Genomic DNA, 62,433 nt, shown 5'->3' with positions numbered 1-62,433 from the left:
CCACCTTGGTGTGCTCTGAGGTGCGCACCCGGGAGCGCTACGAAGTGTGCTCCAAGGTGCGGCGTGCACGTTGTCGGAGCCCGGTTTGCCCCGGGTGCGCACCTCGCCTGCACCTTGGCCGGGGTGGGCACCTTGGCTGGGTTTGCCCAGGGTGCGCTCCGAAGCGGGGTTACTGGAGCGCCCCCTCTTTTTTTGTCAGAGCGTTTGGTGGGGTTTCTCGCATTGGCTCTTCCCAGGCCCGGTTGTTGGGTGCGCTCCCACCCTGGCGCGCGCGAAGTTGGAAGTTGGGTTAATTGCCCGGGCGCGCACCTTCGCCAGGGTGGGCACCTTGGTGCGCACACCTTGGCTGGGCTGCGCACCAGGGCGGGCTCAAGATGGCACCAGCATTCCCTTTTTCTCACTATCTTTCAAAACGGAAATTTTAAAATCTCGTTTTTTTTTTGCCTTTTATGGAAATTAGTGAAGGCATCGCATCAAAGGTGCGCACCTCGCTGCCCACCTTGGTGTGCTCCGAGGTGCCCACCACGGTGCGCAACGCCGGTGCGAACCCGGGAGCGCCCCGATGTGTGCTCCAAGGTGCGGCGTGCACGAAGTCGGACCCCGGTTTGCCCCGGGTGCGCACCTCGCGTGCACCTTGGTGCGCACACCTTGGCTGGGTTGCGCGGCCTGGTGGGCACCATGGTGCGCACCAAGGAGCGCTCCGAAGTGTGCTCCAAGGTGCGGCGTGCACGAAGTCGGAGCCCGGTTTGCCCCGGGTACGCACCTCGCGTGCACCTTCGCCGGGGTGGGCACCTCGGCTGGGTTGCGCGCCCTGGTGCGCACCAAGGAGCGCTCCGAAGTGTGCTCCAAGGTGCGGCGTGCACGAAGTCGGAGCCCGGTTTGCCCCGGGTGCGCACCTTCGCCGCGGTGCGCACCATGGCGTGCACGAAGTCGGAGCCCGGTTTGCCCCGGGTGCGCACCTCGCGTGCACCTTCGGCGGGGTTGCGCGCCCTGGTGGGCACCATGGTGCGCACCAAGGAGCGCTCCGAAGTGTGCTCCAAGGTGCGGCGTGCACGAAGTCGGAGCCCGGTTTGCCCCGGGTGCGCACCTCGCGTGCACCTTCGGCGGGGTTGCGCGCCCTGGTGGGCACCATGGTGCGCACCAAGGAGCGCTCCGAAGTGTGCTCCAAGGTGCGGCGTGCACGAAGTCGGAGCCCGGTTTGCCCCGGGTGCGCACCTCGCGTGCACCTTCGCCGCGGTGGGCACCATGGCGTGCACGAAGTCGGAGCCCGGTTTGCCCCGGGTGCGCACCTCGCGTGCACCTTCGCCGGGGTGGGCACCTCGGCTGGGTTGCGCGCCCTGGTGCGCACCAAGGAGCGCTCCGAAGTGTGCTCCAAGGTGCGGCGTGCACGAAGTCGGAGCCCGGTTTGCCCCGGGTGCGCACCTCGCGTGCACCTTCGCCAGGGTGGGCACCTCGGTGCGCACACCTTCTCAATGTTTTCTTGCCTTTTCTGGAAATTGGTGAAGGCAGCGCATCAAAGGTGCGCACCTCGGTGTGCTCCGAGGTGCGAACCCGAGAGCGCTCCGAGGTGCCCACGAAGTCGAAAGTCGGGTTAATTGCATTGTTTTCCCCGGGTGCGCTCCGAGGTGCGCAACATCGGCGCGCACCAAGGAGGGCTCCGAAGTGTGCTCCAAGGTGCGCACGATGGCGTGCACCTCTGGTGCGCACGATTCGGAGCTCGGTTTGACCGGGGTGCGCACACCTTGGCTGGGTTGCGCACCTTTTGTGCGCTCCAAGGTGCGCACGAAGTCGGAGCTCGGTTTGCCCCGGGTGCGCACCTTCGCCAGGGTGCGCACCTTGATGCGCACGCCTTGGCTGGGCTGCGCACCTTGGTGGGCGCCATGGTGCGCACCTTTCGTGCGCTCCAAGGTGCGCACGAAGTCGGAGCTCGGTTTGCCCCGGGTGCGCACCTTGGTGGGCGCCATGGTGCACTCCGAGGTGCCCAAGATTGGTGCGCACCAAGGAGCGCTCCGAAGTGCGCTCCAAGGTGCGCGCGAAGTCGAAAGTTGGGTTAATTGTCCGGTTTGCCTCGGGTGCGCACCTTGCGTGCACCTTCGCCAGGGTGGGCGCCTTGGTGCGCACACCTTGGCTGGGCTGCGCACACCTTGGCACCCGCGTTTCCTTCATTTTAAATTTTTTTTTTTTACAATCTCTCAAGTGGGAAATTCTATAATCTCAACTTTTTTTGCCTTTTCAGGAAACTTTTGAATGGAGCGCATCATTGGTGCGCTCCGAAGTGTGCTCCAAAGCTCTCTCCAGCTGCGTGCACCTGCCCCGGCCGCGCACCCGGCCCCGCCCAGCTTCGCTCACCTGTCCCGGGCGTCTGGTGCGGAACCTTAGAGTAAGAAACATCACCGTGCACCTTGGCCAACGTGCGCGACTCGACCGAGCGCGCACTGGCCGAGGTGCACACCGATTTCACCTGGGTGCGCGCGCAGCACCTCGGGCGCACCGGGGTGCGCGCACAACGCCCGGGTTGCACCGTGGCCTGTGTGCTCGGGGCGCCTCGGGTGCGCGCTCGGTGTCGCCCCCGCGCGCGCGGTAGTGCGGGCAGCGCACCCCGGCCCGGCCCGGCCCCGACGAGAACGCAAACGGGCAAAAGGTTTATTCAAATAGCATTGCGACGCCCGGCGAAAAACTAAAAAAGGGTGCAACACCGGGACTTCCCGGGAGGTCACCCATCCCAGTACTACTCCGGCCCAAGCGCGCTTAACTGCGGAGTTCTGATGGGATCCGGTGCACTAACGCTGGTATGATCGCACCCGTTATGAGCTTGTCGCAGTGTGTACTTAGCAAACCGCGACCCACGTGCGAATCCACCCCGGCCACCCACCCCCGTCGAGGTGCACACCCTCCCTCGCGAAGTGCGCCCCGTTCGCCAAGTGTGAGCCCTGCCCGGGTGCGCGCACCTTGCTAGGGCGTCGGGTGTGCACCCGGCCCGGCCTACGTGCGTGCACCTGGAGGGGGCGTCGTGTGCGTGCAGTGTCCCGTCTGCAACGCGGTGCCCACACACCACCTCGGGCGCAACGACCTGCGCTCACATGTGGGCCGAGTGCACCTTGGTGCATGTTCGGGGCGCCTCGGGTGCACGCTCGATCTTGCCCCGGTGCACCAAGGCGCTCGGTTTGCCCCGGGTGCGCACTTGGTGCAAGGTGGGCACCCAAAATAGGGATCAAGCACCAAAACACAAGTTTCGGGATGCAAAATGGGACCCAAGGACCACAAATGCGTTCCAAGACCCATGATGGGTCCACGAGAACAAAAATGTGTTCCGAGACTTAATAAACAAATATTGGGTTTTAGGAGAAGAAACATGCTCTGATGCCCAAAACGAGAATCGACCCCGAAAAGGCCACAGGCCAAAAGTGGGATGCGAGACAAAAAAAAATGGGACCCGAGGACCAAAATTGGGTTCCCAGGTCGAAGACAGGGCAACCGGACAAGAAACGACCTCTAAGGCTCGAAATGAGTCCCGACGACTAAAACTTGACAAGAAGCACCCATCAGGCACCCAACTCGACACCCATGGGATGCCGACCCACCCGGGCTTCCACCTAGCACACCTTGGCACCCACCCACCCTCGCACCCAACCTCGCACCCAACTTAGCACCTTTGAACCCACATTGGCACTCACCCTGACCCTGGCACCTTGGAACCCACATTGGCACTCACCTTGACCCTGGCACCCACCTTTGCACTCACCTTGGGACCCACCCTGGCTCCCACCTCGGCACCCACCCAGACACCCACCTTGGTTCCTTGGCACCCACCTTGGATCCTTGGCACCCACCCCGACACCCACCTTGGCACGCAACTTGGCTACTTGCCACCCACCTTGGCTCCTTGACGCCCACCCCGACAACCACCCCGTGACCTACCCTGGCTAGGGTTGGTGCACACCCACCCTGGTGCCCACCTTGGCACCCACCCTATGACCCACCTTGGCACGCACCTTAGTACCCACCCCGTTACCCACCCTAGGACCCACCCCGTGACCCACCTTGGCCAGGGTGGGTGCCTTGGTGCGCACAACTTGCCTGGGCTGCACACCAGGGCGGGCTCAAGATGGCACCCGCGTTCCGTTTTTTTCACTATCTTTCAAAACGGAAATTTTAAAATCTCATTTTTTTCTTTTTTTTGCCTTTTCTGGAAATTAGTGAAGGCAGCGCATCAAAGGTGCGCAATGCTGGTGCGAACCCGGGAGCGCTCCGATGTGTGCTCCAAGGTGCGGCGTGCACGAAGTCCGAGCCCGGTTTGCCCCGGGTGCGCACCTCGCGTGCACCTTCGCCGGGGTGAGCACCTTGGCTGGGTTGCGCGCCCTGGTGCGTACCAAGGAGCGCTCTGAAGTGTGCTCCAAGGTGCGGCGTGCACGAAGTCGGAGCCCGGTTTGCCCCGGGTGTGCACCTCGGGTGCGCACCTCGCGTGCACCTTCGCTGCGGTGGGCACCTTGGCTGGGTTGCGCGCCTTGGTGGGCACCATGCAGTGCACGAAGTCGGAGCCCGGTTTGCCCCGGGCGCGCACCTCCGCCAGGGTGGGCACCTTGGTGCACACAACTTGCCTGGGCTGCGCATCAGGAAGGGCTCAAGATGGCACCCGCGTTCCGTTTTTTTCACTATCTTTCAGAACGGAAATTTTAAAATATCGTTTTTTTTTGCCTTTTCTGGAAATTAGTGAAGGCAGCGCATCAAAGGTGCGCAACGCTGGTGCGAACCTGGGAGCGCTCCGATGTGTGCTCCAAGGTGCGGCGTGCACGAAGTCGGAGCCCGGTTTGCCTCGGGTGCGCCCTGGTGGGCACCATGGTGCGCACCAAGGAGCGCTCCGAAGTGTGCTCCAAGGTGCGGCCTGCACGAAGTCGGAGCCCGGTTTGCCCCGGGTGTGCACCTCGGGTGGGCACCTTGGTGCGCATGCCTTGCCTGGGCTGCGCACCAGGGCGGGCTCAAGATGGCACCCGCGTTCCTTTTTTTTCACTATCTTTCAAAACGGAAATTTTAAAATCTCATTTTTTTTTGCCTTTTTCTGGAAATTAGTGAAGGCAGCGCATCAAAGGTGCGCACCTCGCTGCCCACCACGGTGCGCAACGCCGGTGGGCACCCGGGAGTGCTTCGAAGTGTGCTCCAAGGTGCTGCGTGCACGTTGTCGGAGCCCGGTTTGCCCCGGGTGCGCACCTCGCGTGCACCTTCGTCGGGGTGGGCACCTTGGCTTGGTTTGCCCCGGCTGCGCTCCGAAGCGGGGTTATTGGAGCGCCGCCTCTTTTTTTGTCGGAGCGTTTGGTGGGGTTTCTCGCATTGGCTCTTCCGAGGCCCGGTTGCCACCCTGGCGCGCACGAAGTCGGAAGTAGGGTTAATTGCCCGGGTGCGCACCTTTGCCAGGGTGGCACCTTACCTGGGCTGCGCACCAGGGCGGGCTCAAGATGGCACGCGCGTTCCGTTTTTTTCACTATCTTTCAAAACGGAAATTTTAAAATCTCCTTTTTTTTTTGCCTTTTCTGGAAATTAGTGAAGGCAGCGCATCAAAGGTGCGCACCTCGCTGCCCACCTTGGTGTGCTCTGAGGTGCGCACCCGGGAGCGCTACGAAGTGTGCTCCAAGGTGCGGCGTGCACGTTGTCGGAGCCCGGTTTGCCCCGGGTGCGCACCTCGCCTGCACCTTGGCCGGGGTGGGCACCTTGGCTGGGTTTGCCCAGGGTGCGCTCCGAAGCGGGGTTACTGGAGCGCCCCCTCTTTTTTTGTCAGAGAGTTTGGTGGGGTTTCTCGCATTGGCTCTTCCCAGGCCCGGTTGTTGGGTGCGCTCCCACCCTGGCGCGCGCGAAGTTGGAAGTTGGGTTAATTGCCCGGGCGCGCACCTTCGCCAGGGTGGGCACCTTGGTGCGCAAACCTTGGCTGGGCTGCGCACCAGGGCGGGCTCAAGATGGCACCAGCATTCCCTTTTTCTCACTATCTTTCAAAACGGAAATTTTAAAATCTCGTTTTTTTTTTGCCTTTTATGGAAATTAGTGAAGGCATCGCATCAAAGGTGCGCACCTCGCTGCCCACCTTGGTGTGCTCCGAGGTGCCCACCACGGTGCGCAACGCCGGTGCGAACCCGGGAGCGCCCCGATGTGTGCTCCAAGGTGCGGCGTGCACGAAGTCGGACCCCGGTTTGCCCCGGGTGCGCACCTCGCGTGCACCTTGGTGCGCACACCTTGGCTGGGTTGCGCGGCCTGGTGGGCACCATGGTGCGCACCAAGGAGCGCTCCGAAGTGTGCTCCAAGGTGCGGCGTGCACGAAGTCGGAGCCCGGTTTGCCCCGGGTGCGCACCTTCGCCGCGGTGGGCACCATGGCGTGCACGAAGTCGGAGCCCGGTTTGCCCCGGGTGCGCACCTCGCGTGCACCTTCGCCGGGGTGGGCACCTCGGCTGGGTTGCGCGCCCTGGTGCGCACCAAGGAGCGCTCTGAAGTGTGCTCCAAGGTGCGGCGTGCACGAAGTCGGAGCCCGGTTTGCCCCGGGTGTGCACCTCGCGTGCACCTTCGCTGCGGTGGGCACCTTGGCTGGGTTGCGCGCCTTGGTGGGCACCATGCAGTGCACGAAGTCGGAGCCCGGTTTGCCCCGGGCGCGCACCTCCGCCAGGGTGGGCACCTTGGTGCGCACAACTTGCCTGGGCTGCGCACCAGGAAGGGCTCAAGATGGCACCCGCGTTCCGTTTTTTTCACTATCTTTCAGAACGGAAATTTTAAAATATCGTTTTTTTTTGCCTTTTCTGGAAATTAGTGAAGGCAGCGCATCAAAGGTGCGCAACGCTGGTGCGAACCTGGGAGCGCTCCGATGTGTGCTCCAAGGTGCGGCGTGCACGAAGTCGGACCCCGGTTTGCCCCGGGTGCGCACCTCGCGTGCACCTTGGTGCGCACACCTTGGCTGGGTTGCGCGCCCTGGTGGGCACCATGGTGCGCACCAAGGAGCGCTCCGAAGTGTGCTCCAAGGTGCGGCGTGCACGAAGTCGGAGCCCGGTTTGCCCCGGGTGCGCACCTCGCGTGCACCTTCGCCGCGGTGGGCACCATGGCGTGCACGAAGTCGGAGCCCGGTTTGCCCCGGGTGCGCACCTCGCGTGCACCTTCGCCGGGGTGGGCACCTTAGTGTGCAGACCTTGGCTGGGTTGCGCGCCCTGGTGGGCACCATGGTGCGCACCAAGGAGCGCTCCGAAGTGTGCTCCAAGGTGCGGCCTGCACGAAGTCGGAGCCCGGTTTGCCCCGGGTGTGCACCTCGGGTGGGCACCTTGGTGCGCATGCCTTGCCTGGGCTGCGCACCAGGGCGGGCTCAAGATGGCACCCGCGTTCCTTTTTTTTCACTATCTTTCAAAACGGAAATTTTAAAATCTCATTTTTTTTTGCCTTTTTCTGGAAATTAGTGAAGGCAGCGCATCAAAGGTGCGCACCTCGCTGCCCACCACGGTGCGCAACGCCGGTGGGCACCCGGGAGTGCTTCGAAGTGTGCTCCAAGGTGCTGCGTGCACGTTGTCGGAGCCCGGTTTGCCCCGGGTGCGCACCTCGCGTGCACCTTCGTCGGGGTGGGCACCTTGGCTGGGTTTGCCCCGGCTGCGCTCCGAAGCGGGGTTATTGGAGCGCCGCCTCTTTTTTTGTCGGAGCGTTTGGTGGGGTTTCTCGCATTGGCTCTTCCGAGGCCCGGTTGCCACCCTGGCGCGCACGAAGTCGGAAGTAGGGTTAATTGCCCGGGTGCGCACCTTTGCCAGGGTGGGCACCTTACCTGGGCTGCGCACCAGGGCGGGCTCAAGATGGCACGCGCGTTCCGTTTTTTTCACTATCTTTCAAAACGGAAATTTTAAAATCTCCTTTTTTTTTTGCCTTTTCTGGAAATTAGTGAAGGCAGCGCATCAAAGGTGCGCACCTCGCTGCCCACCTTGGTGTGCTCTGAGGTGCGCACCCGGGAGCGCTACGAAGTGTGCTCCAAGGTGCGGCGTGCACGTTGTCGGAGCCCGGTTTGCCCCGGGTGCGCACCTCGCCTGCACCTTGGCCGGGGTGGGCACCTTGGCTGGGTTTGCCCAGGGTGCGCTCCGAAGCGGGGTTACTGGAGCGCCCCCTCTTTTTTTGTCAGAGCGTTTGGTGGGGTTTCTCGCATTGGCTCTTCCCAGGCCCGGTTGTTGGGTGCGCTCCCACCCTGGCGCGCGCGAAGTTGGAAGTTGGGTTAATTGCCCGGGCGCGCACCTTCGCCAGGGTGGGCACCTTGGTGCGCACACCTTGGCTGGGCTGCGCACCAGGGCGGGCTCAAGATGGCACCAGCATTCCCTTTTTCTCACTATCTTTCAAAACGGAAATTTTAAAATCTCGTTTTTTTTTTGCCTTTTATGGAAATTAGTGAAGGCATCGCATCAAAGGTGCGCACCTCGCTGCCCACCTTGGTGTGCTCCGAGGTGCCCACCACGGTGCGCAACGCCGGTGCGAACCCGGGAGCGCCCCGATGTGTGCTCCAAGGTGCGGCGTGCACGAAGTCGGACCCCGGTTTGCCCCGGGTGCGCACCTCGCGTGCACCTTGGTGCGCACACCTTGGCTGGGTTGCGCGGCCTGGTGGGCACCATGGTGCGCACCAAGGAGCGCTCCGAAGTGTGCTCCAAGGTGCGGCGTGCACGAAGTCGGAGCCCGGTTTGCCCCGGGTACGCACCTCGCGTGCACCTTCGCCGGGGTGGGCACCTCGGCTGGGTTGCGCGCCCTGGTGCGCACCAAGGAGCGCTCCGAAGTGTGCTCCAAGGTGCGGCGTGCACGAAGTCGGAGCCCGGTTTGCCCCGGGTGCGCACCTTCGCCGCGGTGCGCACCATGGCGTGCACGAAGTCGGAGCCCGGTTTGCCCCGGGTGCGCACCTCGCGTGCACCTTCGGCGGGGTTGCGCGCCCTGGTGGGCACCATGGTGCGCACCAAGGAGCGCTCCGAAGTGTGCTCCAAGGTGCGGCGTGCACGAAGTCGGAGCCCGGTTTGCCCCGGGTGCGCACCTCGCGTGCACCTTCGGCGGGGTTGCGCGCCCTGGTGGGCACCATGGTGCGCACCAAGGAGCGCTCCGAAGTGTGCTCCAAGGTGCGGCGTGCACGAAGTCGGAGCCCGGTTTGCCCCGGGTGCGCACCTCGCGTGCACCTTCGCCGCGGTGGGCACCATGGCGTGCACGAAGTCGGAGCCCGGTTTGCCCCGGGTGCGCACCTCGCGTGCACCTTCGCCGGGGTGGGCACCTCGGCTGGGTTGCGCGCCCTGGTGCGCACCAAGGAGCGCTCCGAAGTGTGCTCCAAGGTGCGGCGTGCACGAAGTCGGAGCCCGGTTTGCCCCGGGTGCGCACCTCGCGTGCACCTTCGCCAGGGTGGGCACCTCGGTGCGCACACCTTCTCAATGTTTTCTTGCCTTTTCTGGAAATTGGTGAAGGCAGCGCATCAAAGGTGCGCACCTCGGTGTGCTCCGAGGTGCGAACCCGAGAGCGCTCCGAGGTGCCCACGAAGTCGAAAGTCGGGTTAATTGCATTGTTTTCCCCGGGTGCGCTCCGAGGTGCGCAACATCGGCGCGCACCAAGGAGGGCTCCGAAGTGTGCTCCAAGGTGCGCACGATGGCGTGCACCTCTGGTGCGCACGATTCGGAGCTCGGTTTGACCGGGGTGCGCACACCTTGGCTGGGTTGCGCACCTTTTGTGCGCTCCAAGGTGCGCACGAAGTCGGAGCTCGGTTTGCCCCGGGTGCGCACCTTCGCCAGGGTGCGCACCTTGATGCGCACGCCTTGGCTGGGCTGCGCACCTTGGTGGGCGCCATGGTGCGCACCTTTCGTGCGCTCCAAGGTGCGCACGAAGTCGGAGCTCGGTTTGCCCCGGGTGCGCACCTTGGTGGGCGCCATGGTGCACTCCGAGGTGCCCAAGATTGGTGCGCACCAAGGAGCGCTCCGAAGTGCGCTCCAAGGTGCGCGCGAAGTCGAAAGTTGGGTTAATTGTCCGGTTTGCCTCGGGTGCGCACCTTGCGTGCACCTTCGCCAGGGTGGGCGCCTTGGTGCGCACACCTTGGCTGGGCTGCGCACACCTTGGCACCCGCGTTTCCTTCATTTTAAATTTTTTTTTTTTACAATCTCTCAAGTGGGAAATTCTATAATCTCAACTTTTTTTGCCTTTTCAGGAAACTTTTGAATGGAGCGCATCATTGGTGCGCTCCGAAGTGTGCTCCAAAGCTCTCTCCAGCTGCGTGCACCTGCCCCGGCCGCGCACCCGGCCCCGCCCAGCTTCGCTCACCTGTCCCGGGCGTCTAGTGCGAAACCTTAGAGTAAGAAACATCACCGTGCACCTTGGCCAACGTGCGCGACTCGACCGAGCGCGCACTGGCCGAGGTGCACACCGATTTCACCTGGGTGCGCGCGCAGCACCTCGGGCGCACCGGGGTGCGCGCACAACGCCCGGGTTGCACCGTGGCCTGTGTGCTCGGGGCGCCTCGGGTGCGAGCTCGGTGTCGCCCCCGCGCGCGCGGTAGTGCGGGCAGCGCACCCCGGCCCGGCCCGGCCCCGACGAGAACGCAAACGGGCAAAAGGTTTATTCAAATAGCATTGCGACGCCCGGCGAAAAACTAAAAAAGGGTGCAACACCGGGACTTCCCGGGAGGTCACCCATCCCAGTACTACTCCGGCCCAAGCGCGCTTAACTGCGGAGTTCTGATGGGATCCGGTGCACTAACGCTGGTATGATCGCACCCGTTATGAGCTTGTCGCAGTGTGTACTTAGCAAACCGCGACCCACGTGCGAATCCACCCCGGCCACCCACCCCCGTCGAGGTGCACACCCTCCCTCGCGAAGTGCGCCCCGTTCGCCAAGTGTGAGCCCTGCCCGGGTGCGCGCACCTTGCTAGGGCGTCGGGTGTGCACCCGGCCCGGCCTACGTGCGTGCACCTGGAGGGGGCGTCGTGTGCGTGCAGTGTCCCGTCTGCAACGCGGTGCCCACACACCACCTCGGGCGCAACGACCTGCGCTCACATGTGGGCCGAGTGCACCTTGGTGCATGTTCGGGGCGCCTCGGGTGCACGCTCGATCTTGCCCCGGTGCACCAAGGCGCTCGGTTTGCCCCGGGTGCGCACTTGGTGCAAGGTGGGCACCCAAAATAGGGATCAAGCACCAAAACACAAGTTTCGGGATGCAAAATGGGACCCAAGGACCACAAATGCGTTCCAAGACCCATGATGGGTCCACGAGAACAAAAATGTGTTCCGAGACTTAATAAACAAATATTGGGTTTTAGGAGAAGAAACATGCTCTGATGCCCAAAACGAGAATCGACCCCGAAAAGGCCACAGGCCAAAAGTGGGATGCGAGACAAAAAAAAATGGGACCCGAGGACCAAAATTGGGTTCCCAGGTCGAAGACAGGGCAACCGGACAAGAAACGACCTCTAAGGCTCGAAATGAGTCCCGACGACTAAAACTTGACAAGAAGCACCCATCAGGCACCCAACTCGACACCCATGGGATGCCGACCCACCCGGGCTTCCACCTAGCACACCTTGGCACCCACCCACCCTCGCACCCAACCTCGCACCCAACTTAGCACCTTTGAACCCACATTGGCACTCACCCTGACCCTGGCACCTTGGAACCCACATTGGCACTCACCTTGACCCTGGCACCCACCTTTGCACTCACCTTGGGACCCACCCTGGCTCCCACCTCGGCACCCACCCAGACACCCACCTTGGTTCCTTGGCACCCACCTTGGATCCTTGGCACCCACCCCGACACCCACCTTGGCACGCAACTTGGCTACTTGCCACCCACCTTGGCTCCTTGACGCCCACCCCGACAACCACCCCGTGACCTACCCTGGCTAGGGTTGGTGCACACCCACCCTGGTGCCCACCTTGGCACCCACCCTATGACCCACCTTGGCACGCACCTTAGTACCCACCCCGTTACCCACCCTAGGACCCACCCCGTGACCCACCTTGGCCAGGGTGGGTGCCTTGGTGCGCACAACTTGCCTGGGCTGCACACCAGGGCGGGCTCAAGATGGCACCCGCGTTCCGTTTTTTTCACTATCTTTCAAAACGGAAATTTTAAAATCTCATTTTTTTCTTTTTTTTGCCTTTTCTGGAAATTAGTGAAGGCAGCGCATCAAAGGTGCGCAATGCTGGTGCGAACCCGGGAGCGCTCCGATGTGTGCTCCAAGGTGCGGCGTGCACGAAGTCCGAGCCCGGTTTGCCCCGGGTGCGCACCTCGCGTGCACCTTCGCCGGGGTGAGCACCTTGGCTGGGTTGCGCGCCCTGGTGCGTACCAAGGAGCGCTCTGAAGTGTGCTCCAAGGTGCGGCGTGCACGAAGTCGGAGCCCGGTTTGCCCCGGGTGTGCACCTCGGGTGCGCACCTCGCGTGCACCTTCGCTGCGGTGGGCACCTTGGCTGGGTTGCGCGCCTTGGTGGGCACCATGCAGTGCACGAAGTCGGAGCCCGGTTTGCCCCGGGCGCGCACCTCCGCCAGGGTGGGCACCTTGGTGCGCACAACTTGCCTGGGCTGCGCATCAGGAAGGGCTCAAGATGGCACCCGCGTTCCGTTTTTTTCACTATCTTTCAGAACGGAAATTTTAAAATATCGTTTTTTTTTTGCCTTTTCTGGAAATTAGTGAAGGCAGCGCATCAAAGGTGCGCAACGCTGGTGCGAACCTGGGAGCGCTCCGATGTGTGCTCCAAGGTGCGGCGTGCACGAAGTCGGAGCCCGGTTTGCCTCGGGTGCGCCCTGGTGGGCACCATGGTGCGCACCAAGGAGCGCTCCGAAGTGTGCTCCAAGGTGCGGCCTGCACGAAGTCGGAGCCCGGTTTGCCCCGGGTGTGCACCTCGGGTGGGCACCTTGGTGCGCATGCCTTGCCTGGGCTGCGCACCAGGGCGGGCTCAAGATGGCACCCGCGTTCCTTTTTTTTCACTATCTTTCAAAACGGAAATTTTAAAATCTCATTTTTTTTTGCCTTTTTCTGGAAATTAGTGAAGGCAGCGCATCAAAGGTGCGCACCTCGCTGCCCACCACGGTGCGCAACGCCGGTGGGCACCCGGGAGTGCTTCGAAGTGTGCTCCAAGGTGCTGCGTGCACGTTGTCGGAGCCCGGTTTGCCCCGGGTGCGCACCTCGCGTGCACCTTCGTCGGGGTGGGCACCTTGGCTTGGTTTGCCCCGGCTGCGCTCCGAAGCGGGGTTATTGGAGCGCCGCCTCTTTTTTTGTCGGAGCGTTTGGTGGGGTTTCTCGCATTGGCTCTTCCGAGGCCCGGTTGCCACCCTGGCGCGCACGAAGTCGGAAGTAGGGTTAATTGCCCGGGTGCGCACCTTTGCCAGGGTGGCACCTTACCTGGGCTGCGCACCAGGGCGGGCTCAAGATGGCACGCGCGTTCCGTTTTTTTCACTATCTTTCAAAACGGAAATTTTAAAATCTCCTTTTTTTTTTGCCTTTTCTGGAAATTAGTGAAGGCAGCGCATCAAAGGTGCGCACCTCGCTGCCCACCTTGGTGTGCTCTGAGGTGCGCACCCGGGAGCGCTACGAAGTGTGCTCCAAGGTGCGGCGTGCACGTTGTCGGAGCCCGGTTTGCCCCGGGTGCGCACCTCGCCTGCACCTTGGCCGGGGTGGGCACCTTGGCTGGGTTTGCCCAGGGTGCGCTCCGAAGCGGGGTTACTGGAGCGCCCCCTCTTTTTTTGTCAGAGAGTTTGGTGGGGTTTCTCGCATTGGCTCTTCCCAGGCCCGGTTGTTGGGTGCGCTCCCACCCTGGCGCGCGCGAAGTTGGAAGTTGGGTTAATTGCCCGGGCGCGCACCTTCGCCAGGGTGGGCACCTTGGTGCGCAAACCTTGGCTGGGCTGCGCACCAGGGCGGGCTCAAGATGGCACCAGCATTCCCTTTTTCTCACTATCTTTCAAAACGGAAATTTTAAAATCTCGTTTTTTTTTTGCCTTTTATGGAAATTAGTGAAGGCATCGCATCAAAGGTGCGCACCTCGCTGCCCACCTTGGTGTGCTCCGAGGTGCCCACCACGGTGCGCAACGCCGGTGCGAACCCGGGAGCGCCCCGATGTGTGCTCCAAGGTGCGGCGTGCACGAAGTCGGACCCCGGTTTGCCCCGGGTGCGCACCTCGCGTGCACCTTGGTGCGCACACCTTGGCTGGGTTGCGCGGCCTGGTGGGCACCATGGTGCGCACCAAGGAGCGCTCCGAAGTGTGCTCCAAGGTGCGGCGTGCACGAAGTCGGAGCCCGGTTTGCCCCGGGTGCGCACCTTCGCCGCGGTGGGCACCATGGCGTGCACGAAGTCGGAGCCCGGTTTGCCCCGGGTGCGCACCTCGCGTGCACCTTCGCCGGGGTGGGCACCTCGGCTGGGTTGCGCGCCCTGGTGCGCACCAAGGAGCGCTCTGAAGTGTGCTCCAAGGTGCGGCGTGCACGAAGTCGGAGCCCGGTTTGCCCCGGGTGTGCACCTCGCGTGCACCTTCGCTGCGGTGGGCACCTTGGCTGGGTTGCGCGCCTTGGTGGGCACCATGCAGTGCACGAAGTCGGAGCCCGGTTTGCCCCGGGCGCGCACCTCCGCCAGGGTGGGCACCTTGGTGCGCACAACTTGCCTGGGCTGCGCACCAGGAAGGGCTCAAGATGGCACCCGCGTTCCGTTTTTTTCACTATCTTTCAGAACGGAAATTTTAAAATATCGTTTTTTTTTGCCTTTTCTGGAAATTAGTGAAGGCAGCGCATCAAAGGTGCGCAACGCTGGTGCGAACCTGGGAGCGCTCCGATGTGTGCTCCAAGGTGCGGCGTGCACGAAGTCGGACCCCGGTTTGCCCCGGGTGCGCACCTCGCGTGCACCTTGGTGCGCACACCTTGGCTGGGTTGCGCGCCCTGGTGGGCACCATGGTGCGCACCAAGGAGCGCTCCGAAGTGTGCTCCAAGGTGCGGCGTGCACGAAGTCGGAGCCCGGTTTGCCCCGGGTGCGCACCTCGCGTGCACCTTCGCCGCGGTGGGCACCATGGCGTGCACGAAGTCGGAGCCCGGTTTGCCCCGGGTGCGCACCTCGCGTGCACCTTCGCCGGGGTGGGCACCTTAGTGTGCAGACCTTGGCTGGGTTGCGCGCCCTGGTGGGCACCATGGTGCGCACCAAGGAGCGCTCCGAAGTGTGCTCCAAGGTGCGGCCTGCACGAAGTCGGAGCCCGGTTTGCCCCGGGTGTGCACCTCGGGTGGGCACCTTGGTGCGCATGCCTTGCCTGGGCTGCGCACCAGGGCGGGCTCAAGATGGCACCCGCGTTCCTTTTTTTTCACTATCTTTCAAAACGGAAATTTTAAAATCTCATTTTTTTTTGCCTTTTTCTGGAAATTAGTGAAGGCAGCGCATCAAAGGTGCGCACCTCGCTGCCCACCACGGTGCGCAACGCCGGTGGGCACCCGGGAGTGCTTCGAAGTGTGCTCCAAGGTGCTGCGTGCACGTTGTCGGAGCCCGGTTTGCCCCGGGTGCGCACCTCGCGTGCACCTTCGTCGGGGTGGGCACCTTGGCTGGGTTTGCCCCGGCTGCGCTCCGAAGCGGGGTTATTGGAGCGCCGCCTCTTTTTTTGTCGGAGCGTTTGGTGGGGTTTCTCGCATTGGCTCTTCCGAGGCCCGGTTGCCACCCTGGCGCGCACGAAGTCGGAAGTAGGGTTAATTGCCCGGGTGCGCACCTTTGCCAGGGTGGGCACCTTACCTGGGCTGCGCACCAGGGCGGGCTCAAGATGGCACGCGCGTTCCGTTTTTTTCACTATCTTTCAAAACGGAAATTTTAAAATCTCCTTTTTTTTTTGCCTTTTCTGGAAATTAGTGAAGGCAGCGCATCAAAGGTGCGCACCTCGCTGCCCACCTTGGTGTGCTCTGAGGTGCGCACCCGGGAGCGCTACGAAGTGTGCTCCAAGGTGCGGCGTGCACGTTGTCGGAGCCCGGTTTGCCCCGGGTGCGCACCTCGCCTGCACCTTGGCCGGGGTGGGCACCTTGGCTGGGTTTGCCCAGGGTGCGCTCCGAAGCGGGGTTACTGGAGCGCCCCCTCTTTTTTTGTCAGAGCGTTTGGTGGGGTTTCTCGCATTGGCTCTTCCCAGGCCCGGTTGTTGGGTGCGCTCCCACCCTGGCGCGCGCGAAGTTGGAAGTTGGGTTAATTGCCCGGGCGCGCACCTTCGCCAGGGTGGGCACCTTGGTGCGCACACCTTGGCTGGGCTGCGCACCAGGGCGGGCTCAAGATGGCACCAGCATTCCCTTTTTCTCACTATCTTTCAAAACGGAAATTTTAAAATCTCGTTTTTTTTTTGCCTTTTATGGAAATTAGTGAAGGCATCGCATCAAAGGTGCGCACCTCGCTGCCCACCTTGGTGTGCTCCGAGGTGCCCACCACGGTGCGCAACGCCGGTGCGAACCCGGGAGCGCCCCGATGTGTGCTCCAAGGTGCGGCGTGCACGAAGTCGGACCCCGGTTTGCCCCGGGTGCGCACCTCGCGTGCACCTTGGTGCGCACACCTTGGCTGGGTTGCGCGGCCTGGTGGGCACCATGGTGCGCACCAAGGAGCGCTCCGAAGTGTGCTCCAAGGTGCGGCGTGCACGAAGTCGGAGCCCGGTTTGCCCCGGGTACGCACCTCGCGTGCACCTTCGCCGGGGTGGGCACCTCGGCTGGGTTGCGCGCCCTGGTGCGCACCAAGGAGCGCTCCGAAGTGTGCTCCAAGGTGCGGCGTGCACGAAGTCGGAGCCCGGTTTGCCCCGGGTGCGCACCTTCGCCGCGGTGCGCACCATGGCGTGCACGAAGTCGGAGCCCGGTTTGCCCCGGGTGCGCACCTCGCGTGCACCTTCGGCGGGGTTGCGCGCCCTGGTGGGCACCATGGTGCGCACCAAGGAGCGCTCCGAAGTGTGCTCCAAGGTGCGGCGTGCACGAAGTCGGAGCCCGGTTTGCCCCGGGTGCGCACCTCGCGTGCACCTTCGGCGGGGTTGCGCGCCCTGGTGGGCACCATGGTGCGCACCAAGGAGCGCTCCGAAGTGTGCTCCAAGGTGCGGCGTGCACGAAGTCGGAGCCCGGTTTGCCCCGGGTGCGCACCTCGCGTGCACCTTCGCCGCGGTGGGCACCATGGCGTGCACGAAGTCGGAGCCCGGTTTGCCCCGGGTGCGCACCTCGCGTGCACCTTCGCCGGGGTGGGCACCTCGGCTGGGTTGCGCGCCCTGGTGCGCACCAAGGAGCGCTCCGAAGTGTGCTCCAAGGTGCGGCGTGCACGAAGTCGGAGCCCGGTTTGCCCCGGGTGCGCACCTCGCGTGCACCTTCGCCAGGGTGGGCACCTCGGTGCGCACACCTTCTCAATGTTTTCTTGCCTTTTCTGGAAATTGGTGAAGGCAGCGCATCAAAGGTGCGCACCTCGGTGTGCTCCGAGGTGCGAACCCGAGAGCGCTCCGAGGTGCCCACGAAGTCGAAAGTCGGGTTAATTGCATTGTTTTCCCCGGGTGCGCTCCGAGGTGCGCAACATCGGCGCGCACCAAGGAGGGCTCCGAAGTGTGCTCCAAGGTGCGCACGATGGCGTGCACCTCTGGTGCGCACGATTCGGAGCTCGGTTTGACCGGGGTGCGCACACCTTGGCTGGGTTGCGCACCTTTTGTGCGCTCCAAGGTGCGCACGAAGTCGGAGCTCGGTTTGCCCCGGGTGCGCACCTTCGCCAGGGTGCGCACCTTGATGCGCACGCCTTGGCTGGGCTGCGCACCTTGGTGGGCGCCATGGTGCGCACCTTTCGTGCGCTCCAAGGTGCGCACGAAGTCGGAGCTCGGTTTGCCCCGGGTGCGCACCTTGGTGGGCGCCATGGTGCACTCCGAGGTGCCCAAGATTGGTGCGCACCAAGGAGCGCTCCGAAGTGCGCTCCAAGGTGCGCGCGAAGTCGAAAGTTGGGTTAATTGTCCGGTTTGCCTCGGGTGCGCACCTTGCGTGCACCTTCGCCAGGGTGGGCGCCTTGGTGCGCACACCTTGGCTGGGCTGCGCACACCTTGGCACCCGCGTTTCCTTCATTTTAAATTTTTTTTTTTTACAATCTCTCAAGTGGGAAATTCTATAATCTCAACTTTTTTTGCCTTTTCAGGAAACTTTTGAATGGAGCGCATCATTGGTGCGCTCCGAAGTGTGCTCCAAAGCTCTCTCCAGCTGCGTGCACCTGCCCCGGCCGCGCACCCGGCCCCGCCCAGCTTCGCTCACCTGTCCCGGGCGTCTGGTGCGGAACCTTAGAGTAAGAAACATCACCGTGCACCTTGGCCAACGTGCGCGACTCGACCGAGCGCGCACTGGCCGAGGTGCACACCGATTTCACCTGGGTGCGCGCGCAGCACCTCGGGCGCACCGGGGTGCGCGCACAACGCCCGGGTTGCACCGTGGCCTGTGTGCTCGGGGCGCCTCGGGTGCGCGCTCGGTGTCGCCCCCGCGCGCGCGGTAGTGCGGGCAGCGCACCCCGGCCCGGCCCGGCCCCGACGAGAACGCAAACGGGCAAAAGGTTTATTCAAATAGCATTGCGACGCCCGGCGAAAAACTAAAAAAGGGTGCAACACCGGGACTTCCCGGGAGGTCACCCATCCCAGTACTACTCCGGCCCAAGCGCGCTTAACTGCGGAGTTCTGATGGGATCCGGTGCACTAACGCTGGTATGATCGCACCCGTTATGAGCTTGTCGCAGTGTGTACTTAGCAAACCGCGACCCACGTGCGAATCCACCCCGGCCACCCACCCCCGTCGAGGTGCACACCCTCCCTCGCGAAGTGCGCCCCGTTCGCCAAGTGTGAGCCCTGCCCGGGTGCGCGCACCTTGCTAGGGCGTCGGGTGTGCACCCGGCCCGGCCTACGTGCGTGCACCTGGAGGGGGCGTCGTGTGCGTGCAGTGTCCCGTCTGCAACGCGGTGCCCACACACCACCTCGGGCGCAACGACCTGCGCTCACATGTGGGCCGAGTGCACCTTGGTGCATGTTCGGGGCGCCTCGGGTGCACGCTCGATCTTGCCCCGGTGCACCAAGGCGCTCGGTTTGCCCCGGGTGCGCACTTGGTGCAAGGTGGGCACCCAAAATAGGGATCAAGCACCAAAACACAAGTTTCGGGATGCAAAATGGGACCCAAGGACCACAAATGCGTTCCAAGACCCATGATGGGTCCACGAGAACAAAAATGTGTTCCGAGACTTAATAAACAAATATTGGGTTTTAGGAGAAGAAACATGCTCTGATGCCCAAAACGAGAATCGACCCCGAAAAGGCCACAGGCCAAAAGTGGGATGCGAGACAAAAAAAAATGGGACCCGAGGACCAAAATTGGGTTCCCAGGTCGAAGACAGGGCAACCGGACAAGAAACGACCTCTAAGGCTCGAAATGAGTCCCGACGACTAAAACTTGACAAGAAGCACCCATCAGGCACCCAACTCGACACCCATGGGATGCCGACCCACCCGGGCTTCCACCTAGCACACCTTGGCACCCACCCACCCTCGCACCCAACCTCGCACCCAACTTAGCACCTTTGAACCCACATTGGCACTCACCCTGACCCTGGCACCTTGGAACCCACATTGGCACTCACCTTGACCCTGGCACCCACCTTTGCACTCACCTTGGGACCCACCCTGGCTCCCACCTCGGCACCCACCCAGACACCCACCTTGGTTCCTTGGCACCCACCTTGGATCCTTGGCACCCACCCCGACACCCACCTTGGCACGCAACTTGGCTACTTGCCACCCACCTTGGCTCCTTGACGCCCACCCCGACAACCACCCCGTGACCTACCCTGGCTAGGGTTGGTGCACACCCACCCTGGTGCCCACCTTGGCACCCACCCTATGACCCACCTTGGCACGCACCTTAGTACCCACCCCGTTACCCACCCTAGGACCCACCCCGTGACCCACCTTGGCCAGGGTGGGTGCCTTGGTGCGCACAACTTGCCTGGGCTGCACACCAGGGCGGGCTCAAGATGGCACCCGCGTTCCGTTTTTTTCACTATCTTTCAAAACGGAAATTTTAAAATCTCATTTTTTTCTTTTTTTTGCCTTTTCTGGAAATTAGTGAAGGCAGCGCATCAAAGGTGCGCAATGCTGGTGCGAACCCGGGAGCGCTCCGATGTGTGCTCCAAGGTGCGGCGTGCACGAAGTCCGAGCCCGGTTTGCCCCGGGTGCGCACCTCGCGTGCACCTTCGCCGGGGTGAGCACCTTGGCTGGGTTGCGCGCCCTGGTGCGTACCAAGGAGCGCTCTGAAGTGTGCTCCAAGGTGCGGCGTGCACGAAGTCGGAGCCCGGTTTGCCCCGGGTGTGCACCTCGGGTGCGCACCTCGCGTGCACCTTCGCTGCGGTGGGCACCTTGGCTGGGTTGCGCGCCTTGGTGGGCACCATGCAGTGCACGAAGTCGGAGCCCGGTTTGCCCCGGGCGCGCACCTCCGCCAGGGTGGGCACCTTGGTGCGCACAACTTGCCTGGGCTGCGCATCAGGAAGGGCTCAAGATGGCACCCGCGTTCCGTTTTTTTCACTATCTTTCAGAACGGAAATTTTAAAATATCGTTTTTTTTTGCCTTTTCTGGAAATTAGTGAAGGCAGCGCATCAAAGGTGCGCAACGCTGGTGCGAACCTGGGAGCGCTCCGATGTGTGCTCCAAGGTGCGGCGTGCACGAAGTCGGAGCCCGGTTTGCCTCGGGTGCGCCCTGGTGGGCACCATGGTGCGCACTAAGGAGCGCTCCGAAGTGTGCTCCAAGGTGCGGCCTGCACGAAGTCGGAGCCCGGTTTGCCCCGGGTGTGCACCTCGGGTGGGCACCTTGGTGCGCATGCCTTGCCTGGGCTGCGCACCAGGGCGGGCTCAAGATGGCACCCGCGTTCCTTTTTTTTCACTATCTTTCAAAACGGAAATTTTAAAATCTCATTTTTTTTTGCCTTTTTCTGGAAATTAGTGAAGGCAGCGCATCAAAGGTGCGCACCTCGCTGCCCACCACGGTGCGCAACGCCGGTGGGCACCCGGGAGTGCTTCGAAGTGTGCTCCAAGGTGCTGCGTGCACGTTGTCGGAGCCCGGTTTGCCCCGGGTGCGCACCTCGCGTGCACCTTCGTCGGGGTGGGCACCTTGGCTTGGTTTGCCCCGGCTGCGCTCCGAAGCGGGGTTATTGGAGCGCCGCCTCTTTTTTTGTCGGAGCGTTTGGTGGGGTTTCTCGCATTGGCTCTTCCGAGGCCCGGTTGCCACCCTGGCGCGCACGAAGTCGGAAGTAGGGTTAATTGCCCGGGTGCGCACCTTTGCCAGGGTGGCACCTTACCTGGGCTGCGCACCAGGGCGGGCTCAAGATGGCACGCGCGTTCCGTTTTTTTCACTATCTTTCAAAACGGAAATTTTAAAATCTCCTTTTTTTTTTGCCTTTTCTGGAAATTAGTGAAGGCAGCGCATCAAAGGTGCGCACCTCGCTGCCCACCTTGGTGTGCTCTGAGGTGCGCACCCGGGAGCGCTACGAAGTGTGCTCCAAGGTGCGGCGTGCACGTTGTCGGAGCCCGGTTTGCCCCGGGTGCGCACCTCGCCTGCACCTTGGCCGGGGTGGGCACCTTGGCTGGGTTTGCCCAGGGTGCGCTCCGAAGCGGGGTTACTGGAGCGCCCCCTCTTTTTTTGTCAGAGAGTTTGGTGGGGTTTCTCGCATTGGCTCTTCCCAGGCCCGGTTGTTGGGTGCGCTCCCACCCTGGCGCGCGCGAAGTTGGAAGTTGGGTTAATTGCCCGGGCGCGCACCTTCGCCAGGGTGGGCACCTTGGTGCGCAAACCTTGGCTGGGCTGCGCACCAGGGCGGGCTCAAGATGGCACCAGCATTCCCTTTTTCTCACTATCTTTCAAAACGGAAATTTTAAAATCTCGTTTTTTTTTTGCCTTTTATGGAAATTAGTGAAGGCATCGCATCAAAGGTGCGCACCTCGCTGCCCACCTTGGTGTGCTCCGAGGTGCCCACCACGGTGCGCAACGCCGGTGCGAACCCGGGAGCGCCCCGATGTGTGCTCCAAGGTGCGGCGTGCACGAAGTCGGACCCCGGTTTGCCCCGGGTGCGCACCTCGCGTGCACCTTGGTGCGCACACCTTGGCTGGGTTGCGCGGCCTGGTGGGCACCATGGTGCGCACCAAGGAGCGCTCCGAAGTGTGCTCCAAGGTGCGGCGTGCACGAAGTCGGAGCCCGGTTTGCCCCGGGTGCGCACCTTCGCCGCGGTGGGCACCATGGCGTGCACGAAGTCGGAGCCCGGTTTGCCCCGGGTGCGCACCTCGCGTGCACCTTCGCCGGGGTGGGCACCTCGGCTGGGTTGCGCGCCCTGGTGCGCACCAAGGAGCGCTCTGAAGTGTGCTCCAAGGTGCGGCGTGCACGAAGTCGGAGCCCGGTTTGCCCCGGGTGTGCACCTCGCGTGCACCTTCGCTGCGGTGGGCACCTTGGCTGGGTTGCGCGCCTTGGTGGGCACCATGCAGTGCACGAAGTCGGAGCCCGGTTTGCCCCGGGCGCGCACCTCCGCCAGGGTGGGCACCTTGGTGCGCACAACTTGCCTGGGCTGCGCACCAGGAAGGGCTCAAGATGGCACCCGCGTTCCGTTTTTTTCACTATCTTTCAGAACGGAAATTTTAAAATATCGTTTTTTTTTGCCTTTTCTGGAAATTAGTGAAGGCAGCGCATCAAAGGTGCGCAACGCTGGTGCGAACCTGGGAGCGCTCCGATGTGTGCTCCAAGGTGCGGCGTGCACGAAGTCGGACCCCGGTTTGCCCCGGGTGCGCACCTCGCGTGCACCTTGGTGCGCACACCTTGGCTGGGTTGCGCGCCCTGGTGGGCACCATGGTGCGCACCAAGGAGCGCTCCGAAGTGTGCTCCAAGGTGCGGCGTGCACGAAGTCGGAGCCCGGTTTGCCTCGGGTGCGCACCTCGCGTGCACCTTCGCCGCGGTGGGCACCATGGCGTGCACGAAGTCGGAGCCCGGTTTGCCCCGGGTGCGCACCTCGCGTGCACCTTCGCCGGGGTGGGCACCTTAGTGTGCAGACCTTGGCTGGGTTGCGCGCCCTGGTGGGCACCATGGTGCGCACCAAGGAGCGCTCCGAAGTGTGCTCCAAGGTGCGGCCTGCACGAAGTCGGAGCCCGGTTTGCCCCGGGTGTGCACCTCGGGTGGGCACCTTGGTGCGCATGCCTTGCCTGGGCTGCGCACCAGGGCGGGCTCAAGATGGCACCCGCGTTCCTTTTTTTTCACTATCTTTCAAAACGGAAATTTTAAAATCTCATTTTTTTTTGCCTTTTTCTGGAAATTAGTGAAGGCAGCGCATCAAAGGTGCGCACCTCGCTGCCCACCACGGTGCGCAACGCCGGTGGGCACCCGGGAGTGCTTCGAAGTGTGCTCCAAGGTGCTGCGTGCACGTTGTCGGAGCCCGGTTTGCCCCGGGTGCGCACCTCGCGTGCACCTTCGTCGGGGTGGGCACCTTGGCTGGGTTTGCCCCGGCTGCGCTCCGAAGCGGGGTTATTGGAGCGCCGCCTCTTTTTTTGTCGGAGCGTTTGGTGGGGTTTCTCGCATTGGCTCTTCCGAGGCCCGGTTGCCACCCTGGCGCGCACGAAGTCGGAAGTAGGGTTAATTGCCCGGGTGCGCACCTTTGCCAGGGTGGGCACCTTACCTGGGCTGCGCACCAGGGCGGGCTCAAGATGGCACGCGCGTTCCGTTTTTTTCACTATCTTTCAAAACGGAAATTTTAAAATCTCCTTTTTTTTTTGCCTTTTCTGGAAATTAGTGAAGGCAGCGCATCAAAGGTGCGCACCTCGCTGCCCACCTTGGTGTGCTCTGAGGTGCGCACCCGGGAGCGCTACGAAGTGTGCTCCAAGGTGCGGCGTGCACGTTGTCGGAGCCCGGTTTGCCCCGGGTGCGCACCTCGCCTGCACCTTGGCCGGGGTGGGCACCTTGGCTGGGTTTGCCCAGGGTGCGCTCCGAAGCGGGGTTACTGGAGCGCCCCCTCTTTTTTTGTCAGAGCGTTTGGTGGGGTTTCTCGCATTGGCTCTTCCCAGGCCCGGTTGTTGGGTGCGCTCCCACCCTGGCGCGCGCGAAGTTGGAAGTTGGGTTAATTGCCCGGGCGCGCACCTTCGCCAGGGTGGGCACCTTGGTGCGCACACCTTGGCTGGGCTGCGCACCAGGGCGGGCTCAAGATGGCACCAGCATTCCCTTTTTCTCACTATCTTTCAAAACGGAAATTTTAAAATCTCGTTTTTTTTTTGCCTTTTATGGAAATTAGTGAAGGCATCGCATCAAAGGTGCGCACCTCGCTGCCCACCTTGGTGTGCTCCGAGGTGCCCACCACGGTGCGCAACGCCGGTGCGAACCCGGGAGCGCCCCGATGTGTGCTCCAAGGTGCGGCGTGCACGAAGTCGGACCCCGGTTTGCCCCGGGTGCGCACCTCGCGTGCACCTTGGTGCGCACACCTTGGCTGGGTTGCGCGGCCTGGTGGGCACCATGGTGCGCACCAAGGAGCGCTCCGAAGTGTGCTCCAAGGTGCGGCGTGCACGAAGTCGGAGCCCGGTTTGCCCCGGGTACGCACCTCGCGTGCACCTTCGCCGGGGTGGGCACCTCGGCTGGGTTGCGCGCCCTGGTGCGCACCAAGGAGCGCTCCGAAGTGTGCTCCAAGGTGCGGCGTGCACGAAGTCGGAGCCCGGTTTGCCCCGGGTGCGCACCTTCGCCGCGGTGCGCACCATGGCGTGCACGAAGTCGGAGCCCGGTTTGCCCCGGGTGCGCACCTCGCGTGCACCTTCGGCGGGGTTGCGCGCCCTGGTGGGCACCATGGTGCGCACCAAGGAGCGCTCCGAAGTGTGCTCCAAGGTGCGGCGTGCACGAAGTCGGAGCCCGGTTTGCCCCGGGTGCGCACCTCGCGTGCACCTTCGGCGGGGTTGCGCGCCCTGGTGGGCACCATGGTGCGCACCAAGGAGCGCTCCGAAGTGTGCTCCAAGGTGCGGCGTGCACGAAGTCGGAGCCCGGTTTGCCCCGGGTGCGCACCTCGCGTGCACCTTCGCCGCGGTGGGCACCATGGCGTGCACGAAGTCGGAGCCCGGTTTGCCCCGGGTGCGCACCTCGCGTGCACCTTCGCCGGGGTGGGCACCTCGGCTGGGTTGCGCGCCCTGGTGCGCACCAAGGAGCGCTCCGAAGTGTGCTCCAAGGTGCGGCGTGCACGAAGTCGGAGCCCGGTTTGCCCCGGGTGCGCACCTCGCGTGCACCTTCGCCAGGGTGGGCACCTCGGTGCGCACACCTTCTCAATGTTTTCTTGCCTTTTCTGGAAATTGGTGAAGGCAGCGCATCAAAGGTGCGCACCTCGGTGTGCTCCGAGGTGCGAACCCGAGAGCGCTCCGAGGTGCCCACGAAGTCGAAAGTCGGGTTAATTGCATTGTTTTCCCCGGGTGCGCTCCGAGGTGCGCAACATCGGCGCGCACCAAGGAGGGCTCCGAAGTGTGCTCCAAGGTGTGCACGATGGCGTGCACCTCTGGTGCGCACGATTCGGAGCTCGGTTTGACCGGGGTGCGCACACCTTGGCTGGGTTGCGCACCTTTTGTGCGCTCCAAGGTGCGCACGAAGTCGGAGCTCGGTTTGCCCCGGGTGCGCACCTTCGCCAGGGTGCGCACCTTGATGCGCACGCCTTGGCTGGGCTGCGCACCTTGGTGGGCGCCATGGTGCGCACCTTTCGTGCGCTCCAAGGTGCGCACGAAGTCGGAGCTCGGTTTGCCCCGGGTGCGCACCTTGGTGGGCGCCATGGTGCACTCCGAGGTGCCCAAGATTGGTGCGCACCAAGGAGCGCTCCGAAGTGCGCTCCAAGGTGCGCGCGAAGTCGAAAGTTGGGTTAATTGTCCGGTTTGCCTCGGGTGCGCACCTTGCGTGCACCTTCGCCAGGGTGGGCGCCTTGGTGCGCACACCTTGGCTGGGCTGCGCACACCTTGGCACCCGCGTTTCCTTCATTTTAAATTTTTTTTTTTTACAATCTCTCAAGTGGGAAATTCTATAATCTCAACTTTTTTTGCCTTTTCAGGAAACTTTTGAATGGAGCGCATCATTGGTGCGCTCCGAAGTGTGCTCCAAAGCTCTCTCCAGCTGCGTGCACCTGCCCCGGCCGCGCACCCGGCCCCGCCCAGCTTCGCTCACCTGTCCCGGGCGTCTGGTGCGGAACCTTAGAGTAAGAAACATCACCGTGCACCTTGGCCAACGTGCGCGACTCGACCGAGCGCGCACTGGCCGAGGTGCACACCGATTTCACCTGGGTGCGCGCGCAGCACCTCGGGCGCACCGGGGTGCGCGCACAACGCCCGGGTTGCACCGTGGCCTGTGTGCTCGGGGCGCCTCGGGTGCGCGCTCGGTGTCGCCCCCGCGCGCGCGGTAGTGCGGGCAGCGCACCCCGGCCCGGCCCGGCCCCGACGAGAACGCAAACGGGCAAAAGGTTTATTCAAATAGCATTGCGACGCCCGGCGAAAAACTAAAAAAGGGTGCAACACCGGGACTTCCCGGGAGGTCACCCATCCCAGTACTACTCCGGCCCAAGCGCGCTTAACTGCGGAGTTCTGATGGGATCCGGTGCACTAACGCTGGTATGATCGCACCCGTTATGAGCTTGTCGCAGTGTGTACTTAGCAAACCGCGACCCACGTGCGAATCCACCCCGGCCACCCACCCCCGTCGAGGTGCACACCCTCCCTCGCGAAGTGCGCCCCGTTCGCCAAGTGTGAGCCCTGCCCGGGTGCGCGCACCTTGCTAGGGCGTCGGGTGTGCACCCGGCCCGGCCTACGTGCGTGCACCTGGAGGGGGCGTCGTGTGCGTGCAGTGTCCCGTCTGCAACGCGGTGCCCACACACCACCTCGGGCGCAACGACCTGCGCTCACATGTGGGCCGAGTGCACCTTGGTGCATGTTCGGGGCGCCTCGGGTGCACGCTCGATCTTGCCCCGGTGCACCAAGGCGCTCGGTTTGCCCCGGGTGCGCACTTGGTGCAAGGTGGGCACCCAAAATAGGGATCAAGCACCAAAACACAAGTTTCGGGATGCAAAATGGGACCCAAGGACCACAAATGCGTTCCAAGACCCATGATGGGTCCACGAGAACAAAAATGTGTTCCGAGACTTAATAAACAAATATTGGGTTTTAGGAGAAGAAACATGCTCTGATGCCCAAAACGAGAATCGACCCCGAAAAGGCCACAGGCCAAAAGTGGGATGCGAGACAAAAAAAAATGGGACCCGAGGACCAAAATTGGGTTCCCAGGTCGAAGACAGGGCAACCGGACAAGAAACGACCTCTAAGGCTCGAAATGAGTCCCGACGACTAAAACTTGACAAGAAGCACCCATCAGGCACCCAACTCGACACCCATGGGATGCCGACCCACCCGGGCTTCCACCTAGCACACCTTGGCACCCACCCACCCTCGCACCCAACCTCGCACCCAACTTAGCACCTTTGAACCCACATTGGCACTCACCCTGACCCTGGCACCTTGGAACCCACATTGGCACTCACCTTGACCCTGGCACCCACCTTTGCACTCACCTTGGGACCCACCCTGGCTCCCACCTCGGCACCCACCCAGACACCCACCTTGGTTCCTTGGCACCCACCTTGGATCCTTGGCACCCACCCCGACACCCACCTTGGCACGCAACTTGGCTACTTGCCACCCACCTTGGCTCCTTGACGCCCACCCCGACAACCACCCCGTGACCTACCCTGGCTAGGGTTGGTGCACACCCACCCTGGTGCCCACCTTGGCACCCACCCTATGACCCACCTTGGCACGCACCTTAGTACCCACCCCGTTACCCACCCTAGGACCCACCCCGTGACCCACCTTGGCCAGGGTGGGTGCCTTGGTGCGCACAACTTGCCTGGGCTGCACACCAGGGCGGGCTCAAGATGGCACCCGCGTTCCGTTTTTTTCACTATCTTTCAAAACGGAAATTTTAAAATCTCATTTTTTTCTTTTTTTTGCCTTTTCTGGAAATTAGTGAAGGCAGCGCATCAAAGGTGCGCAATGCTGGTGCGAACCCGGGAGCGCTCCGATGTGTGCTCCAAGGTGCGGCGTGCACGAAGTCCGAGCCCGGTTTGCCCCGGGTGCGCACCTCGCGTGCACCTTCGCCGGGGTGAGCACCTTGGCTGGGTTGCGCGCCCTGGTGCGTACCAAGGAGCGCTCTGAAGTGTGCTCCAAGGTGCGGCGTGCACGAAGTCGGAGCCCGGTTTGCCCCGGGTGTGCACCTCGGGTGCGCACCTCGCGTGCACCTTCGCTGCGGTGGGCACCTTGGCTGGGTTGCGCGCCTTGGTGGGCACCATGCAGTGCACGAAGTCGGAGCCCGGTTTGCCCCGGGCGCGCACCTCCGCCAGGGTGGGCACCTTGGTGCGCACAACTTGCCTGGGCTGCGCATCAGGAAGGGCTCAAGATGGCACCCGCGTTCCGTTTTTTTCACTATCTTTCAGAACGGAAATTTTAAAATATCGTTTTTTTTTGCCTTTTCTGGAAATTAGTGAAGGCAGCGCATCAAAGGTGCGCAACGCTGGTGCGAACCTGGGAGCGCTCCGATGTGTGCTCCAAGGTGCGGCGTGCACGAAGTCGGAGCCCGGTTTGCCTCGGGTGCGCCCTGGTGGGCACCATGGTGCGCACCAAGGAGCGCTCCGAAGTGTGCTCCAAGGTGCGGCCTGCACGAAGTCGGAGCCCGGTTTGCCCCGGGTGTGCACCTCGGGTGGGCACCTTGGTGCGCATGCCTTGCCTGGGCTGCGCACCAGGGCGGGCTCAAGATGGCACCCGCGTTCCTTTTTTTTCACTATCTTTCAAAACGGAAATTTTAAAATCTCATTTTTTTTTGCCTTTTTCTGGAAATTAGTGAAGGCAGCGCATCAAAGGTGCGCACCTCGCTGCCCACCACGGTGCGCAACGCCGGTGGGCACCCGGGAGTGCTTCGAAGTGTGCTCCAAGGTGCTGCGTGCACGTTGTCGGAGCCCGGTTTGCCCCGGGTGCGCACCTCGCGTGCACCTTCGTCGGGGTGGGCACCTTGGCTTGGTTTGCCCCGGCTGCGCTCCGAAGCGGGGTTATTGGAGCGCCGCCTCTTTTTTTGTCGGAGCGTTTGGTGGGGTTTCTCGCATTGGCTCTTCCGAGGCCCGGTTGCCACCCTGGCGCGCACGAAGTCGGAAGTAGGGTTAATTGCCCGGGTGCGCACCTTTGCCAGGGTGGCACCTTACCTGGGCTGCGCACCAGGGCGGGCTCAAGATGGCACGCGCGTTCCGTTTTTTTCACTATCTTTCAAAACGGAAATTTTAAAATCTCCTTTTTTTTTTGCCTTTTCTGGAAATTAGTGAAGGCAGCGCATCAAAGGTGCGCACCTCGCTGCCCACCTTGGTGTGCTCTGAGGTGCGCACCCGGGAGCGCTACGAAGTGTGCTCCAAGGTGCGGCGTGCACGTTGTCGGAGCCCGGTTTGCCCCGGGTGCGCACCTCGCCTGCACCTTGGCCGGGGTGGGCACCTTGGCTGGGTTTGCCCAGGGTGCGCTCCGAAGCGGGGTTACTGGAGCGCCCCCTCTTTTTTTGTCAGAGAGTTTGGTGGGGTTTCTCGCATTGGCTCTTCCCAGGCCCGGTTGTTGGGTGCGCTCCCACCCTGGCGCGCGCGAAGTTGGAAGTTGGGTTAATTGCCCGGGCGCGCACCTTCGCCAGGGTGGGCACCTTGGTGCGCAAACCTTGGCTGGGCTGCGCACCAGGGCGGGCTCAAGATGGCACCAGCATTCCCTTTTTCTCACTATCTTTCAAAACGGAAATTTTAAAATCTCGTTTTTTTTTTGCCTTTTATGGAAATTAGTGAAGGCATCGCATCAAAGGTGCGCACCTCGCTGCCCACCTTGGTGTGCTCCGAGGTGCCCACCACGGTGCGCAACGTCGGTGCGAACCCGGGAGCGCCCCGATGTGTGCTCCAAGGTGCGGCGTGCACGAAGTCGGACCCCGGTTTGCCCCGGGTGCGCACCTCGCGTGCACCTTGGTGCGCACACCTTGGCTGGGTTGCGCGGCCTGGTGGGCACCATGGTGCGCACCAAGGAGCGCTCCGAAGTGTGCTCCAAGGTGCGGCGTGCACGAAGTCGGAGCCCGGTTTGCCCCGGGTGCGCACCTTCGCCGCGGTGGGCACCATGGCGTGCACGAAGTCGGAGCCCGGTTTGCCCCGGGTGCGCACCTCGCGTGCACCTTCGCCGGGGTGGGCACCTCGGCTGGGTTGCGCGCCCTGGTGCGCACCAAGGAGCGCTCTGAAGTGTGCTCCAAGGTGCGGCGTGCACGAAGTCGGAGCCCGGTTTGCCCCGGGTGTGCACCTCGCGTGCACCTTCGCTGCGGTGGGCACCTTGGCTGGGTTGCGCGCCTTGGTGGGCACCATGCAGTGCACGAAGTCGGAGCCCGGTTTGCCCCGGGCGCGCACCTCCGCCAGGGTGGGCACCTTGGTGCGCACAACTTGCCTGGGCTGCGCACCAGGAAGGGCTCAAGATGGCACCCGCGTTCCGTTTTTTTCACTATCTTTCAGAACGGAAATTTTAAAATATCGTTTTTTTTTGCCTTTTCTGGAAATTAGTGAAGGCAGCGCATCAAAGGTGCGCAACGCTGGTGCGAACCTGGGAGCGCTCCGATGTGTGCTCCAAGGTGCGGCGTGCACGAAGTCGGACCCCGGTTTGCCCCGGGTGCGCACCTCGCGTGCACCTTGGTGCGCACACCTTGGCTGGGTTGCGCGCCCTGGTGGGCACCATGGTGCGCACCAAGGAGCGCTCCGAAGTGTGCTCCAAGGTGCGGCGTGCACGAAGTCGGAGCCCGGTTTGCCCCGGGTGCGCACCTCGCGTGCACCTTCGCCGCGGTGGGCACCATGGCGTGCACGAAGTCGGAGCCCGGTTTGCCCCGGGTGCGCACCTCGCGTGCACCTTCGCCGGGGTGGGCACCTTAGTGTGCAGACCTTGGCTGGGTTGCGCGCCCTGGTGGGCACCATGGTGCGCACCAAGGAGCGCTCCGAAGTGTGCTCCAAGGTGCGGCCTGCACGAAGTCGGAGCCCGGTTTGCCCCGGGTGTGCACCTCGGGTGGGCACCTTGGTGCGCATGCCTTGCCTGGGCTGCGCACCAGGGCGGGCTCAAGATGGCACCCGCGTTCCTTTTTTTTCACTATCTTTCAAAACGGAAATTTTAAAATCTCATTTTTTTTTGCCTTTTTCTGGAAATTAGTGAAGGCAGCGCATCAAAGGTGCGCACCTCGCTGCCCACCACGGTGCGCAACGCCGGTGGGCACCCGGGAGTGCTTCGAAGTGTGCTCCAAGGTGCTGCGTGCACGTTGTCGGAGCCCGGTTTGCCCCGGGTGCGCACCTCGCGTGCACCTTCGTCGGGGTGGGCACCTTGGCTGGGTTTGCCCCGGCTGCGCTCCGAAGCGGGGTTATTGGAGCGCCGCCTCTTTTTTTGTCGGAGCGTTTGGTGGGGTTTCTCGCATTGGCTCTTCCGAGGCCCGGTTGCCACCCTGGCGCGCACGAAGTCGGAAGTAGGGTTAATTGCCCGGGTGCGCACCTTTGCCAGGGTGGGCACCTTACCTGGGCTGCGCACCAGGGCGGGCTCAAGATGGCACGCGCGTTCCGTTTTTTTCACTATCTTTCAAAACGGAAATTTTAAAATCTCCTTTTTTTTTTGCCTTTTCTGGAAATTAGTGAAGGCAGCGCATCAAAGGTGCGCACCTCGCTGCCCACCTTGGTGTGCTCTGAGGTGCGCACCCGGGAGCGCTACGAAGTGTGCTCCAAGGTGCGGCGTGCACGTTGTCGGAGCCCGGTTTGCCCCGGGTGCGCACCTCGCCTGCACCTTGGCCGGGGTGGGCACCTTGGCTGGGTTTGCCCAGGGTGCGCTCCGAAGCGGGGTTACTGGAGCGCCCCCTCTTTTTTTGTCAGAGCGTTTGGTGGGGTTTCTCGCATTGGCTCTTCCCAGGCCCGGTTGTTGGGTGCGCTCCCACCCTGGCGCGCGCGAAGTTGGAAGTTGGGTTAATTGCCCGGGCGCGCACCTTCGCCAGGGTGGGCACCTTGGTGCGCACACCTTGGCTGGGCTGCGCACCAGGGCGGGCTCAAGATGGCACCAGCATTCCCTTTTTCTCACTATCTTTCAAAACGGAAATTTTAAAATCTCGTTTTTTTTTTGCCTTTTATGGAAATTAGTGAAGGCATCGCATCAAAGGTGCGCACCTCGCTGCCCACCTTGGTGTGCTCCGAGGTGCCCACCACGGTGCGCAACGCCGGTGCGAACCCGGGAGCGCCCCGATGTGTGCTCCAAGGTGCGGCGTGCACGAAGTCGGACCCCGGTTTGCCCCGGGTGCGCACCTCGCGTGCACCTTGGTGCGCACACCTTGGCTGGGTTGCGCGGCCTGGTGGGCACCATGGTGCGCACCAAGGAGCGCTCCGAAGTGTGCTCCAAGGTGCGGCGTGCACGAAGTCGGAGCCCGGTTTGCCCCAGGTACGCACCTCGCGTGCACCTTCGCCGGGGTGGGCACCTCGGCTGGGTTGCGCGCCCTGGTGCGCACCAAGGAGCGCTCCGAAGTGTGCTCCAAGGTGCGGCGTGCACGAAGTCGGAGCCCGGTTTGCCCCGGGTGCGCACCTTCGCCGCGGTGCGCACCATGGCGTGCACGAAGTCGGAGCCCGGTTTGCCCCGGGTGCGCACCTCGCGTGCACCTTCGGCGGGGTTGCGCGCCCTGGTGGGCACCATGGTGCGCACCAAGGAGCGCTCCGAAGTGTGCTCCAAGGTGCGGCGTGCACGAAGTCGGAGCCCGGTTTGCCCCGGGTGCGCACCTCGCGTGCACCTTCGGCGGGGTTGCGCGCCCTGGTGGGCACCATGGTGCGCACCAAGGAGCGCTCCGAAGTGTGCTCCAAGGTGCGGCGTGCACGAAGTCGGAGCCCGGTTTGCCCCGGGTGCGCACCTCGCGTGCACCTTCGCCGCGGTGGGCACCATGGCGTGCACGAAGTCGGAGCCCGGTTTGCCCCGGGTGCGCACCTCGCGTGCACCTTCGCCGGGGTGGGCACCTCGGCTGGGTTGCGCGCCCTGGTGCGCACCAAGGAGCGCTCCGAAGTGTGCTCCAAGGTGCGGCGTGCACGAAGTCGGAGCCCGGTTTGCCCCGGGTGCGCACCTCGCGTGCACCTTCGCCAGGGTGGGCACCTCGGTGCGCACACCTTCTCAATGTTTTCTTGCCTTTTCTGGAAATTGGTGAAGGCAGCGCATCAAAGGTGCGCACCTCGGTGTGCTCCGAGGTGCGAACCCGAGAGCGCTCCGAGGTGCCCACGAAGTCGAAAGTCGGGTTAATTGCATTGTTTTCCCCGGGTGCGCTCCGAGGTGCGCAACATCGGCGCGCACCAAGGAGGGCTCCGAAGTGTGCTCCAAGGTGCGCACGATGGCGTGCACCTCTGGTGCGCACGATTCGGAGCTCGGTTTGACCGGGGTGCGCACACCTTGGCTGGGTTGCGCACCTTTTGTGCGCTCCAAGGTGCGCACGAAGTCGGAGCTCGGTTTGCCCCGGGTGCGCACCTTCGCCAGGGTGCGCACCTTGATGCGCACGCCTTGGCTGGGCTGCGCACCTTGGTGGGCGCCATGGTGCGCACCTTTCGTGCGCTCCAAGGTGCGCACGAAGTCGGAGCTCGGTTTGCCCCGGGTGCGCACCTTGGTGGGCGCCATGGTGCACTCCGAGGTGCCCAAGATTGGTGCGCACCAAGGAGCGCTCCGAAGTGCGCTCCAAGGTGCGCGCGAAGTCGAAAGTTGGGTTAATTGTCCGGTTTGCCTCGGGTGCGCACCTTGCGTGCACCTTCGCCAGGGTGGGCGCCTTGGTGCGCACACCTTGGCTGGGCTGCGCACACCTTGGCACCCGCGTTTCCTTCATTTTAAATTTTTTTTTTTTACAATCTCTCAAGTGGGAAATTCTATAATCTCAACTTTTTTTGCCTTTTCAGGAAACTTTTGAATGGAGCGCATCATTGGTGCGCTCCGAAGTGTGCTCCAAAGCTCTCTCCAGCTGCGTGCACCTGCCCCGGCCGCGCACCCGGCCCCGCCCAGCTTCGCTCACCTGTCCCGGGCGTCTGGTGCGGAACCTTAGAGTAAGAAACATCACCGTGCACCTTGGCCAACGTGCGCGACTCGACCGAGCGCGCACTGGCCGAGGTGCACACCGATTTCACCTGGGTGCGCGCGCAGCACCTCGGGCGCACCGGGGTGCGCGCACAACGCCCGGGTTGCACCGTGGCCTGTGTGCTCGGGGCGCCTCGGGTGCGCGCTCGGTGTCGCCCCCGCGCGCGCGGTAGTGCGGGCAGCGCACCCCGGCCCGGCCCGGCCCCGACGAGAACGCAAACGGGCAAAAGGTTTATTCAAATAGCATTGCGACGCCCGGCGAAAAACTAAAAAAGGGTGCAACACCGGGACTTCCCGGGAGGTCACCCATCCCAGTACTACTCCGGCCCAAGCGCGCTTAACTGCGGAGTTCTGATGGGATCCGGTGCACTAACGCTGGTATGATCGCACCCGTTATGAGCTTGTCGCAGTGTGTACTTAGCAAACCGCGACCCACGTGCGAATCCACCCCGGCCACCCACCCCCGTCGAGGTGCACACCCTCCCTCGCGAAGTGCGCCCCGTTCGCCAAGTGTGAGCCCTGCCCGGGTGCGCGCACCTTGCTAGGGCGTCGGGTGTGCACCCGGCCCGGCCTACGTGCGTGCACCTGGAGGGGGCGTCGTGTGCGTGCAGTGTCCCGTCTGCAACGCGGTGCCCACACACCACCTCGGGCGCAACGACCTGCGCTCACATGTGGGCCGAGTGCACCTTGGTGCATGTTCGGGGCGCCTCGGGTGCACGCTCGATCTTGCCCCGGTGCACCAAGGCGCTCGGTTTGCCCCGGGTGCGCACTTGGTGCAAGGTGGGCACCCAAAATAGGGATCAAGCACCAAAACACAAGTTTCGGGATGCAAAATGGGACCCAAGGACCACAAATGCGTTCCAAGACCCATGATGGGTCCACGAGAACAAAAATGTGTTCCGAGACTTAATAAACAAATATTGGGTTTTAGGAGAAGAAACATGCTCTGATGCCCAAAACGAGAATCGACCCCGAAAAGGCCACAGGCCAAAAGTGGGATGCGAGACAAAAAAAAATGGGACCCGAGGACCAAAATTGGGTTCCCAGGTCGAAGACAGGGCAACCGGACAAGAAACGACCTCTAAGGCTCGAAATGAGTCCCGACGACTAAAACTTGACAAGAAGCACCCATCAGGCACCCAACTCGACACCCATGGGATGCCGACCCACCCGGGCTTCCACCTAGCACACCTTGGCACCCACCCACCCTCGCACCCAACCTCGCACCCAACTTAGCACCTTTGAACCCACATTGGCACTCACCCTGACCCTGGCACCTTGGAACCCACATTGGCACTCACCTTGACCCTGGCACCCACCTTTGCACTCACCTTGGGACCCACCCTGGCTCCCACCTCGGCACCCACCCAGACACCCACCTTGGTTCCTTGGCACCCACCTTGGATCCTTGGCACCCACCCCGACACCCACCTTGGCACGCAACTTGGCTACTTGCCACCCACCTTGGCTCCTTGACGCCCACCCCGACAACCACCCCGTGACCTACCCTGGCTAGGGTTGGTGCACACCCACCCTGGTGCCCACCTTGGCACCCACCCTATGACCCACCTTGGCACGCACCTTAGTACCCACCCCGTTACCCACCCTAGGACCCACCCCGTGACCCACCTTGGCCAGGGTGGGTGCCTTGGTGCGCACAACTTGCCTGGGCTGCACACCAGGGCGGGCTCAAGATGGCACCCGCGTTCCGTTTTTTTCACTATCTTTCAAAACGGAAATTTTAAAATCTCATTTTTTTCTTTTTTTTGCCTTTTCTGGAAATTAGTGAAGGCAGCGCATCAAAGGTGCGCAATGCTGGTGCGAACCCGGGAGCGCTCCGATGTGTGCTCCAAGGTGCGGCGTGCACGAAGTCGGAGCCCGGTTTGCCCCGGGTGCGCACCTCGCGTGCACCTTCGCCGGGGTGGGCACCTTAGTGTGCAGACCTTGGCTGGGTTGCGCGCCCTGGTGGGCACCATGGTGCGCACCAAGGAGCGCTCCGAAGTGTGCTCCAAGGTGCGGCCTGCACGAAGTCGGAGCCCGGTTTGCCCCGGGTGTGCACCTCGGGTGGGCACCTTGGTGCGCATGCCTTGCCTGGGCTGCGCACCAGGGCGGGCTCAAGATGGCACCCGCGTTCCTTTTTTTTCACTATCTTTCAAAACGGAAATTTTAAAATCTCATTTTTTTTTGCCTTTTTCTGGAAATTAGTGAAGGCAGCGCATCAAAGGTGCGCACCTCGCTGCCCACCACGGTGCGCAACGCCGGTGGGCACCCGGGAGTGCTTCGAAGTGTGCTCCAAGGTGCTGCGTGCACGTTGTCGGAGCCCGGTTTGCCCCGGGTGCGCACCTCGCGTGCACCTTCGTCGGGGTGGGCACCTTGGCTGGGTTTGCCCCGGCTGCGCTCCGAAGCGGGGTTATTGGAGCGCCGCCTCTTTTTTTGTCGGAGCGTTTGGTGGGGTTTCTCGCATTGGCTCTTCCGAGGCCCGGTTGCCACCCTGGCGCGCACGAAGTCGGAAGTAGGGTTAATTGCCCGGGTGCGCACCTTTGCCAGGGTGGGCACCTTACCTGGGCTGCGCACCAGGGCGGGCTCAAGATGGCACGCGCGTTCCGTTTTTTTCACTATCTTTCAAAACGGAAATTTTAAAATCTCCTTTTTTTTTTGCCTTTTCTGGAAATTAGTGAAGGCAGCGCATCAAAGGTGCGCACCTCGCTGCCCACCTTGGTGTGCTCTGAGGTGCGCACCCGGGAGCGCTACGAAGTGTGCTCCAAGGTGCGGCGTGCACGTTGTCGGAGCCCGGTTTGCCCCGGGTGCGCACCTCGCCTGCACCTTGGCCGGGGTGGGCACCTTGGCTGGGTTTGCCCAGGGTGCGCTCCGAAGCGGGGTTACTGGAGCGCCCCCTCTTTTTTTGTCAGAGCGTTTGGTGGGGTTTCTCGCATTGGCTCTTCCCAGGCCCGGTTGTTGGGTGCGCTCCCACCCTGGCGCGCGCGAAGTTGGAAGTTGGGTTAATTGCCCGGGCGCGCACCTTCGCCAGGGTGGGCACCTTGGTGCGCACACCTTGGCTGGGCTGCGCACCAGGGCGGGCTCAAGATGGCACCAGCATTCCCTTTTTCTCACTATCTTTCAAAACGGAAATTTTAAAATCTCGTTTTTTTTTTGCCTTTTATGGAAATTAGTGAAGGCATCGCATCAAAGGTGCGCACCTCGCTGCCCACCTTGGTGTGCTCCGAGGTGCCCACCACGGTGCGCAACGCCGGTGCGAACCCGGGAGCGCCCCGATGTGTGCTCCAAGGTGCGGCGTGCACGAAGTCGGACCCCGGTTTGCCCCGGGTGCGCACCTCGCGTGCACCTTGGTGCGCACACCTTGGCTGGGTTGCGCGGCCTGGTGGGCACCATGGTGCGCACCAAGGAGCGCTCCGAAGTGTGCTCCAAGGTGCGGCGTGCACGAAGTCGGAGCCCGGTTTGCCCCGGGTACGCACCTCGCGTGCACCTTCGCCGGGGTGGGCACCTCGGCTGGGTTGCGCGCCCTGGTGCGCACCAAGGAGCGCTCCGAAGTGTGCTCCAAGGTGCGGCGTGCACGAAGTCGGAGCCCGGTTTGCCCCGGGTGCGCACCTTCGCCGCGGTGCGCACCATGGCGTGCACGAAGTCGGAGCCCGGTTTGCCCCGGGTGCGCACCTCGCGTGCACCTTCGGCGGGGTTGCGCGCCCTGGTGGGCACCATGGTGCGCACCAAGGAGCGCTCCGAAGTGTGCTCCAAGGTGCGGCGTGCACGAAGTCGGAGCCCGGTTTGCCCCGGGTGCGCACCTCGCGTGCACCTTCGGCGGGGTTGCGCGCCCTGGTGGGCACCATGGTGCGCACCAAGGAGCGCTCCGAAGTGTGCTCCAAGGTGCGGCGTGCACGAAGTCGGAGCCCGGTTTGCCCCGGGTGCGCACCTCGCGTGCACCTTCGCCGCGGTGGGCACCATGGCGTGCACGAAGTCGGAGCCCGGTTTGCCCCGGGTGCGCACCTCGCGTGCACCTTCGCCGGGGTGGGCACCTCGGCTGGGTTGCGCGCCCTGGTGCGCACCAAGGAGCGCTCCGAAGTGTGCTCCAAGGTGCGGCGTGCACGAAGTCGGAGCCCGGTTTGCCCCGGGTGCGCACCTCGCGTGCACCTTCGCCAGGGTGGGCACCTCGGTGCGCACACCTTCTCAATGTTTTCTTGCCTTTTCTGGAAATTGGTGAAGGCAGCGCATCAAAGGTGCGCACCTCGGTGTGCTCCGAGGTGCGAACCCGAGAGCGCTCCGAGGTGCCCACGAAGTCGAAAGTCGGGTTAATTGCATTGTTTTCCCCGGGTGCGCTCCGAGGTGCGCAACATCGGCGCGCACCAAGGAGGGCTCCGAAGTGTGCTCCAAGGTGTGCACGATGGCGTGCACCTCTGGTGCGCACGATTCGGAGCTCGGTTTGACCGGGGTGCGCACACCTTGGCTGGGTTGCGCACCTTTTGTGCGCTCCAAGGTGCGCACGAAGTCGGAGCTCGGTTTGCCCCGGGTGCGCACCTTCGCCAGGGTGCGCACCTTGATGCGCACGCCTTGGCTGGGCTGCGCACCTTGGTGGGCGCCATGGTGCGCACCTTTCGTGCGCTCCAAGGTGCGCACGAAGTCGGAGCTCGGTTTGCCCCGGGTGCACACCTTGGTGGGCGCCATGGTGCACTCCGAGGTGCCCAAGATTGGTGCGCACCAAGGAGCGCTCCGAAGTGCGCTCCAAGGTGCGCGCGAAGTCGAAAGTTGGGTTAATTGTCCGGTTTGCCTCGGGTGCGCACCTTGCGTGCACCTTCGCCAGGGTGGGCGCCTTGGTGCGCACACCTTGGCTGGGCTGCGCACACCTTGGCACCCGCGTTTCCTTCATTTTAAATTTTTTTTTTTTACAATCTCTCAAGTGGGAAATTCTATAATCTCAACTTTTTTTGCCTTTTCAGGAAACTTTTGAATGGAGCGCATCATTGGTGCGCTCCGAAGTGTGCTCCAAAGCTCTCTCCAGCTGCGTGCACCTGCCCCGGCCGCGCACCCGGCCCCGCCCAGCTTCGCTCACCTGTCCCGGGCGTCTGGTGCGGAACCTTAGAGTAAGAAACATCACCGTGCACCTTGGCCAACGTGCGCGACTCGACCGAGCGCGCACTGGCCGAGGTGCACACCGATTTCACCTGGGTGCGCGCGCAGCACCTCGGGCGCACCGGGGTGCGCGCACAACGCCCGGGTTGCACCGTGGCCTGTGTGCTCGGGGCGCCTCGGGTGCGCGCTCGGTGTCGCCCCCGCGCGCGCGGTAGTGCGGGCAGCGCACCCCGGCCCGGCCCGGCCCCGACGAGAACGCAAACGGGCAAAAGGTTTATTCAAATAGCATTGCGACGCCCGGCGAAAAACTAAAAAAGGGTGCAACACCGGGACTTCCCGGGAGGTCACCCATCCCAGTACTACTCCGGCCCAAGCGCGCTTAACTGCGGAGTTCTGATGGGATCCGGTGCACTAACGCTGGTATGATCGCACCCGTTATGAGCTTGTCGCAGTGTGTACTTAGCAAACCGCGACCCACGTGCGAATCCACCCCGGCCACCCACCCCCGTCGAGGTGCACACCCTCCCTCGCGAAGTGCGCCCCGTTCGCCAAGTGTGAGCCCTGCCCGGGTGCGCGCACCTTGCTAGGGCGTCGGGTGTGCACCCGGCCCGGCCTACGTGCGTGCACCTGGAGGGGGCGTCGTGTGCGTGCAGTGTCCCGTCTGCAACGCGGTGCCCACACACCACCTCGGGCGCAACGACCTGCGCTCACATGTGGGCCGAGTGCACCTTGGTGCATGTTCGGGGCGCCTCGGGTGCACGCTCGATCTTGCCCCGGTGCACCAAGGCGCTCGGTTTGCCCCGGGTGCGCACTTGGTGCAAGGTGGGCACCCAAAATAGGGATCAAGCACCAAAACACAAGTTTCGGGATGCAAAATGGGACCCAAGGACCACAAATGCGTTCCAAGACCCATGATGGGTCCACGAGAACAAAAATGTGTTCCGAGACTTAATAAACAAATATTGGGTTTTAGGAGAAGAAACATGCTCTGATGCCCAAAACGAGAATCGACCCCGAAAAGGCCACAGGCCAAAAGTGGGATGCGAGACAAAAAAAAATGGGACCCGAGGACCAAAATTGGGTTCCCAGGTCGAAGACAGGGCAACCGGACAAGAAACGACCTCTAAGGCTCGAAATGAGTCCCGACGACTAAAACTTGACAAGAAGCACCCATCAGGCACCCAACTCGACACCCATGGGATGCCGACCCACCCGGGCTTCCACCTAGCACACCTTGGCACCCACCCACCCTCGCACCCAACCTCGCACCCAACTTAGCACCTTTGAACCCACATTGGCACTCACCCTGACCCTGGCACCTTGGAACCCACATTGGCACTCACCTTGACCCTGGCACCCACCTTTGCACTCACCTTGGGACCCACCCTGGCTCCCACCTCGGCACCCACCCAGACACCCACCTTGGTTCCTTGGCACCCACCTTGGATCCTTGGCACCCACCCCGACACCCACCTTGGCACGCAACTTGGCTACTTGCCACCCACCTTGGCTCCTTGACGCCCACCCCGACAACCACCCCGTGACCTACCCTGGCTAGGGTTGGTGCACACCCACCCTGGTGCCCACCTTGGCACCCACCCTATGACCCACCTTGGCACGCACCTTAGTACCCACCCCGTTACCCACCCTAGGACCCACCCCGTGACCCACCTTGGCCAGGGTGGGTGCCTTGGTGCGCACAACTTGCCTGGGCTGCACACCAGGGCGGGCTCAAGATGGCACCCGCGTTCCGTTTTTTTCACTATCTTTCAAAACGGAAATTTTAAAATCTCATTTTTTTCTTTTTTTTGCCTTTTCTGGAAATTAGTGAAGGCAGCGCATCAAAGGTGCGCAATGCTGGTGCGAACCCGGGAGCGCTCCGATGTGTGCTCCAAGGTGCGGCGTGCACGAAGTCCGAGCCCGGTTTGCCCCGGGTGCGCACCTCGCGTGCACCTTCGCCGGGGTGAGCACCTTGGCTGGGTTGCGCGCCCTGGTGCGTACCAAGGAGCGCTCTGAAGTGTGCTCCAAGGTGCGGCGTGCACGAAGTCGGAGCCCGGTTTGCCCCGGGTGTGCACCTCGGGTGCGCACCTCGCGTGCACCTTCGCTGCGGTGGGCACCTTGGCTGGGTTGCGCGCCTTGGTGGGCACCATGCAGTGCACGAAGTCGGAGCCCGGTTTGCCCCGGGCGCGCACCTCCGCCAGGGTGGGCACCTTGGTGCGCACAACTTGCCTGGGCTGCGCATCAGGAAGGGCTCAAGATGGCACCCGCGTTCCGTTTTTTTCACTATCTTTCAGAACGGAAATTTTAAAATATCGTTTTTTTTTGCCTTTTCTGGAAATTAGTGAAGGCAGCGCATCAAAGGTGCGCAACGCTGGTGCGAACCTGGGAGCGCTCCGATGTGTGCTCCAAGGTGCGGCGTGCACGAAGTCGGAGCCCGGTTTGCCTCGGGTGCGCCCTGGTGGGCACCATGGTGCGCACCAAGGAGCGCTCCGAAGTGTGCTCCAAGGTGCGGCCTGCACGAAGTCGGAGCCCGGTTTGCCCCGGGTGTGCACCTCGGGTGGGCACCTTGGTGCGCATGCCTTGCCTGGGCTGCGCACCAGGGCGGGCTCAAGATGGCACCCGCGTTCCTTTTTTTTCACTATCTTTCAAAACGGAAATTTTAAAATCTCATTTTTTTTTGCCTTTTTCTGGAAATTAGTGAAGGCAGCGCATCAAAGGTGCGCACCTCGCTGCCCACCACGGTGCGCAACGCCGGTGGGCACCCGGGAGTGCTTCGAAGTGTGCTCCAAGGTGCTGCGTGCACGTTGTCGGAGCCCGGTTTGCCCCGGGTGCGCACCTCGCGTGCACCTTCGTCGGGGTGGGCACCTTGGCTTGGTTTGCCCCGGCTGCGCTCCGAAGCGGGGTTATTGGAGCGCCGCCTCTTTTTTTGTCGGAGCGTTTGGTGGGGTTTCTCGCATTGGCTCTTCCGAGGCCCGGTTGCCACCCTGGCGCGCACGAAGTCGGAAGTAGGGTTAATTGCCCGGGTGCGCACCTTTGCCAGGGTGGCACCTTACCTGGGCTGCGCACCAGGGCGGGCTCAAGATGGCACGCGCGTTCCGTTTTTTTCACTATCTTTCAAAACGGAAATTTTAAAATCTCCTTTTTTTTTTGCCTTTTCTGGAAATTAGTGAAGGCAGCGCATCAAAGGTGCGCACCTCGCTGCCCACCTTGGTGTGCTCTGAGGTGCGCACCCGGGAGCGCTACGAAGTGTGCTCCAAGGTGCGGCGTGCACGTTGTCGGAGCCCGGTTTGCCCCGGGTGCGCACCTCGCCTGCACCTTGGCCGGGGTGGGCACCTTGGCTGGGTTTGCCCAGGGTGCGCTCCGAAGCGGGGTTACTGGAGCGCCCCCTCTTTTTTTGTCAGAGAGTTTGGTGGGGTTTCTCGCATTGGCTCTTCCCAGGCCCGGTTGTTGGGTGCGCTCCCACCCTGGCGCGCGCGAAGTTGGAAGTTGGGTTAATTGCCCGGGCGCGCACCTTCGCCAGGGTGGGCACCTTGGTGCGCAAACCTTGGCTGGGCTGCGCACCAGGGCGGGCTCAAGATGGCACCAGCATTCCCTTTTTCTCACTATCTTTCAAAACGGAAATTTTAAAATCTCGTTTTTTTTTTGCCTTTTATGGAAATTAGTGAAGGCATCGCATCAAAGGTGCGCACCTCGCTGCCCACCTTGGTGTGCTCCGAGGTGCCCACCACGGTGCGCAACGCCGGTGCGAACCCGGGAGCGCCCCGATGTGTGCTCCAAGGTGCGGCGTGCACGAAGTCGGACCCCGGTTTGCCCCGGGTGCGCACCTCGCGTGCACCTTGGTGCGCACACCTTGGCTGGGTTGCGCGGCCTGGTGGGCACCATGGTGCGCACCAAGGAGCGCTCCGAAGTGTGCTCCAAGGTGCGGCGTGCACGAAGTCGGAGCCCGGTTTGCCCCGGGTGCGCACCTTCGCCGCGGTGGGCACCATGGCGTGCACGAAGTCGGAGCCCGGTTTGCCCCGGGTGCGCACCTCGCGTGCACCTTCGCCGGGGTGGGCACCTCGGCTGGGTTGCGCGCCCTGGTGCGCACCAAGGAGCGCTCTGAAGTGTGCTCCAAGGTGCGGCGTGCACGAAGTCGGAGCCCGGTTTGCCCCGGGTGTGCACCTCGCGTGCACCTTCGCTGCGGTGGGCACCTTGGCTGGGTTGCGCGCCTTGGTGGGCACCATGCAGTGCACGAAGTCGGAGCCCGGTTTGCCCCGGGCGCGCACCTCCGCCAGGGTGGGCACCTTGGTGCGCACAACTTGCCTGGGCTGCGCACCAGGAAGGGCTCAAGATGGCACCCGCGTTCCGTTTTTTTCACTATCTTTCAGAACGGAAATTTTAAAATATCGTTTTTTTTTGCCTTTTCTGGAAATTAGTGAAGGCAGCGCATCAAAGGTGCGCAACGCTGGTGCGAACCTGGGAGCGCTCCGATGTGTGCTCCAAGGTGCGGCGTGCACGAAGTCGGACCCCGGTTTGCCCCGGGTGCGCACCTCGCGTGCACCTTGGTGCGCACACCTTGGCTGGGTTGCGCGCCCTGGTGGGCACCATGGTGCGCACCAAGGAGCGCTCCGAAGTGTGCTCCAAGGTGCGGCGTGCACGAAGTCGGAGCCCGGTTTGCCCCGGGTGCGCACCTCGCGTGCACCTTCGCCGCGGTGGGCACCATGGCGTGCACGAAGTCGGAGCCCGGTTTGCCCCGGGTGCGCACCTCGCGTGCACCTTCGCCGGGGTGGGCACCTTAGTGTGCAGACCTTGGCTGGGTTGCGCGCCCTGGTGGGCACCATGGTGCGCACCAAGGAGCGCTCCGAAGTGTGCTCCAAGGTGCGGCCTGCACGAAGTCGGAGCCCGGTTTGCCCCGGGTGTGCACCTCGGGTGGGCACCTTGGTGCGCATGCCTTGCCTGGGCTGCGCACCAGGGCGGGCTCAAGATGGCACCCGCGTTCCTTTTTTTTCACTATCTTTCAAAACGGAAATTTTAAAATCTCATTTTTTTTTGCCTTTTTCTGGAAATTAGTGAAGGCAGCGCATCAAAGGTGCGCACCTCGCTGCCCACCACGGTGCGCAACGCCGGTGGGCACCCGGGAGTGCTTCGAAGTGTGCTCCAAGGTGCTGCGTGCACGTTGTCGGAGCCCGGTTTGCCCCGGGTGCGCACCTCGCGTGCACCTTCGTCGGGGTGGGCACCTTGGCTGGGTTTGCCCCGGCTGCGCTCCGAAGCGGGGTTATTGGAGCGCCGCCTCTTTTTTTGTCGGAGCGTTTGGTGGGGTTTCTCGCATTGGCTCTTCCGAGGCCCGGTTGCCACCCTGGCGCGCACGAAGTCGGAAGTAGGGTTAATTGCCCGGGTGCGCACCTTTGCCAGGGTGGGCACCTTACCTGGGCTGCGCACCAGGGCGGGCTCAAGATGGCACGCGCGTTCCGTTTTTTTCACTATCTTTCAAAACGGAAATTTTAAAATCTCCTTTTTTTTTTGCCTTTTCTGGAAATTAGTGAAGGCAGCGCATCAAAGGTGCGCACCTCGCTGCCCACCTTGGTGTGCTCTGAGGTGCGCACCCGGGAGCGCTACGAAGTGTGCTCCAAGGTGCGGCGTGCACGTTGTCGGAGCCCGGTTTGCCCCGGGTGCGCACCTCGCCTGCACCTTGGCCGGGGTGGGCACCTTGGCTGGGTTTGCCCAGGGTGCGCTCCGAAGCGGGGTTACTGGAGCGCCCCCTCTTTTTTTGTCAGAGCGTTTGGTGGGGTTTCTCGCATTGGCTCTTCCCAGGCCCGGTTGTTGGGTGCGCTCCCACCCTGGCGCGCGCGAAGTTGGAAGTTGGGTTAATTGCCCGGGCGCGCACCTTCGCCAGGGTGGGCACCTTGGTGCGCACACCTTGGCTGGGCTGCGCACCAGGGCGGGCTCAAGATGGCACCAGCATTCCCTTTTTCTCACTATCTTTCAAAACGGAAATTTTAAAATCTCGTTTTTTTTTTGCCTTTTATGGAAATTAGTGAAGGCATCGCATCAAAGGTGCGCACCTCGCTGCCCACCTTGGTGTGCTCCGAGGTGCCCACCACGGTGCGCAACGCCGGTGCGAACCCGGGAGCGCCCCGATGTGTGCTCCAAGGTGCGGCGTGCACGAAGTCGGACCCCGGTTTGCCCCGGGTGCGCACCTCGCGTGCACCTTGGTGCGCACACCTTGGCTGGGTTGCGCGGCCTGGTGGGCACCATGGTGCGCACCAAGGAGCGCTCCGAAGTGTGCTCCAAGGTGCGGCGTGCACGAAGTCGGAGCCCGGTTTGCCCCGGGTACGCACCTCGCGTGCACCTTCGCCGGGGTGGGCACCTCGGCTGGGTTGCGCGCCCTGGTGCGCACCAAGGAGCGCTCCGAAGTGTGCTCCAAGGTGCGGCGTGCACGAAGTCGGAGCCCGGTTTGCCCCGGGTGCGCACCTTCGCCGCGGTGCGCACCATGGCGTGCACGAAGTCGGAGCCCGGTTTGCCCCGGGTGCGCACCTCGCGTGCACCTTCGGCGGGGTTGCGCGCCCTGGTGGGCACCATGGTGCGCACCAAGGAGCGCTCCGAAGTGTGCTCCAAGGTGCGGCGTGCACGAAGTCGGAGCCCGGTTTGCCCCGGGTGCGCACCTCGCGTGCACCTTCGGCGGGGTTGCGCGCCCTGGTGGGCACCATGGTGCGCACCAAGGAGCGCTCCGAAGTGTGCTCCAAGGTGCGGCGTGCACGAAGTCGGAGCCCGGTTTGCCCCGGGTGCGCACCTCGCGTGCACCTTCGCCGCGGTGGGCACCATGGCGTGCACGAAGTCGGAGCCCGGTTTGCCCCGGGTGCGCACCTCGCGTGCACCTTCGCCGGGGTGGGCACCTCGGCTGAGTTGCGCGCCCTGGTGCGCACCAAGGAGCGCTCCGAAGTGTGCTCCAAGGTGCGGCGTGCACGAAGTCGGAGCCCGGTTTGCCCCGGGTGCGCACCTCGCGTGCACCTTCGCCAGGGTGGGCACCTCGGTGCGCACACCTTCTCAATGTTTTCTTGCCTTTTCTGGAAATTGGTGAAGGCAGCGCATCAAAGGTGCGCACCTCGGTGTGCTCCGAGGTGCGAACCCGAGAGCGCTCCGAGGTGCCCACGAAGTCGAAAGTCGGGTTAATTGCATTGTTTTCCCCGGGTGCGCTCCGAGGTGCGCAACATCGGCGCGCACCAAGGAGGGCTCCGAAGTGTGCTCCAAGGTGCGCACGATGGCGTGCACCTCTGGTGCGCACGATTCGGAGCTCGGTTTGACCGGGGTGCGCACACCTTGGCTGGGTTGCGCACCTTTTGTGCGCTCCAAGGTGCGCACGAAGTCGGAGCTCGGTTTGCCCCAGGTGCGCACCTTCGCCAGGGTGCGCACCTTGATGCGCACGCCTTGGCTGGGCTGCGCACCTTGGTGGGCGCCATGGTGCGCACCTTTCGTGCGCTCCAAGGTGCGCACGAAGTCGGAGCTCGGTTTGCCCCGGGTGCGCACCTTGGTGGGCGCCATGGTGCACTCCGAGGTGCCCAAGATTGGTGCGCACCAAGGAGCGCTCCGAAGTGCGCTCCAAGGTGCGCGCGAAGTCGAAAGTTGGGTTAATTGTCCGGTTTGCCTCGGGTGCGCACCTTGCGTGCACCTTCGCCAGGGTGGGCGCCTTGGTGCGCACACCTTGGCTGGGCTGCGCACACCTTGGCACCCGCGTTTCCTTCATTTTAAATTTTTTTTTTTTACAATCTCTCAAGTGGGAAATTCTATAATCTCAACTTTTTTTGCCTTTTCAGGAAACTTTTGAATGGAGCGCATCATTGGTGCGCTCCGAAGTGTGCTCCAAAGCTCTCTCCAGCTGCGTGCACCTGCCCCGGCCGCGCACCCGGCCCCGCCCAGCTTCGCTCACCTGTCCCGGGCGTCTGGTGCGGAACCTTAGAGTAAGAAACATCACCGTGCACCTTGGCCAACGTGCGCGACTCGACCGAGCGCGCACTGGCCGAGGTGCACACCGATTTCACCTGGGTGCGCGCGCAGCACCTCGGGCGCACCGGGGTGCGCGCACAACGCCCGGGTTGCACCGTGGCCTGTGTGCTCGGGGCGCCTCGGGTGCGCGCTCGGTGTCGCCCCCGCGCGCGCGGTAGTGCGGGCAGCGCACCCCGGCCCGGCCCGGCCCCGACGAGAACGCAAACGGGCAAAAGGTTTATTCAAATAGCATTGCGACGCCCGGCGAAAAACTAAAAAAGGGTGCAACACCGGGACTTCCCGGGAGGTCACCCATCCCAGTACTACTCCGGCCCAAGCGCGCTTAACTGCAGAGTTCTGATGGGATCCGGTGCACTAACGCTGGTATGATCGCACCCGTTATGAGCTTGTCGCAGTGTGTACTTAGCAAACCGCGACCCACGTGCGAATCCACCCCGGCCACCCACCCCCGTCGAGGTGCACACCCTCCCTCGCGAAGTGCGCCCCGTTCGCCAAGTGTGAGCCCTGCCCGGGTGCGCGCACCTTGCTAGGGCGTCGGGTGTGCACCCGGCCCGGCCTACGTGCGTGCACCTGGAGGGGGCGTCGTGTGCGTGCAGTGTCCCGTCTGCAACGCGGTGCCCACACACCACCTCGGGCGCAACGACCTGCGCTCACATGTGGGCCGAGTGCACCTTGGTGCATGTTCGGGGCGCCTCGGGTGCACGCTCGATCTTGCCCCGGTGCACCAAGGCGCTCGGTTTGCCCCGGGTGCGCACTTGGTGCAAGGTGGGCACCCAAAATAGGGATCAAGCACCAAAACACAAGTTTCGGGATGCAAAATGGGACCCAAGGACCACAAATGCGTTCCAAGACCCATGATGGGTCCACGAGAACAAAAATGTGTTCCGAGACTTAATAAACAAATATTGGGTTTTAGGAGAAGAAACATGCTCTGATGCCCAAAACGAGAATCGACCCCGAAAAGGCCACAGGCCAAAAGTGGGATGCGAGACAAAAAAAAATGGGACCCGAGGACCAAAATTGGGTTCCCAGGTCGAAGACAGGGCAACCGGACAAGAAACGACCTCTAAGGCTCGAAATGAGTCCCGACGACTAAAACTTGACAAGAAGCACCCATCAGGCACCCAACTCGACACCCATGGGATGCCGACCCACCCGGGCTTCCACCTAGCACACCTTGGCACCCACCCACCCTCGCACCCAACCTCGCACCCAACTTAGCACCTTTGAACCCACATTGGCACTCACCCTGACCCTGGCACCTTGGAACCCACATTGGCACTCACCTTGACCCTGGCACCCACCTTTGCACTCACCTTGGGACCCACCCTGGCTCCCACCTCGGCACCCACCCAGACACCCACCTTGGTTCCTTGGCACCCACCTTGGATCCTTGGCACCCACCCCGACACCCACCTTGGCACGCAACTTGGCTACTTGCCACCCACCTTGGCTCCTTGACGCCCACCCCGACAACCACCCCGTGACCTACCCTGGCTAGGGTTGGTGCACACCCACCCTGGTGCCCACCTTGGCACCCACCCTATGACCCACCTTGGCACGCACCTTAGTACCCACCCCGTTACCCACCCTAGGACCCACCCCGTGACCCACCTTGGCCAGGGTGGGTGCCTTGGTGCGCACAACTTGCCTGGGCTGCACACCAGGGCGGGCTCAAGATGGCACCCGCGTTCCGTTTTTTTCACTATCTTTCAAAACGGAAATTTTAAAATCTCATTTTTTTCTTTTTTTTGCCTTTTCTGGAAATTAGTGAAGGCAGCGCATCAAAGGTGCGCAATGCTGGTGCGAACCCGGGAGCGCTCCGATGTGTGCTCCAAGGTGCGGCGTGCACGAAGTCCGAGCCCGGTTTGCCCCGGGTGCGCACCTCGCGTGCACCTTCGCCGGGGTGAGCACCTTGGCTGGGTTGCGCGCCCTGGTGCGTACCAAGGAGCGCTCTGAAGTGTGCTCCAAGGTGCGGCGTGCACGAAGTCGGAGCCCGGTTTGCCCCGGGTGTGCACCTCGGGTGCGCACCTCGCGTGCACCTTCGCTGCGGTGGGCACCTTGGCTGGGTTGCGCGCCTTGGTGGGCACCATGCAGTGCACGAAGTCGGAGCCCGGTTTGCCCCGGGCGCGCACCTCCGCCAGGGTGGGCACCTTGGTGCGCACAACTTGCCTGGGCTGCGCATCAGGAAGGGCTCAAGATGGCACCCGCGTTCCGTTTTTTTCACTATCTTTCAGAACGGAAATTTTAAAATATCGTTTTTTTTTGCCTTTTCTGGAAATTAGTGAAGGCAGCGCATCAAAGGTGCGCAACGCTGGTGCGAACCTGGGAGCGCTCCGATGTGTGCTCCAAGGTGCGGCGTGCACGAAGTCGGAGCCCGGTTTGCCTCGGGTGCGCCCTGGTGGGCACCATGGTGCGCACCAAGGAGCGCTCCGAAGTGTGCTCCAAGGTGCGGCCTGCACGAAGTCGGAGCCCGGTTTGCCCCGGGTGTGCACCTCGGGTGGGCACCTTGGTGCGCATGCCTTGCCTGGGCTGCGCACCAGGGCGGGCTCAAGATGGCACCCGCGTTCCTTTTTTTTCACTATCTTTCAAAACGGAAATTTTAAAATCTCATTTTTTTTTGCCTTTTTCTGGAAATTAGTGAAGGCAGCGCATCAAAGGTGCGCACCTCGCTGCCCACCACGGTGCGCAACGCCGGTGGGCACCCGGGAGTGCTTCGAAGTGTGCTCCAAGGTGCTGCGTGCACGTTGTCGGAGCCCGGTTTGCCCCGGGTGCGCACCTCGCGTGCACCTTCGTCGGGGTGGGCACCTTGGCTTGGTTTGCCCCGGCTGCGCTCCGAAGCGGGGTTATTGGAGCGCCGCCTCTTTTTTTGTCGGAGCGTTTGGTGGGGTTTCTCGCATTGGCTCTTCCGAGGCCCGGTTGCCACCCTGGCGCGCACGAAGTCGGAAGTAGGGTTAATTGCCCGGGTGCGCACCTTTGCCAGGGTGGCACCTTACCTGGGCTGCGCACCAGGGCGGGCTCAAGATGGCACGCGCGTTCCGTTTTTTTCACTATCTTTCAAAACGGAAATTTTAAAATCTCCTTTTTTTTTTGCCTTTTCTGGAAATTAGTGAAGGCAGCGCATCAAAGGTGCGCACCTCGCTGCCCACCTTGGTGTGCTCTGAGGTGCGCACCCGGGAGCGCTACGAAGTGTGCTCCAAGGTGCGGCGTGCACGTTGTCGGAGCCCGGTTTGCCCCGGGTGCGCACCTCGCCTGCACCTTGGCCGGGGTGGGCACCTTGGCTGGGTTTGCCCAGGGTGCGCTCCGAAGCGGGGTTACTGGAGCGCCCCCTCTTTTTTTGTCAGAGAGTTTGGTGGGGTTTCTCGCATTGGCTCTTCCCAGGCCCGGTTGTTGGGTGCGCTCCCACCCTGGCGCGCGCGAAGTTGGAAGTTGGGTTAATTGCCCGGGCGCGCACCTTCGCCAGGGTGGGCACCTTGGTGCGCAAACCTTGGCTGGGCTGCGCACCAGGGCGGGCTCAAGATGGCACCAGCATTCCCTTTTTCTCACTATCTTTCAAAACGGAAATTTTAAAATCTCGTTTTTTTTTTGCCTTTTATGGAAATTAGTGAAGGCATCGCATCAAAGGTGCGCACCTCGCTGCCCACCTTGGTGTGCTCCGAGGTGCCCACCACGGTGCGCAACGCCGGTGCGAACCCGGGAGCGCCCCGATGTGTGCTCCAAGGTGCGGCGTGCACGAAGTCGGACCCCGGTTTGCCCCGGGTGCGCACCTCGCGTGCACCTTGGTGCGCACACCTTGGCTGGGTTGCGCGGCCTGGTGGGCACCATGGTGCGCACCAAGGAGCGCTCCGAAGTGTGCTCCAAGGTGCGGCGTGCACGAAGTCGGAGCCCGGTTTGCCCCGGGTGCGCACCTTCGCCGCGGTGGGCACCATGGCGTGCACGAAGTCGGAGCCCGGTTTGCCCCGGGTGCGCACCTCGCGTGCACCTTCGCCGGGGTGGGCACCTCGGCTGGGTTGCGCGCCCTGGTGCGCACCAAGGAGCGCTCTGAAGTGTGCTCCAAGGTGCGGCGTGCACGAAGTCGGAGCCCGGTTTGCCCCGGGTGTGCACCTCGCGTGCACCTTCGCTGCGGTGGGCACCTTGGCTGGGTTGCGCGCCTTGGTGGGCACCATGCAGTGCACGAAGTCGGAGCCCGGTTTGCCCCGGGCGCGCACCTCCGCCAGGGTGGGCACCTTGGTGCGCACAACTTGCCTGGGCTGCGCACCAGGAAGGGCTCAAGATGGCACCCGCGTTCCGTTTTTTTCACTATCTTTCAGAACGGAAATTTTAAAATATCGTTTTTTTTTGCCTTTTCTGGAAATTAGTGAAGGCAGCGCATCAAAGGTGCGCAACGCTGGTGCGAACCTGGGAGCGCTCCGATGTGTGCTCCAAGGTGCGGCGTGCACGAAGTCGGACCCCGGTTTGCCCCGGGTGCGCACCTCGCGTGCACCTTGGTGCGCACACCTTGGCTGGGTTGCGCGCCCTGGTGGGCACCATGGTGCGCACCAAGGAGCGCTCCGAAGTGTGCTCCAAGGTGCGGCGTGCACGAAGTCGGAGCCCGGTTTGCCCCGGGTGCGCACCTCGCGTGCACCTTCGCCGCGGTGGGCACCATGGCGTGCACGAAGTCGGAGCCCGGTTTGCCCCGGGTGCGCACCTCGCGTGCACCTTCGCCGGGGTGGGCACCTTAGTGTGCAGACCTTGGCTGGGTTGCGCGCCCTGGTGGGCACCATGGTGCGCACCAAGGAGCGCTCCGAAGTGTGCTCCAAGGTGCGGCCTGCACGAAGTCGGAGCCCGGTTTGCCCCGGGTGTGCACCTCGGGTGGGCACCTTGGTGCGCATGCCTTGCCTGGGCTGCGCACCAGGGCGGGCTCAAGATGGCACCCGCGTTCCTTTTTTTTCACTATCTTTCAAAACGGAAATTTTAAAATCTCATTTTTTTTTGCCTTTTTCTGGAAATTAGTGAAGGCAGCGCATCAAAGGTGCGCACCTCGCTGCCCACCACGGTGCGCAACGCCGGTGGGCACCCGGGAGTGCTTCGAAGTGTGCTCCAAGGTGCTGCGTGCACGTTGTCGGAGCCCGGTTTGCCCCGGGTGCGCACCTCGCGTGCACCTTCGTCGGGGTGGGCACCTTGGCTGGGTTTGCCCCGGCTGCGCTCCGAAGCGGGGTTATTGGAGTGCCGCCTCTTTTTTTGTCGGAGCGTTTGGTGGGGTTTCTCGCATTGGCTCTTCCGAGGCCCGGTTGCCACCCTGGCGCGCACGAAGTCGGAAGTAGGGTTAATTGCCCGGGTGCGCACCTTTGCCAGGGTGGGCACCTTACCTGGGCTGCGCACCAGGGCGGGCTCAAGATGGCACGCGCGTTCCGTTTTTTTCACTATCTTTCAAAACGGAAATTTTAAAATCTCCTTTTTTTTTTGCCTTTTCTGGAAATTAGTGAAGGCAGCGCATCAAAGGTGCGCACCTCGCTGCCCACCTTGGTGTGCTCTGAGGTGCGCACCCGGGAGCGCTACGAAGTGTGCTCCAAGGTGCGGCGTGCACGTTGTCGGAGCCCGGTTTGCCCCGGGTGCGCACCTCGCCTGCACCTTGGCCGGGGTGGGCACCTTGGCTGGGTTTGCCCAGGGTGCGCTCCGAAGCGGGGTTACTGGAGCGCCCCCTCTTTTTTTGTCAGAGCGTTTGGTGGGGTTTCTCGCATTGGCTCTTCCCAGGCCCGGTTGTTGGGTGCGCTCCCACCCTGGCGCGCGCGAAGTTGGAAGTTGGGTTAATTGCCCGGGCGCGCACCTTCGCCAGGGTGGGCACCTTGGTGCGCACACCTTGGCTGGGCTGCGCACCAGGGCGGGCTCAAGATGGCACCAGCATTCCCTTTTTCTCACTATCTTTCAAAACGGAAATTTTAAAATCTCGTTTTTTTTTTGCCTTTTATGGAAATTAGTGAAGGCATCGCATCAAAGGTGCGCACCTCGCTGCCCACCTTGGTGTGCTCCGAGGTGCCCACCACGGTGCGCAACGCCGGTGCGAACCCGGGAGCGCCCCGATGTGTGCTCCAAGGTGCGGCGTGCACGAAGTCGGACCCCGGTTTGCCCCGGGTGCGCACCTCGCGTGCACCTTGGTGCGCACACCTTGGCTGGGTTGCGCGGCCTGGTGGGCACCATGGTGCGCACCAAGGAGCGCTCCGAAGTGTGCTCCAAGGTGCGGCGTGCACGAAGTCGGAGCCCGGTTTGCCCCAGGTACGCACCTCGCGTGCACCTTCGCCGGGGTGGGCACCTCGGCTGGGTTGCGCGCCCTGGTGCGCACCAAGGAGCGCTCCGAAGTGTGCTCCAAGGTGCGGCGTGCACGAAGTCGGAGCCCGGTTTGCCCCGGGTGCGCACCTTCGCCGCGGTGCGCACCATGGCGTGCACGAAGTCGGAGCCCGGTTTGCCCCGGGTGCGCACCTCGCGTGCACCTTCGGCGGGGTTGCGCGCCCTGGTGGGCACCATGGTGCGCACCAAGGAGCGCTCCGAAGTGTGCTCCAAGGTGCGGCGTGCACGAAGTCGGAGCCCGGTTTGCCCCGGGTGCGCACCTCGCGTGCACCTTCGGCGGGGTTGCGCGCCCTGGTGGGCACCATGGTGCGCACCAAGGAGCGCTCCGAAGTGTGCTCCAAGGTGCGGCGTGCACGAAGTCGGAGCCCGGTTTGCCCCGGGTGCGCACCTCGCGTGCACCTTCGCCGCGGTGGGCACCATGGCGTGCACGAAGTCGGAGCCCGGTTTGCCCCGGGTGCGCACCTCGCGTGCACCTTCGCCGGGGTGGGCACCTCGGCTGGGTTGCGCGCCCTGGTGCGCACCAAGGAGCGCTCCGAAGTGTGCTCCAAGGTGCGGCGTGCACGAAGTCGGAGCCCGGTTTGCCCCGGGTGCGCACCTCGCGTGCACCTTCGCCAGGGTGGGCACCTCGGTGCGCACACCTTCTCAATGTTTTCTTGCCTTTTCTGGAAATTGGTGAAGGCAGCGCATCAAAGGTGCGCACCTCGGTGTGCTCCGAGGTGCGAACCCGAGAGCGCTCCGAGGTGCCCACGAAGTCGAAAGTCGGGTTAATTGCATTGTTTTCCCCGGGTGCGCTCCGAGGTGCGCAACATCGGCGCGCACCAAGGAGGGCTCCGAAGTGTGCTCCAAGGTGCGCACGATGGCGTGCACCTCTGGTGCGCACGATTCGGAGCTCGGTTTGACCGGGGTGCGCACACCTTGGCTGGGTTGCGCACCTTTTGTGCGCTCCAAGGTGCGCACGAAGTCGGAGCTCGGTTTGCCCCGGGTGCGCACCTTCGCCAGGGTGCGCACCTTGATGCGCACGCCTTGGCTGGGCTGCGCACCTTGGTGGGCGCCATGGTGCGCACCTTTCGTGCGCTCCAAGGTGCGCACGAAGTCGGAGCTCGGTTTGCCCCGGGTGCGCACCTTGGTGGGCGCCATGGTGCACTCCGAGGTGCCCAAGATTGGTGCGCACCAAGGAGCGCTCCGAAGTGCGCTCCAAGGTGCGCGCGAAGTCGAAAGTTGGGTTAATTGTCCGGTTTGCCTCGGGTGCGCACCTTGCGTGCACCTTCGCCAGGGTGGGCGCCTTGGTGCGCACACCTTGGCTGGGCTGCGCACACCTTGGCACCCGCGTTTCCTTCATTTTAAATTTTTTTTTTTTACAATCTCTCAAGTGGGAAATTCTATAATCTCAACTTTTTTTGCCTTTTCAGGAAACTTTTGAATGGAGCGCATCATTGGTGCGCTCCGAAGTGTGCTCCAAAGCTCTCTCCAGCTGCGTGCACCTGCCCCGGCCGCGCACCCGGCCCCGCCCAGCTTCGCTCACCTGTCCCGGGCGTCTGGTGCGGAACCTTAGAGTAAGAAACATCACCGTGCACCTTGGCCAACGTGCGCGACTCGACCGAGCGCGCACTGGCCGAGGTGCACACCGATTTCACCTGGGTGCGCGCGCAGCACCTCGGGCGCACCGGGGTGCGCGCACAACGCCCGGGTTGCACCGTGGCCTGTGTGCTCGGGGCGCCTCGGGTGCGCGCTCGGTGTCGCCCCCGCGCGCGCGGTAGTGCGGGCAGCGCACCCCGGCCCGGCCCGGCCCCGACGAGAACGCAAACGGGCAAAAGGTTTATTCAAATAGCATTGCGACGCCCGGCGAAAAACTAAAAAAGGGTGCAACACCGGGACTTCCCGGGAGGTCACCCATCCCAGTACTACTCCGGCCCAAGCGCGCTTAACTGCGGAGTTCTGATGGGATCCGGTGCACTAACGCTGGTATGATCGCACCCGTTATGAGCTTGTCGCAGTGTGTACTTAGCAAACCGCGACCCACGTGCGAATCCACCCCGGCCACCCACCCCCGTCGAGGTGCACACCCTCCCTCGCGAAGTGCGCCCCGTTCGCCAAGTGTGAGCCCTGCCCGGGTGCGCGCACCTTGCTAGGGCGTCGGGTGTGCACCCGGCCCGGCCTACGTGCGTGCACCTGGAGGGGGCGTCGTGTGCGTGCAGTGTCCCGTCTGCAACGCGGTGCCCACACACCACCTCGGGCGCAACGACCTGCGCTCACATGTGGGCCGAGTGCACCTTGGTGCATGTTCGGGGCGCCTCGGGTGCACGCTCGATCTTGCCCCGGTGCACCAAGGCGCTCGGTTTGCCCCGGGTGCGCACTTGGTGCAAGGTGGGCACCCAAAATAGGGATCAAGCACCAAAACACAAGTTTCGGGATGCAAAATGGGACCCAAGGACCACAAATGCGTTCCAAGACCCATGATGGGTCCACGAGAACAAAAATGTGTTCCGAGACTTAATAAACAAATATTGGGTTTTAGGAGAAGAAACATGCTCTGATGCCCAAAACGAGAATCGACCCCGAAAAGGCCACAGGCCAAAAGTGGGATGCGAGACAAAAAAAAATGGGACCCGAGGACCAAAATTGGGTTCCCAGGTCGAAGACAGGGCAACCGGACAAGAAACGACCTCTAAGGCTCGAAATGAGTCCCGACGACTAAAACTTGACAAGAAGCACCCATCAGGCACCCAACTCGACACCCATGGGATGCCGACCCACCCGGGCTTCCACCTAGCACACCTTGGCACCCACCCACCCTCGCACCCAACCTCGCACCCAACTTAGCACCTTTGAACCCACATTGGCACTCACCCTGACCCTGGCACCTTGGAACCCACATTGGCACTCACCTTGACCCTGGCACCCACCTTTGCACTCACCTTGGGACCCACCCTGGCTCCCACCTCGGCACCCACCCAGACACCCACCTTGGTTCCTTGGCACCCACCTTGGATCCTTGGCACCCACCCCGACACCCACCTTGGCACGCAACTTGGCTACTTGCCACCCACCTTGGCTCCTTGACGCCCACCCCGACAACCACCCCGTGACCTACCCTGGCTAGGGTTGGTGCACACCCACCCTGGTGCCCACCTTGGCACCCACCCTATGACCCACCTTGGCACGCACCTTAGTACCCACCCCGTTACCCACCCTAGGACCCACCCCGTGACCCACCTTGGCCAGGGTGGGTGCCTTGGTGCGCACAACTTGCCTGGGCTGCACACCAGGGCGGGCTCAAGATGGCACCCGCGTTCCGTTTTTTTCACTATCTTTCAAAACGGAAATTTTAAAATCTCATTTTTTTCTTTTTTTTGCCTTTTCTGGAAATTAGTGAAGGCAGCGCATCAAAGGTGCGCAATGCTGGTGCGAACCCGGGAGCGCTCCGATGTGTGCTCCAAGGTGCGGCGTGCACGAAGTCCGAGCCCGGTTTGCCCCGGGTGCGCACCTCGCGTGCACCTTCGCCGGGGTGAGCACCTTGGCTGGGTTGCGCGCCCTGGTGCGTACCAAGGAGCGCTCTGAAGTGTGCTCCAAGGTGCGGCGTGCACGAAGTCGGAGCCCGGTTTGCCCCGGGTGTGCACCTCGGGTGCGCACCTCGCGTGCACCTTCGCTGCGGTGGGCACCTTGGCTGGGTTGCGCGCCTTGGTGGGCACCATGCAGTGCACGAAGTCGGAGCCCGGTTTGCCCCGGGCGCGCACCTCCGCCAGGGTGGGCACCTTGGTGCGCACAACTTGCCTGGGCTGCGCATCAGGAAGGGCTCAAGATGGCACCCGCGTTCCGTTTTTTTCACTATCTTTCAGAACGGAAATTTTAAAATATCGTTTTTTTTTGCCTTTTCTGGAAATTAGTGAAGGCAGCGCATCAAAGGTGCGCAACGCTGGTGCGAACCTGGGAGCGCTCCGATGTGTGCTCCAAGGTGCGGCGTGCACGAAGTCGGAGCCCGGTTTGCCTCGGGTGCGCCCTGGTGGGCACCATGGTGCGCACCAAGGAGCGCTCCGAAGTGTGCTCCAAGGTGCGGCCTGCACGAAGTCGGAGCCCGGTTTGCCCCGGGTGTGCACCTCGGGTGGGCACCTTGGTGCGCATGCCTTGCCTGGGCTGCGCACCAGGGCGGGCTCAAGATGGCACCCGCGTTCCTTTTTTTTCACTATCTTTCAAAACGGAAATTTTAAAATCTCATTTTTTTTTGCCTTTTTCTGGAAATTAGTGAAGGCAGCGCATCAAAGGTGCGCACCTCGCTGCCCACCACGGTGCGCAACGCCGGTGGGCACCCGGGAGTGCTTCGAAGTGTGCTCCAAGGTGCTGCGTGCACGTTGTCGGAGCCCGGTTTGCCCCGGGTGCGCACCTCGCGTGCACCTTCGTCGGGGTGGGCACCTTGGCTTGGTTTGCCCCGGCTGCGCTCCGAAGCGGGGTTATTGGAGCGCCGCCTCTTTTTTTGTCGGAGCGTTTGGTGGGGTTTCTCGCATTGGCTCTTCCGAGGCCCGGTTGCCACCCTGGCGCGCACGAAGTCGGAAGTAGGGTTAATTGCCCGGGTGCGCACCTTTGCCAGGGTGGCACCTTACCTGGGCTGCGCACCAGGGCGGGCTCAAGATGGCACGCGCGTTCCGTTTTTTTCACTATCTTTCAAAACGGAAATTTTAAAATCTCCTTTTTTTTTTGCCTTTTCTGGAAATTAGTGAAGGCAGCGCATCAAAGGTGCGCACCTCGCTGCCCACCTTGGTGTGCTCTGAGGTGCGCACCCGGGAGCGCTACGAAGTGTGCTCCAAGGTGCGGCGTGCACGTTGTCGGAGCCCGGTTTGCCCCGGGTGCGCACCTCGCCTGCACCTTGGCCGGGGTGGGCACCTTGGCTGGGTTTGCCCAGGGTGCGCTCCGAAGCGGGGTTACTGGAGCGCCCCCTCTTTTTTTGTCAGAGAGTTTGGTGGGGTTTCTCGCATTGGCTCTTCCCAGGCCCGGTTGTTGGGTGCGCTCCCACCCTGGCGCGCGCGAAGTTGGAAGTTGGGTTAATTGCCCGGGCGCGCACCTTCGCCAGGGTGGGCACCTTGGTGCGCAAACCTTGGCTGGGCTGCGCACCAGGGCGGGCTCAAGATGGCACCAGCATTCCCTTTTTCTCACTATCTTTCAAAACGGAAATTTTAAAATCTCGTTTTTTTTTTGCCTTTTATGGAAATTAGTGAAGGCATCGCATCAAAGGTGCGCACCTCGCTGCCCACCTTGGTGTGCTCCGAGGTGCCCACCACGGTGCGCAACGCCGGTGCGAACCCGGGAGCGCCCCGATGTGTGCTCCAAGGTGCGGCGTGCACGAAGTCGGACCCCGGTTTGCCCCGGGTGCGCACCTCGCGTGCACCTTGGTGCGCACACCTTGGCTGGGTTGCGCGGCCTGGTGGGCACCATGGTGCGCACCAAGGAGCGCTCCGAAGTGTGCTCCAAGGTGCGGCGTGCACGAAGTCGGAGCCCGGTTTGCCCCGGGTGCGCACCTTCGCCGCGGTGGGCACCATGGCGTGCACGAAGTCGGAGCCCGGTTTGCCCCGGGTGCGCACCTCGCGTGCACCTTCGCCGGGGTGGGCACCTCGGCTGGGTTGCGCGCCCTGGTGCGCACCAAGGAGCGCTCTGAAGTGTGCTCCAAGGTGCGGCGTGCACGAAGTCGGAGCCCGGTTTGCCCCGGGTGTGCACCTCGCGTGCACCTTCGCTGCGGTGGGCACCTTGGCTGGGTTGCGCGCCTTGGTGGGCACCATGCAGTGCACGAAGTCGGAGCCCGGTTTGCCCCGGGCGCGCACCTCCGCCAGGGTGGGCACCTTGGTGCGCACAACTTGCCTGGGCTGCGCACCAGGAAGGGCTCAAGATGGCACCCGCGTTCCGTTTTTTTCACTATCTTTCAGAACGGAAATTTTAAAATATCGTTTTTTTTTGCCTTTTCTGGAAATTAGTGAAGGCAGCGCATCAAAGGTGCGCAACGCTGGTGCGAACCTGGGAGCGCTCCGATGTGTGCTCCAAGGTGCGGCGTGCACGAAGTCGGACCCCGGTTTGCCCCGGGTGCGCACCTCGCGTGCACCTTGGTGCGCACACCTTGGCTGGGTTGCGCGCCCTGGTGGGCACCATGGTGCGCACCAAGGAGCGCTCCGAAGTGTGCTCCAAGGTGCGGCGTGCACGAAGTCGGAGCCCGGTTTGCCCCGGGTGCGCACCTCGCGTGCACCTTCGCCGCGGTGGGCACCATGGCGTGCACGAAGTCGGAGCCCGGTTTGCCCCGGGTGCGCACCTCGCGTGCACCTTCGCCGGGGTGGGCACCTTAGTGTGCAGACCTTGGCTGGGTTGCGCGCCCTGGTGGGCACCATGGTGCGCACCAAGGAGCGCTCCGAAGTGTGCTCCAAGGTGCGGCCTGCACGAAGTCGGAGCCCGGTTTGCCCCGGGTGTGCACCTCGGGTGGGCACCTTGGTGCGCATGCCTTGCCTGGGCTGCGCACCAGGGCGGGCTCAAGATGGCACCCGCGTTCCTTTTTTTTCACTATCTTTCAAAACGGAAATTTTAAAATCTCATTTTTTTTTGCCTTTTTCTGGAAATTAGTGAAGGCAGCGCATCAAAGGTGCGCACCTCGCTGCCCACCACGGTGCGCAACGCCGGTGGGCACCCGGGAGTGCTTCGAAGTGTGCTCCAAGGTGCTGCGTGCACGTTGTCGGAGCCCGGTTTGCCCCGGGTGCGCACCTCGCGTGCACCTTCGTCGGGGTGGGCACCTTGGCTGGGTTTGCCCCGGCTGCGCTCCGAAGCGGGGTTATTGGAGCGCCGCCTCTTTTTTTGTCGGAGCGTTTGGTGGGGTTTCTCGCATTGGCTCTTCCGAGGCCCGGTTGCCACCCTGGCGCGCACGAAGTCGGAAGTAGGGTTAATTGCCCGGGTGCGCACCTTTGCCAGGGTGGGCACCTTACCTGGGCTGCGCACCAGGGCGGGCTCAAGATGGCACGCGCGTTCCGTTTTTTTCACTATCTTTCAAAACGGAAATTTTAAAATCTCCTTTTTTTTTTGCCTTTTCTGGAAATTAGTGAAGGCAGCGCATCAAAGGTGCGCACCTCGCTGCCCACCTTGGTGTGCTCTGAGGTGCGCACCCGGGAGCGCTACGAAGTGTGCTCCAAGGTGCGGCGTGCACGTTGTCGGAGCCCGGTTTGCCCCGGGTGCGCACCTCGCCTGCACCTTGGCCGGGGTGGGCACCTTGGCTGGGTTTGCCCAGGGTGCGCTCCGAAGCGGGGTTACTGGAGCGCCCCCTCTTTTTTTGTCAGAGCGTTTGGTGGGGTTTCTCGCATTGGCTCTTCCCAGGCCCGGTTGTTGGGTGCGCTCCCACCCTGGCGCGCGCGAAGTTGGAAGTTGGGTTAATTGCCCGGGCGCGCACCTTCGCCAGGGTGGGCACCTTGGTGCGCACACCTTGGCTGGGCTGCGCACCAGGGCGGGCTCAAGATGGCACCAGCATTCCCTTTTTCTCACTATCTTTCAAAACGGAAATTTTAAAATCTCGTTTTTTTTTTGCCTTTTATGGAAATTAGTGAAGGCATCGCATCAAAGGTGCGCACCTCGCTGCCCACCTTGGTGTGCTCCGAGGTGCCCACCACGGTGCGCAACGCCGGTGCGAACCCGGGAGCGCCCCGATGTGTGCTCCAAGGTGCGGCGTGCACGAAGTCGGACCCCGGTTTGCCCCGGGTGCGCACCTCGCGTGCACCTTGGTGCGCACACCTTGGCTGGGTTGCGCGGCCTGGTGGGCACCATGGTGCGCACCAAGGAGCGCTCCGAAGTGTGCTCCAAGGTGCGGCGTGCACGAAGTCGGAGCCCGGTTTGCCCCGGGTACGCACCTCGCGTGCACCTTCGCCGGGGTGGGCACCTCGGCTGGGTTGCGCGCCCTGGTGCGCACCAAGGAGCGCTCCGAAGTGTGCTCCAAGGTGCGGCGTGCACGAAGTCGGAGCCCGGTTTGCCCCGGGTGCGCACCTTCGCCGCGGTGCGCACCATGGCGTGCACGAAGTCGGAGCCCGGTTTGCCCCGGGTGCGCACCTCGCGTGCACCTTCGGCGGGGTTGCGCGCCCTGGTGGGCACCATGGTGCGCACCAAGGAGCGCTCCGAAGTGTGCTCCAAGGTGCGGCGTGCACGAAGTCGGAGCCCGGTTTGCCCCGGGTGCGCACCTCGCGTGCACCTTCGGCGGGGTTGCGCGCCCTGGTGGGCACCATGGTGCGCACCAAGGAGCGCTCCGAAGTGTGCTCCAAGGTGCGGCGTGCACGAAGTCGGAGCCCGGTTTGCCCCGGGTGCGCACCTCGCGTGCACCTTCGCCGCGGTGGGCACCATGGCGTGCACGAAGTCGGAGCCCGGTTTGCCCCGGGTGCGCACCTCGCGTGCACCTTCGCCGGGGTGGGCACCTCGGCTGGGTTGCGCGCCCTGGTGCGCACCAAGGAGCGCTCCGAAGTGTGCTCCAAGGTGCGGCGTGCACGAAGTCGGAGCCCGGTTTGCCCCGGGTGCGCACCTCGCGTGCACCTTCGCCAGGGTGGGCACCTCGGTGCGCACACCTTCTCAATGTTTTCTTGCCTTTTCTGGAAATTGGTGAAGGCAGCGCATCAAAGGTGCGCACCTCGGTGTGCTCCGAGGTGCGAACCCGAGAGCGCTCCGAGGTGCCCACGAAGTCGAAAGTCGGGTTAATTGCATTGTTTTCCCCGGGTGCGCTCCGAGGTGCGCAACATCGGCGCGCACCAAGGAGGGCTCCGAAGTGTGCTCCAAGGTGCGCACGATGGCGTGCACCTCTGGTGCGCACGATTCGGAGCTCGGTTTGACCGGGGTGCGCACACCTTGGCTGGGTTGCGCACCTTTTGTGCGCTCCAAGGTGCGCACGAAGTCGGAGCTCGGTTTGCCCCGGGTGCGCACCTTCGCCAGGGTGCGCACCTTGATGCGCACGCC

General features: G+C 62.9%; 8 non-coding genes across 8 annotated transcripts; all 8 read right to left on the bottom strand.

Annotated features, from left to right (window-relative positions):
* Positions 1-2,684: 2,684 nt before the first annotated feature.
* Positions 2,685-2,803, bottom strand: LOC131870112 (5S ribosomal RNA). Its single transcript, XR_009368462.1, has one exon. It is a non-coding gene; the product is annotated as a 5S ribosomal RNA (ribosomal RNA).
* A 7,804-nt stretch (positions 2,804-10,607) lies between these two features.
* On the bottom strand, positions 10,608-10,726 carry LOC131870110 (5S ribosomal RNA). The gene has a single exon (XR_009368460.1). It is a non-coding gene; the product is annotated as a 5S ribosomal RNA (ribosomal RNA).
* A 7,805-nt stretch (positions 10,727-18,531) lies between these two features.
* Positions 18,532-18,650, bottom strand: LOC131870109 (5S ribosomal RNA). Its single transcript, XR_009368459.1, has one exon. It is a non-coding gene; the product is annotated as a 5S ribosomal RNA (ribosomal RNA).
* Positions 18,651-26,454: 7,804 nt separating this feature from the next.
* LOC131870108 (5S ribosomal RNA) lies at positions 26,455-26,573 on the bottom strand. Its single transcript, XR_009368458.1, has one exon. It is a non-coding gene; the product is annotated as a 5S ribosomal RNA (ribosomal RNA).
* A 7,804-nt stretch (positions 26,574-34,377) lies between these two features.
* LOC131870107 (5S ribosomal RNA) lies at positions 34,378-34,496 on the bottom strand. Its single transcript, XR_009368457.1, has one exon. It is a non-coding gene; the product is annotated as a 5S ribosomal RNA (ribosomal RNA).
* Positions 34,497-39,498: 5,002 nt separating this feature from the next.
* On the bottom strand, positions 39,499-39,617 carry LOC131870106 (5S ribosomal RNA). Its single transcript, XR_009368456.1, has one exon. It is a non-coding gene; the product is annotated as a 5S ribosomal RNA (ribosomal RNA).
* Positions 39,618-47,421: 7,804 nt separating this feature from the next.
* On the bottom strand, positions 47,422-47,540 carry LOC131870115 (5S ribosomal RNA). Its single transcript, XR_009368465.1, has one exon. It is a non-coding gene; the product is annotated as a 5S ribosomal RNA (ribosomal RNA).
* Positions 47,541-55,344: 7,804 nt separating this feature from the next.
* LOC131870105 (5S ribosomal RNA) lies at positions 55,345-55,463 on the bottom strand. Its single transcript, XR_009368455.1, has one exon. It is a non-coding gene; the product is annotated as a 5S ribosomal RNA (ribosomal RNA).
* Between the last annotated feature and the right edge of the window lie 6,970 nt (positions 55,464-62,433).

The sequence above is a fragment of the Cryptomeria japonica genome, unplaced genomic scaffold (genome assembly GCF_030272615.1).
Source record: "Cryptomeria japonica unplaced genomic scaffold, Sugi_1.0 HiC_scaffold_289, whole genome shotgun sequence".
NCBI classification, from domain to species: Eukaryota; Viridiplantae; Streptophyta; class Pinopsida; order Cupressales; family Cupressaceae; genus Cryptomeria; species Cryptomeria japonica.
The sequence above is the reverse complement of the archived record's forward strand: the minus strand, read 5'-3'. Positions and strand labels throughout refer to the sequence as shown.